Genomic DNA, 72089 nt, shown 5'->3' with positions numbered 1-72089 from the left:
CATTAAAGAATGGAATGGGGAGGATTGATGGATGGTCTCTGCTTTGACATCTACATTGTGCTCTGGAGACCTCCTCTCATATGAAATTCGTGCTCCCTTATATAGGGAATATTATTGCTCATCTTTGACTTTAGTTTCCTTATAAGACTTGGTTTAAGACACCTAACTTGATATAGAATGAGAAAACCTTGAAATATCTTTTGTAAAAGTAGGAATCCAGGTACTCTTTGCATCTTCATCTGAATCATTGACCTTGATGTATTAAAATTGATGCATTTGTGCCCTGAAACTTGAGTTCTCCATGAATGCTAGTGAACCCGAATAGGTTTCAGCTCTGATCTCTCGTCACTCAAACGATCATAACTTCCTCTCAGAGTATCGAAATCAAGATCCGTAAAATCCTACAGACAATAGACATATGTATCTTTCCAATGGTATAAATCTCATGATCTTATTCGATCTGTAACACATACAGTAGCAATGCAAAGTTAGAGTTCTGCACATGTAGATTCTGACAATGAAGAATATAATCGTTATTTAATCTTTATTAGCTCATTTATCATACAGTCTATCCAGGTACGACATAAATTTAACATGAATGACTCATTACGTTATAGAAAACAAGAGAATCATACAAACCATTACTTCAGGTACAACAATAATGTAATTCACAACTCTTAATCACAAGAAGCTAAGTTGAATTATATTGCATGTACGCCTCAAATTCATCTTCTAATTACTAGATGCAAAGCCCTAAAGTGATCAATCAAATAACTTAAATATAAAGCATCAATTCAAATATTGACTAAGAATTCATCATAAAGAAACTATAAATCCATCAATTAAACATCAAACTACATAAATAATTTTGAAAGGGCATCATCCTAACCCTAGAAAAAGGTTTAACAAACTATAACCAAGGAAACCAAAAAAAAAAACATTAAAGAATGGAATGGGGAGGATTGATGGATGATCTCTGCTCTTTTGGCGTCTACATTATGCTCTGGAGACCTCATCTCATATGAAATTCGTGCTCCCTTATATAGGGAAGATTATTGCTCATCTTTGATTTCAGGTTTTTTGTAAGACTTGGTTTAAGACTCCTAATTTGATATGGAATGAGAAAACCTTGAAATATTTTTTGTAAAAGTAGGAATTCATGTATTTTTTGCATCTTCATCTGAATCATTGACCTTGATGTATTAAAATTAATGCATTTTGTGCCATGAAACTTGAGTTTTCCATGAATGCTAGTGAATCCGGGTAAGTTTCAGCTCTGACAACTCGTCACTCAAACGATCATAACTTCCTCTCAAAGTATCGCAATCAAAATTCGTAAAATCCTACAGAAAATAGATATCCGTATATTTCCAATGGTACAAGACTCATGGTCTGATTCGATCTGGAACTCACACAACAGCTTGTCAAAGTTAGATGTTCTGCACGGACAGATTCTGACAATGAAGAATATAATCGTCATTTAATCTTTATTAGCTCATTTTATCTTTTTTTCTTTTCTCTTTGAGATAAACCTATAAACACACTAAAATAACTTAAATCAATTATAAATTAAAGAACTAAACAAATGAATGCATATAAAAATAGGATAATATGAACACATCACCCATCCACAACCTTCGTCACAAAGCCAACACCAGATCTTGCAGTACCTAATTAAGTCTTCACCGGCCCGATCAAAACTACATCACCTAAGAACAATACATTGTTTTTCACATAAAATTACTGTGGATTGAAAAATACATGTAATCTTGTGTATTCTGCTGGTACAAAAGGCTAGCTAGGTGTCTTTAACTGTACAGTAAAAAGCCTCGTACAAGTTAGATTGTTAGAACACATGTATCTCAACTGCCTCTACATCTACCACTCGAGCTTCATATGTTCTCATATCTGGCTCGCCACTTGCATCCGATCGAGTAAAAACAAAGCTGTCCTATATGCATGGGCAACCTGGAGCATGCATCTAGCTACCTTATTCAATTTTCTTTTGATCAGCGGGAAAGACGGTTACTGATTGACTACCGAGCTAGTAACCACCATACTACTATATAAGGAAATCTTTCCGATGAGAATTATCTTGTTGAATACCAGTTGGGAACCTCTCTAAATAACTCACATATCGATCTCATATTCAAATTTCGACCGTTTAGTTTATAGATATATATGAGTAGATCATTCTTGTAAATTTGTATTCAATTTGAAAATCGTTAAAACATTCATAAATATGATTTACTCATTATGAACTTGAAGGGTTCGTGTTTGACAATTTTGATCCGTTAACTAATTTGATCTACTTTGATATCTTAATGATAACTAATTTTGCTAAAAATTTGTATAAGTAATCTACTTATATTGACCTAAAATATAAACAGTTGAGATTAAAAAATATAACCGAAAAGTATCTTTAATTAACAATTTATTGAAAGTCTTCAACTAGTCCTCAACAGTGGCGGAACCTGAGAAATAATTTCGAAGGGGCCAATTTTTATTTTTTGGGTTTGGATCCTAGTCAAGTTAAAGAAGCTCATCACCACGCCATTTCATCCATACGAAAAGATAACATACAACATAGGGGATTGATAGGAGCACAAAGTGTGACGTTCTTAATGCGTTTATGCCTTATTCTTACTCTTTGAAATGTCTTATTTAGTATGTTTTAGTTTTTTTTGTATGAATAAGTGTCTAGGTAGAGCTTATATCGATTATGAGTGAATTGATGATAAAATCGTGCTAAGTGTTAAGAATCATTATTGAGATATGATTCCTTGTTCGAGTATGATTCATCCTTTCCTATTTCTTTGTTTCTAACGTACTTATTCTTATTAGGAAATACAAATCCATGTTGGAAAAGGAAGGCAATCCTAGTTCCACAAGGAAAGAGAAGAAGATATGCACTTAAAATCCAAATCTATACAAGAATTAAAATGCTGTCAAGATTCGTAGTCCAACTTCGACGGGGTCCCCTGGATAGCTCCGATCAAATTAGAAGACGTACCATATATGGATAAAACACTGTGTGATTCTAGTTTTTGTAGGATTTGGAATCAAATTAATATCTTATTCCTACATGGAGATATGACCGAATCATTACTTGGAGGTTCAGCGAACTCGGCGGAATTATCTCAGCCATTGATTTGCTTTTGATCCAAGGGCTACGAGGGAAACTTGGGACCTTGTTTCTCCTACATATAGAGCATAAATCTATATCAGAATCACCACAAATTCCTGCACCAAAGAATGTCAAAGAATGCATGCATCAAATTAATGAGAAAAGGTAAGAAAGTCAAAGAAGACATGCAACAAATTAATGAGAAGAAGTAAGAAAATTCAAACAAGGCTGCAACAATTAAGACTCTTGCTGCCTCCCTAATTCAAAGGAAGAAATTTGTACAAAAGAAATCAGCATTAAAGGAGGAAGAAGATATGCAATTAATGTCCAATCCTTATAGAAATCAGAATTCTGAAAAGCTCAGATCATCCAACTTTGACGAGCTCCTCTAGACAGATCACAATGATTCATAAAATTCATGATATATGGATGAAAATATATGAGAGTCTATTTTCAAATGTCATTGGAATTAGCTAAATATCTATTTTCTAGAGAAAGTTATGGCTAGAACAAGGCACAAAGTTCAGATATGCCGAATTGAGAAAATCGAGGAAACCTCAACCAATTTGGTTTCAACTTTGTGGACTTTGTGGCCAGCCTCCCTTGGGTTTCTTCTCTATATATAGCACCTAATTTCCACAGAAAAACATCAACAACCTTGCACACAAGTATAGCCAAAGCTCTGCCTAAACACTTTCATTCACCAAGAACCATAGAATCCGAATTCACCACCCTTCACCATATTTTCTGTCCAAAGCTTGGGAACCTATGATACCATACTCTTGAAGATTTCGTGCTACCTTTCTAAGGAACCTTAGGAGGATAATTCTAAAGTGTAACTCTATGATCTTCATGTTTAGTTTTCGGGTTTTTATGTTCTTGTTCTTGGATGATTTATGTTTAGGTTTTGTTAAAGTTATTTTTATTCTTGTCTATGAGATATTTGTAATTTTCGAATGACATGACGAATTAAGTATTTCGATTTTTATTCAATGATTTTAGGTTTTATGCCATGAGTTTTTGTTTATTTATTTAAATGATTTTCGGTGTTTCTTACTTATTGTGTGATAGATACCCGGAAGTTGACGTTGCATGTGTAATAATCCAAAGTTATAAACGATTTTGATACTTGGGAGTTGATTAATTGTTTGTTCTTTGTCACCTTCACCGATTATTGCCTAGGTTCGGTTAGACTTGTGTCTTTGAATATGTTAATTTCTTTATGTGATACGTAATTACATAATGAATTGGTATGTTAGATTTCGAATGTGTTAAAGTGTCATTGAGTTAAAAACCTTGGGAGGAATTTAACTACATAACTGATTTTAGGATGTATAATGAACCTTACGGCATGAACTTAAATGAGATTAGATTTCGTTACTTTTGTTCTTATGTTATTTGTTTGCTAATTGCTTATGTGTTAGTTGGTTGATCACATGTATATATTAGTTTAGATTTATTTTCTGTTTGATCCAAAATATATCTCAAATCTTTTAAACTCTTATGAATTCGTTGTTAAATGTTTGTGATTCTTTGCCCTGGTTGGATCCCCGGTTTGTGAACGATACCCTCTTGCTTTATACTACTAACGATGCTTACATGGTTAATATTGATCTCGAGTAATCGAACCGATCAGGAATTTGACGCCTAAATTTCATACACAAAAGACATTATAACAAGTTTAATACAAAGTCTATTTAAATAGGACTCGACATTCTTTCATGGAAGTAAATTCATCGAGAATGCAATATGAGGTTAAGGTTTTGATCATTTCCCTTTCAGTCTGAGATAAGTTTGGAATTTAAGAGATATTTGAGGAACTAAATTCTCACTTTATCTTTAATAAAGGAGAGATGAGTAAGTATTATGTAGTCTTTTGCGAGCAATTATATAGGAACTATAATATTGGGGAGTGCAAAAGAAGACTTTTGCTCTTCCTCTTCCTCTAAATACTCTATTTGAATTAAAGATAATCATGATTCATTAATAAATATGATGTGCAATTTATTTGGAAACTATAATACTTATAAAGGAAAAATAATCACCATTTATAAGGAAACACCTATAATACTATGATACTTTTTAGTTTCCACCGGAGGGGCCATGACCCTCCCTATATAAGTATATATAGAGTGATTGAGAGTTCAGTTGAATTGTGTTATCCAAAACTGGGCCATATAAACATGAATCAAAGTAGTCATTGTTGGAGGCATGCATGATATAAGACCAATCACATATGCATACAAAACTTAGTTTCAAGTCTTTCAAGTCTGCTGAAGAGACTAAGTGGTGTTATATTTCCAGATTTCCACCTCATGCAGAAATTTACAGAATTAGCACTTTAGCAGTCGCCTTCCAGTAATGTGCACGGTGTGACCGGTGTCTACTTCCAATTGAATTCTAGCTGAACGACAAGTGCAGGCAATCAATTACCAGAATAGCGCCACCATAATGGTCAAGAAAAAAGAAAATAATTATATCAACTTGCAGGGCCTGTTAATTTGCTTGTGACATTTTGGCATCCTCATACGATCAACTTAGGTGAGCAAGAGAGGCACCGTCTCCTTCAAATTTACTCTGTGTAGTTAATGCACATCAAGTTGGCTTCTTTGTAGTCGAGAGGCGAGAGCTAGCTATCTTCAAGTACCTCAACTATTTATATATTACATCCCTTTTAAAAAAACTATATATTACATCAAAATAAGACATGCATGGGAAAAGTTAAGATATCATAATGCTCCTTATTTAACAAAGTAAACAAAGACCCTCGTTTAGGTCTGTAAAATGGGCAGGGCAGAGCTGGGCTGGCTCGGCCTTAAGATATGAAGACTCACATACTATGTGAAGTCCTATCACAATATGTGAAGCCTCCGCCCGCCCTTTGGGTGGATAAAGTTTGGGCATAAAAAGCCTGCTCATGGCCCGGCCTATATTTGGTCCGCGATTTTTTAATAATATAATATTTTCATATTCATTTGAACAAAATTTGATAGAGATAGGAGTTGAACTCATGAACCATTTCTTATAAAAATAACACATTTGTCAATTGAACCAACATACAATTAATTCTTGATATTCAATATTTTAAATCTAAAGCAAAAAAACCACTTATTACTAATATGGGCCAGGTTATGGGTCGGCCCTGTAATATATCATATCTGCCCAATCGGCATGTTTTGGAATTTTTGAGCTAAGTTTGGGTATACTCTTCGGCCTTAGGCTTAATTTACACGCCTACCTTCACTAAGTTATTGGTTAAGAAATTGATCAAACCTAAAAACTATAATCATAAGATAAGATATTGTAAAGGTAATTGATCAATTTCCGATAATTAATTAGAGAAACTTGATTATATACCCAATCAGATGTAGTGGCGGAATTCTTTGGGGGGGGGGGTCAATTGCATAATTAATTATATATTGAGTAGAAATTGTCCCTCCGGAAAAATTTAATTCGTTGTTACCTTATATTTTTTCCTTAAAAAGTATTATAGTTTCCAAATAAATTGCACATCTGACATATTTATTAATGAATCATGATTATCTTTAATTCAAATAGAGTATTTAGAGGAAGAGAAGAGCAAAGTCTTCTTTTGCACTCCCCAATAATATAGTTCCTATATAATTGCTCGCAAAAGATTACAAACTACAGACTCATCTCTCCTGTATCAAAGATAAAGTGAGAAGTTAGTTCCTCAAATATCTCCTAAATTCCAAACTTATCTCATATTGAAAGGGAAATTGTCAAGACCTTTACCTCAGATTGCATTCTTGATGAATTTGCTTCCATGAAAGAACGTCAAGTCCTATTTAAATAGACTTTGTATTAAATTTGTTGTAATGTCTTTTGTGTACGGAATTTAAGCGTTAAATCTCCTCCGTTGTACTTTATTTGTTTCGTATGAATGAAATGACGTGACGATGAGCCTCTTAACTTGACTAGGTTCCAAACCCAAAAAAATAAAAATTGGCCCATTCGAAATTATTTCTCAGGTTCCGCCATTGGGTCACATGAGAACATAAAACCCTCGTCCATCAATTATATAGTACAGACTGCTGTACAGATTAGTAATTATATCGTATTCTGATAGCAGAAGGTAAGAACACAAATTAAACAACGCAACCAATATCGATTAAACGAATACAAAGCAAAATTGCAAATGTTCTAAACATGTCGACGCCTGAATTCGCAAACTAAACAAACAAGGCGCCGCGCTACCTGATGACCGGAATGATCAGAATCATATATGGTTGGCAAATCCGTTAATTAGCGTTATACCCCGCCTTCCGAATATGTCCAGGAACTACTTTAAAATATTATAGTATGCAAACAAGCAGAGACCAAGCTAAGAACTCTCCCTGACAGTAATAGTAGATTAGGAAGAAGAAAATGTATGCTACGTACCATGCATGCTAGCTCGAATTTAATTAGCTAGCTGCATGTTTAAGTTGATAAAATGACGACAAGTTTTAAATTTTGCTAAGGTAGGTAATGGCCCTTGGAACCTCATCAGCACCAGCAGTAAAAGGACCTAAAAGAGTCTCAATTGTGGTTTCTGCGGAACTCTTTTTGTTACAGAAAAGAGTCGTCAACGGACGGGTTAATACTGTGAGACGAGCACGCTGGGCTCATGATTTAATTACACAGCACAAATACCTGGCCGTTAGAGAAATAATAAAGCAAGCAATATCTTTCATTATGATTTGAAATTAGAAATTGCAGTCCTTCGATTCTGTACGTCTATCTAATTGACCCAAGAAATGTACGTTCTTGTGTTAAGATTGTTTAAATTTAGCCGACTTAATTTATCAATCATATATGAAGGATGACTGCTTTGAAAAACTTCGAGTGAAGGGAAAGAATATATCATAGTCATGCTTCGGATCGAACAATTTTTTCCTTTTCTCTTTCTTGTTTCATTGCTTGATCATGCAGAGGACATCGATCAGGACATCAGGTAAAAAGTACTCTCCACCGTACAATATATATTTTTCTTTTGGCGAAGTACTTTTATGCTTGATCGTTCGGTGCGCAACATAGCTTAGCATAGATCATCATCATGCCTAGTCCGCAGCTTGCCAGCTGGTTTGAATCAAACCATCAATACCAAGCTTAATCAACCTGACGTAAACTATATCACCTACACGCATTTGAATATGTCTCTGAGGTCAAAATATTGGGTAAATCAAAAGATGTTGCATCTAACACTACAAGAAAAAAAATATCATTTACGACGTGTAAAGCACGCCGTAAAAGCCTTTTACAGTGTATAAATCCACGTCATTAAAGACCGTGTCGTAAAATGACATTTCAATTACGATATGCATTTGTGCGCCGTAATTTTTCACTGACGACACGATTTGCACGCCGTAGACGATCTTTTACGACACGCTTTGCTCGCCGTAGATGATCTTTTACGACATGTTTTGCACGCCGTAAACTTACCATTTACGACGCACTATGCAGGCCGTAAATATCTTTCTACTTTAACAAAAATAATTTCAGTTAAATATCTTTATTAATAGCTTGGAAACAAAACAGAATTAAGAGTATAACAAATAAAGAAAACTTTCTTAAAGTTTAATATTCACTCTAATGAAATAATCATGTCAAATGTAAGGATGCATATATAAAAAAATACATACTTGGTCCTAATCAATTTATAAAAAAACTACTTTCCGAAGAAATGATCCCAAAATATAAGCAATGAAGCCAATGACAAATACAAGTTAGCAGGTGATGCGCGGGTTTGGCTCCAGTCTCCAACTCAATCTTGTGGTAGATTGCCTTTAGGTTCCGAGCTTTACGTCTGGACTATAGTCAAGATGGTCATTAATTACCAGCAACAACATGCATATCATCTGATTATATACATAACTAAAATATTGCAAACTGAAATGAGTAGCCTAGGTTTATCCTAACAAATATATGGATGGTGGGAGATGGGTGAAAACAAAAGTAAATGTTATATGTAGAGAGAACTTGCATGAGCAGCACAAGCACCTCTGCACAAACACTTGCAATTATACTCTAGAAAGTTTGGAAAGCGGTTCACAAGTGGCAATCTGGCATACCATTTAAAGAAAAATACTTTATATGAGCACATACCTATGGCATGGAAGTAAAATAATAAATAAAGTAGCATTCACACCATTGGTGCTAGAAATAAGGCAGCATCTGTAACTCGTGAAGTAGTAATTACATTTTGCTGATATATTCCAAACAATCAACTATCAGAGCCGCTCCCAAATAGGTGCTAATACCCTTTACAAGTTTAAAGAAAGGTATGAGATTCTTCTTACATTACTATACAAACATCATGTATTTATCAATGGGAATTAAATGGAAGAGTACTAGGTTCTTACACCTTGCATCAACAATGACTTCTCACCTTCGAGGATGTGCTTTTCAGCAATATCATGTAAAACCATAAGTCTCACGTACTCACTTGCAAAACCAAAAGTCCCAATAATATATATGATAATAATACACATTGATCTTAATCTACAAAAAAAAAAATCTGCATTTCTTCTTTCAACCTATTTACCAAACCAAACACATGTACTAATTTGTTGCCATAAATAAGGAGCCAAACCAACTCGATTGACCCCTAACCGACTTTATGCACAGAAAAACTTAAATCAAAATCACAATCAACATGATCCTCATCATTATCAATACAACTACACATAATAGAGAAATTCATATCCAAAAGAAAACTCGTAATCATACGGAAACATACAGTAATACGAGCTTGCTCCTTCTCCTGAGCTGTTAGGTTGGATAGAGCGGACTGCAAATCCAAAAATTATACAGAGGAATAGTTAGATATCACTAAATATCTAAACATCTACTTCAAACTATTTCTTATACAAGACTATTTAACAGTCAGTTTGCAGGGTATGCAACTTGTGTTCCAATTATACAATACATTGCATCTTATATAACATGAATTGGTTCCTACTATTAACCACATAATTTAAATATGGAGAGAGGAAGACATAATACCATGTATAACTAATCAAATGATTTGGTATCAAACGAAGCAATACATTCTGCAATACACATCCAAATCCTCTATCAAGTTTTCTTTGATCAACCATCCTAATTCAAATTGTCATACCTTATTAGCTAGTACAAACACATAAGAGAAACAAAAAGCAATATGCCAAGTTACAACTACCTCAATCGCACCGCCGGGTTACAGAGAAGGATTTGGCCAATTATATTAGCAGTAAAGTTTACTAATCATAGACAAATATATTAGCATACAAGTAAAAAAAGATATATCAGTACATAACACAATTATGAAAATGAGATTAAGGAACCAGTATAATAATTTAGAAATATAAAAGCAGATATTTTATAAACATTAAAGGGATATCACCAATCATTCAAGAACCAGAATAATACTTTAGAAATATAAAGAAAGAGATGGTTACTGTACCTAAGCCTTTATTCTCACTTGTGTCCAGCAGTAGTTTTCCTATTGTCTTCAACCATAGTACCCTCTTTCAGTGTTGATTGTACTTTGTACTCCAATTTGAGTGCAGAAAGAGCAGCAACCTGAAAAAAATACAATTACTGGCCATGATTCACACCATTGTAGTTAAATTAATACAAGTGACGATATCACTTTTGTATCTTTTCTCTCTTGTAAGTTGGTCATATCATTGTTATATTACTCATAGTGATCAATGATCACCAGCCATGACTCATCATAATTTATGAGCAACCAACAACTCCACACAAAAGTAAGCAATAGTTTTGTATATAACCAACAAAGAAAATAACAAAAAAATCTACATTACTCATACGTACCCTTATATTTGTGAAACCTTTTCCGGAAATGCAGAATTTGTACAAACTCTTCATTTGTCAAATTACTCATCTGCATCATAAATTTACAATCCAAATCAACCCCAAACTACAATCTAATCAAACAATCCTAACACTCACTATATACAGAATACATAACTAATTGCTCTATTAGAACTTCGATTTAGTCACTTCTAATATAATTTTCACTACAAATTTCAAGTCTAATCTTAAAATTGTGAGCCAAACACACTCAATCTCTGTGAAACAAGAAAGAATAAGCAGAAATCATCCTAAATTTGATAATCAAGATATACCAAAGTAATTTTGCGATGATCCTGAAAATCAAATAGCAATGCGTAATCATCGAAATATAAAATTGAAGTATGTGAAGAAAATTAGACGAGAATAGAGGTTTGTGAAGCTTACATGTGTCGATGGCTTCGAAGATATCGCCTTGAATCCTCAAAGAGCTTTTTCTTCAATCCTTGCTTCCCGATGAATATCTCCTCGCCTTTATCATATTTAGACCTAGAAATCCACAGCAATTCATTGATTGATTGGAGTTAGGGTTTTAAAATCAATCGAAAAAGGGCTTACGACATCGGCGAGCTCACATCGCTACGGTACTTGTCACCGTCCTCCACTAGAAGAATCACTGTCCTCGCGTCGACATCGACGTCGACGTCGGCTTCAGCGTTGGGCGGTGATCATTTTAGTATTGAGATTTGAGAGAGAGAGAGAGAGAGAGAGAGAGAGAGAGAGAGAGAGATTATCTATATTCCAGAGGTTTGGGTTGATCTCTCACTACTGCTCTGTTGAATAACTCTTTTAAATTTCATTTGGAACAAAAATTTAAATTATACCAAAAGTTTTGGGCTAAAACAATGACCAAATTATGGCGTGCATTTAGTGCACGACATTAAAAAAATGTAATTTTTAAAAATTCATGGCGTGCTTCCGATTGCACGTCGTGAATGATATCGATTATGGTGGGCATAAAATGCGCGTCATGAATACCGTGTCGTAAAAATTCACTTTTCTTGTAGTGTAAATTAGCTTATGAAAGGATCGTGTGAGTGTCTTTGGAGCTTGTTGAGGATTAATCATTATCGGTGGTGAGATAAAACATACAAAGAGTGAGGTTGTGAATTGTCTTTTCTATGCACCACTAGTGCAAGTGGTTTCGTACACTATCATTTTTGTTTTGCCTATACCGTGCATCATATCAATTCAAATGAGTTAGAGAAAATTGCTAAGAAAACTAGAGAAAACGACTTCTTGGTATACCAAGACTTTAAATTGGTATAGTTAGTAATAGAAAGATACCAATAAATATGATTTTAGCCCAATAATGTGAAAAGCTAAGACCATAATGGATTCATCCGACTCCCGATTGATACAAGCTCAATTTTGATGGCTCGATTCTCCCTAGATGATGGACATGTGAATGCATGGTTGACAAAGAACACGAGTTGGCATATCTCAATTTAAAAACCCCATCGATTGTTGTAAGAATAAGTATGATATCGTTCTTTAGCCGAGGATCGAGGTACTATTCATATGAAGCTAAGTTAGCTAACTAACTAACAAAATATATACATAGATATAATTTACAAAGTAAAAGGGATTTACAAATAGAATTGACACAGTACATGTAACAACCTGAATATATATATATAGTAGATTTAATATATATATAGTATTTTGCTGAAAAATAGCTTAAATAGGTTTTTAATTTTTATTTATTTATTTGTTATTTGGTTCTTTTGACAGGTGAAGCCCAAGATCTTGATCCATTACCAAAGCTCAAAATAGCTTAGGAAAAACTTCTTGTCGTAGAAAAAAAAAGAATCAAAATGACATTTGAGTCTTCATCATCGTCTTCCTCACCGCCATGCTTTTCATTGCCTTCATCTTTCTCTGCTATTCCCAGTTTGAATATGTTCTCCTTCCGTCATAAAAACTAGCAGCTATCTTAGCAATTTCCATAGTTAAGCATGAGGTGTCAAGAGGGTGGAGAACAAGTTTTCCATTGATGACTCCTCAAAGCTAGTGTGCAGGAGCTGGAACCCTATAAATCTAGATGTGGCGAGTCTAGAACCTAAATGGGTAAGATTTCATGTGAACAATTCAGATAGACTTCATTTATTTCTTTTTTGAGCTCCACGTTCTATCTCCTTCCCAAAAAAATTAAATATGGGTGTGTTCTATGTTCTTATGATAAGATTCGCAGGAGTTAAACTAGAATAGAAAGAATTAGAAGAGAACAGATACTACCTTTTGTTCTATCATTTGTTTGGTTGAGTTGAGATTTGATATTTTAGTTATGTTCCTGGTTTTCTACAATTAGAATTTGATTGGTGGTTTATTCATATCTATGATTAGATGTTAGATTGGAATTGGTTTTATGAAATCTATGCTTAATTTAGTTGATTTGAACTATTTAGTTCTCTTTTTAGCAGGTCAAGTTTATGTTATTACTTTGGTTAGATTCCAGAAAATGGAGTTAAATCCTAAGAACATGAAGTCTACACACACTCACATTTTTCAGAAAACTGATTATGTGCCTGAACTTTGAAATTGCATAATAATTGCAGAAAAATCGTTTTACTGCGATTCCAACTCTCAATTGATCCTTAAGATGTTCTCTACAGTCATTATGAAGACACTATCTTGTTTTACTCAGCCTAACTATTTCGTTGTTAGCTAAAATCGTTTCTGGACAGAAATTTGTCAGAAAAATCTGGAATTGATGTTGAACTTTGGAAATTCATAAGTAATTGGTAGATATATCTTTTTTCTGTGATTTCAGTTCTCAGTTGTTTTTTAGAATGTATATTATAATTTCCTTGAAGAAACCAACATGAAATAACCAGCCAAACTATCCCATTTTAAGCCAAAACGTTTCTTGTTCGGAAACTTAGTAAAGTGATTTTCTGATTTCAGACTTTTGTATTTAAGTTTCAAAGTATGTCCGAGGTTTCTACTTATTTTACTATGTTATGAGCTTGGTAAGTATCTTATATACCTTTTTGGTTTCTGAAGTTGAATATATGAATCAAATGTTTGAATTGTTTGATAGTTAGCTAAAAGTATAGAACCTTTACATGCTACCTTTGTTAAGTGTTGTAGTGGTAATACAATCTGATCCTTCACTTGTAAGTTTTGGTGTGTTTCCTTGGTGTGTTTCTTTACTATGAATTATTGGAGTATTTTTTGCATAGTGACTAGAAGTTTTGTATCACTTATAGTTTATGTTTTGCTTTTAATTACAAATTATAGGCATACATATCAGAAAAGTCTCAAACTAAACCTGAATTTTGAGAATTCATAACTAATTCAAGAAAAATCATTTTGAGGTGATTCCAAGTCTTAGAGTTTCTTAATAGTGTCTACTACAATTCTTTAGAAGATTTTATAGTCATATTTCAAACAAATTTGTACGGATTTTAACGTGAAAGAGACTGGTTCATATGACTGGATTGTATCTTTCTGTTTAGTATTAGAATTTTAGTTAACTACTCTATCTTATATGGTGGCATCATAACTAAGTCTTGTTTTGAGTTCTAATGCAGGAAATGAGTACATGATTGTTTCACTAATGCTTGTATCCTTTTATTAGGAGCTTGATACTTGGCTTAAATTCGGCAAAGGTAGAGGAAAATTGGGGAACCTCTGTACTTGTGTGAACTTATTTGATTTATTATGTATTATTGTGAAATGTCTGCAAGTAATTGTTTGGTACCTGAAGTTAGGTTTTATAGAACACTTTGATACTTATGTTGACTAATGGAATGGTAAAATAAACATTTAAGTATATTATTTATAAAAATACAACAAAAATATGAGTTTTATGTGTTCATTATTCTCAAATATAAATCATTTTATGTGGTTAAGTTATTATTTTTGGGGTCAAGTTGATAGCATAAGTCAATTTATGTTTATGAAATTCAATTGTCTCACAAAACTACTCCGTGAGGCTATATTAAATTAATTAAAAGCATTCTCGTGGGTATTTTAAATCACAAATTCTAGATTTCCTAAACAAAAATCCAAATTTTCACCTTCAATTAAAGGTTAAAATTAAATCATGTTTATTTTCTCACAAACGATATAAAAATGATGAATACTAACATGATACAAATTAGTCTTGAACCCACAAAATGCAATTTGTATTTTTATTTTGATAAGTAATATGTAAATGTCAATTTTACTCTCTATATTTAACAAAGAAGACAACATAAGTACCAAAATGTCTTATAAAATCTAACTTCAGGTACCAAATTGTCATCTTTGAAACATTGGATACTAGAATGCCCGATTGATCATACCTCAGGTACCATAGAAGGAATTTACCCTAATTGGTTTAGTTCATGATCTGATCATGATCATAATTGTTATATTAGCAAATAAGGTTTGTAAGAAAGGTTAATGCTATACATATGACATTTTAGGTAAAGAAGCTAGGATTGAACTTTTGTGTAGTTGAGTCCATAACCTCAGTAGGTACTATGCACCCATGTATGCCCACGGTTATTACGCAATTAGTATAAATGTGAAATGGTAATTTGGAACTGGCGAAAGGGGAATGGATAAGATGATTAGTAAAAGGGGTTATGAGAGTTAGTGGGAGGTAGTTCATATAAATGGATGTTCCAAGTCACCCTTGTGGTAAAATACATGGTATGAGATATGTAGGCTTGGTTGTATTCGGCTATATGAACTATATGGAGTAGATAAAGATGCATTCATATAGTTGTATGTGATCCGTTTTGTTTAAAGAGGTTTTGACTCATACTGGGCTATTTTGCTCACCCCTTAATATTATTGTGCAGGTGGAGAACAAGATACTTAAAGTTGAAATTCTGTCACAAATATGTTGTTTAATTTACTTTCATTGAATAAGACTTGGACTTTAAATAGTCAACTTTGTAATGTTTGTATTACAACCTTATGTAATAAAGAATAAATTTCAGTTTTGTGTATATGTGTTCTCTATTCTAATTTCTTTCATATTATATTATGGAAATTCATACTGTAATGGAATATGAGTTGGTTGCACCTAAAAAAAAAGATTTTCTCAAAAATCGGGGTGTGACAATACAATAACTCACACAATACCAATGTCGACATAAAAGATGAATGAAAGATGTAGAGACAACTACCATTAACACGAAACAACTTAAAACTCTAGACATTATCGAATCACACAAGCAATCAACCAAGAACATAGGTGGTAACAATCCTTGACCTACGCTCTTATTACCTCATTTGCAAAGAACTCGAGTGGTAACTATCCTTGACTAACTTTCTTCTATCCAAACATACATAACCCTAGTGGTAACTAATAACTCGAACTGAGCACATAATTAAAGAGCTTTTCGAACAATGAGAGATCTAGTTAATCAAAATCACAGTGATCATAGTGACATGGTTGCGACCCTTAATCGATTTATCCTATTTCTAGGCTTCCACTTAGTCAACTAAAGCCTCCTCCAAATTAACATCGATGCAAAGAATTCCCTCTCTCACTCAAGAACTCTTATGATGTCCTAGGATTGCTCTTTAGTTCGGTATTCTAATACATGAAACATCCTAATCGTTTGCAACCAAATAAGATGAACAAGTAAAATATATAAATGCATGAAGAACAGAATCGAGGAACAAGTTGATACGATAATCATGTCATCTAGAAAATCCTAAATCAATAAACATGCTTCATGGTATTCGAAAACTAACCTACTAACATACTTTCAATCTAAATAACAAACGAAAAATTCAAATATCATAGATAAAAAACAAAAGATTTAAATCACAAATTATATAGAAAACAAAAGCATAGGTGTTTGTGGTTACACTTTTAAAGAGATCTTCAAAATGATGAATGATGGATCGGCGGAGATGAAAGATGGCTGCATGGGCTTGCTTCTACTTCTCGAAGAAATTAGACTTTTAGAGAGAAAGGAAAGGATGATGGTTTCGACGCAAATATATGTGTTTCTATCAATTGTGTGGTCCTTCAAAACGTACATATAGGCTCTCTCTATATATATAGGGGCATGGCAAAAGCAGTAGGGTGATGTCCAAGAAATCTTCAACCAATCAGAAAAGAGGAAGAAAACACAAAGAAATAAGAATGTAATCTTCCTTGCGCATAGTAATCTTGAACTCGACCTCCTATGTGTCTTGATACATTCTCATGCAATAAGGACTTCTCAATTTAAATATTATCTCTTAGAATACATTCCATGTGCATATAGATCTCGAAATACTCTCCCAAAATAATCTCCAAGGCATATCTTCTTCACAAAGTTGTTTCCTATTAGGATTATGAAATCACAGAGATTTGTATCCATATATGGCACGTTTTCTGGTTCAATGTGAGTTGTTCATGCTAATCTATCGAAGTTGGATGATGTGTTCTGGCAGAAATCCGGATTCTTCTAGGATTTGACTTCTAGGCTTTCCTACTTATTCTCCATCATAATTCCTGGGCTTGAACGAATTCCTAGTTCAAATATGAAATTTCATACGACACTAATGATCAACCGGTTCGATAATAGCTCCCCATGTAGCAAGGATTCCTAGCATCATAAGGAAATAAATCCTTATTCAACTCGAATTCATAGCAAAAGTAGGGTAGGTTAACCTCCATTTTGTCTCATGATCAACGTAAATTTATCTAAGATAATATGAGAGAAACATAGCAAAAGTAGGGTAGGTTAACCTCCGTTTTCATAGACAAATTTACGTTGATCACTAGCTTTGTTGCTGCGGGTTTTGTAATCAGAGACCATAATGGTTCTCCCTGTTATCAACTGTATTCGTGGTTCTCTCTCAACTCCCTAGAAATTGAAGTCCGTGATTCGCAATATTTAAGCCTTGAAGGACTCTTTTATTGAGATTTTCCTTTAATCTGATTTATAGAGAGATACCAATTTCGTTGCTGATGTTATTGTTGTTGTTGGCCACTCGCAATCTGTCCATCCGGTTTGGAGTAACTGTGTTCTTGCTTAAGCTAACCTTGCCTCAGGCCCTCAGTTTCTGATAATTTAGCCGTTGGGCGCCCTTGAGGTGCTTTCCTTTAACTTTTTCTTTTCTTAAAAAAGAAAAAAAAAGACCAAATTTTATGTTGATTGAATAAGAATATCCCTCTATGCATTTCAAACAAGTTCCAGCCCATTATGAAGTAAATCAAAATGTTGTCCACAAACTATTCATCAACTGCATACTACACAATGCACACATCTACACATTATAATGCATAACATAATCCGATAAGTTCATACGTAATTCATATGAAACTTTCAATTGATTCAACATGTTTATTAATCATTATAAAACCAAACACAAAGAAAATTACAATCAAAATTCAAATTGGCAAATCATCTTGCTATGATGTAAGTTGAACACTATCTTCTTGCATTGGTACATGTGGTATCACGATGTTGTTGTCCCATTTTTCTTGACCACATAGGGATATGTTTGTGAATACGTAGTACTTGCATTTCACTCTTGGTTTTCCTATGATTGAAGCATCTAGATTCGCAATCTTGATCAAATGCTCCCAAACTTTAGATTGGTTCTTAAACAAAAACAACACAAACATAAACATTAAAATTTATAAGCAACAAATCAAGAGATTCACAACATTTAACAAACTAAAATAAATAAATCAAAAGATAAGGTCCAAATCTAAAGAAGAATATATGGAAGAGGAGAAAGCCATAGTGAGACTTGTATACTTACACGATCCATCTCTGAAAGGTGAGGTCACGAACCTCTATTGTGTAAGATCTCATTGGTGATATCTAAGCTCCTTTTGTTGCTTTAAGAAACAGAGCTTTCTAAAAATGAGTAAATGACAAACTTCATAAGAATGAGAGAGAGGTCAAGTGTAATATCCCAGAAATTAGTGATTAATTTCGAAGTATATATCAGAGATTACTAATTTGGTGGTAGTCCGAGTTTGTAGTACGAGGGTGAAATTGTAGGCGTTCCAGTGACGGGGCGAGCCCAGATCCCTGTGGTGGTGGCTTTGGGGTATAAATAGAGAAATTTCCATTTGGGGTTTTATTATTGCCCAACTCTCATTCCTCTCTCTCTCTCTCCTCGCACACATCACCTTCAGAATCAAAGAATTTTTTTTGACCCGACCCGACTTTTCTAACCAGCTCCAGTGTTTCCAGGTGACGGGGCGAGCCCAGATCCTTGTGGTGGTAGCTTGTGTGGTTTCGCGTTGGTTTGCACACATCGAAGGCCGAAAGCCGACCTGAAAATCCGGCGGTGACCCGACTTTCAATTCCCGCTTTCCGGCGGTTACAGACGTCAGCATTGATCAAATCTTCTTCTCCTCCTCCTTCTGATGCCCTCTGTGATAACCATTTGACTTGTTAAGTTAGAAGCTTCAGATTGGCGAGCTCAAGTCCATGGTAGCAGTTTAACCATCTCAAGTTGTCTCCGACGTTTTCCACCGGCAACTCCAACTCAGATAGCTCTACCGTCTCTCTTTGGTCCTCTTCGTAGAGGTCTCTGACCTCCATTTTCACTCGTGGCTGCAAATCAAAGCAAAAAGGTGAGGGTAGTGATGTCGTGAGTTTTTCATAATTAAATGGTATTGAGACTTGAGATTTTGGCTAGATTTATTGATTGAGTTCTCTCCATGTCGATCTACAAAAGTCTGCTTAACCAATTGCAGGTTAGGGAGCTGATTTCTCACATTGGTAAATGTCGATTTTTGCAGCAACGTTGTGTTTGGTTATGTTCGCAAGTTAACATGAGTTGCAGGTACTAAGTTACTCATATAAAGTTCTATTGTTGTCTTGGCGAGTTAAGATTATTGGATGTAGTGGTCTAGTTAGGAGGTTGAGGAGTTAGAGCATGAGGCCTAATATGGCCTTGTGGGAGTTGGTGGTGTAGTGACATCATGCTTTAGAGTAGTCAATTTCATTTTCATGCTCTTATCATTATGAGCATTTCGATATATGAATTGTGTTTTTGGAGATTGTTAGGTTATATTGAGTTTTGTCGAAGTTTCGTCATTGGATATTTTTATCAATTTGTCTTTATGACTTATTGAGTTTATAAGTGTTCAGAATCCCTTTGGTGGCCCGTGGCGAAACTTTGCCTTGATTGGCTTACGTTTTGTCATATTTGTAAAAGGGGTTTGTTTTGGGTTTCATGTAGTAAGCTGAAATTATTTCCTCTTTAGGTGCTTGTGTTTGTATGAATTGTTTATTAGCACATGATGTGTAGAAGACGTAGCGGGATTTAAGGTGAGTAAACCTCACAATAATCATCATGATCAAAGTTAATTTATAATTATTGAATCGCTAAATGTGAAATTGTTTCACAAATCAATTTTGTTTTAGCTCATATGAACTTGATCGACTATGGTCCATAGGTAAGTAAAATAGTTTTATTATAAAAATGATTTTTGAAATGTTTAGTGAACGTGAACTATAGTTGGTATTAGTGGGTGATTCTAGAGTGAATACCTACATATACATATATTTACGTGAAATATATGTATTGATGGTGTGGAATTGTGAGAGGTTTTAATTGAGTTATATGGTGTAAATGTTAATGTTGATGGATGAGAACGGAAGGGAAAAATGTACCTTCTACTAATTTAGTTTATTGACATGTTTTATTATGATGAGTCGCTTGGTTGAATACAACATTATTATGGTTGGATTTTATAATGTTGAGTCGTAGTAAAATGTTTTTGTCTTCAGACGACTACAATGATGACTGTGATGAATACAACATTATCATGGTTAGATTGAAATGTTGTAAGAGTGGTTTTTACGTGTTTGTCTTCGGATGGTCACTGTTGTTATGACAGTGATAATTAAATTAGGAACCAAGCCTTTGGTTGCGTATTGGTTACAATCAGTTAGAGCTTTAGTATGTCTGTTTTTACACTGCATGTGGTGTAACCGAGTAGGGTTATCTGCTCAATCTCATGAGTGCATGTGTTAAAAGAGAATTTATTTATGATATTTTCTTTTGTTCGTTGAAGTGTAAAAGAAAACAAGAGTTATTTTCTTGGTTTTGAATGAGGATTCTTAATTTCGGGTTGAGGTTTGGGTTTTCTTATTCCTTGCATCTGGTAATATACTTGAATGATTTTCTGAACTATGTTTTATTGCAGGTTTCACTGATCTTTATCTGGCAGTTATTTGAGTGTGATTCGTAGAGTTAGATGTCATTGCTTATGTCTGAGAAATTATAAGCATGTGTTCTGTGGTTAAGTTTACTCATACGAGCTTTAAAAACTTATCGGGTTTGCTTATTTACAACCCGGTGCACCTATATTGTGTATGGTTTTATGTGCAAGTGGGGGTATTTAGGTTCACATTAGGAGAGGTTAGAGAAGTTGTGTACAATAATATAAGGGTAATATTTGAAGTTGATTCGAATTATCATGTTTTCGAATTTGAATTTTATTGTTCAAAATTCGGGGGATGACACCAAATTTTTATATTTAGGGATTTTACTGATATTGTTGTTTAGTTCCACACTAAACATATACTCCCTCAAATCAAATAAGAAAACTCTAACTTTCATTGTGCCGATCTCATAGGGCCAATTCTAGTTTTCAAGCCTTTATTGTCGATCATAAAAGCTGGAAATGTATAAATAGTTTAAGAGCTACAAACGTAATGGCCTTTAATTATTGCTACGCCCCGAATCTTATTCACTTCCATACAGTTTACTTATATATTTTACTCGTTTTGAGAGTCATTCTATGTGTAGAGACTCTAAAAGTTGACTATTCAATTCATAAGTTTTTTCAAGAAATTTCCTTCACGAACGTCGTTCAGCTCGTCGATACAAGTTCGTAGACACACGACACACTTAAACGGACTTCGTACATGAAAAGTTTTAGCAACCAAAGTTTAGCTTCCATATTGGAAAGTTACTATTTTAGTAGGGGGTTTATTTAAAGACAAAAGTTTCCATTTTGGAGCAATTAAAAAAAATAGTCAGATTTTTGCCCCGACCCTAACTTTTTCACCTCCAAATCAACGTGAATGTAGCGCTGCCGTCCGGTCAATATGGGCTACCGCGCCGGCCACATCTTGGAGCTTAGAAAGTTGTCGTTCGGTCTGGGTAGGTAGAAAGTCGCCGTTCGGTCTTGGTAGGTGTCGCGGACCCTAGCTCCGCGGTTCGGGTGAATCGATGCCGAGAAACACCGCTGCTGCTGCAAGCTTTTGTGGTTGGAACTTTCTATTTCAGCCACCATAGCTCAAGTTACTTGTTGAGTTTTGCTTCTCAGTCTCATCTACATTCCCACAAGAGAAATTGAACCAATTCGGAGTGTAAGTACCAGGTTCAAGAAATTGAAATGATAGGATTTGAAATTTGGGGGTTTTCGGATTTGTTTCAATTGGGCTATTTAGGCTTAAAATTGGTTGTTATTGTAGTTGAGAAAGTTGTTTAAAATATTTTTTAGGTTATGGTGGTGAAATTTACTGGCGATCAGAGGTGGTCGTAATGGTGGCAGCCGACCGCCACTTTTGGTGGAGCCAGGGGGGCTACCACCATGCCAAAGATGTTTTCGATGACATTTTGTGTCGTTTGATAGTTGATGGCAGTGTTGGAAGTTTTGTAGAAATTTCAAAGGAGTTTTGAGGTGGTTTATGCGATTATTTCCCGATATTTAACAGTAAACGAGATGAGGTCTCGATCCATAAATTATAAAACTCCCGGGATTCAGATCCTAGAATATTTTGGGGAGAGTTCAAGATGATTTCGTTTTTTATTTTATGAATTACAGAGTTTAATTCTAATGTGCCTTTTACACTGGCTGAGAGGACAGTCACCTTAAGGGGAGCTCAGAGCACCTGTATGAGTAGTTGTACTGTGAGTGGACTTTATTTTTAATTTTAATTGTATGCAATTATTTTTCTTCGGAAATTATCGTTTATTTATTCCTATATTGATTTTGTGAAGAGTTTCTAGAAATGAGTTGAGTCATTTTGTTATCCTTAATTATTAATTGGTAGCTATTATTTGTGGAAGAATAAAGTGTTATTTGTTTCAAAGTATGATTTGGGTGATTGGTTTTGTTGTTGGATATTGTCATATTGGTTGTTTGTGTAGTAGTTTGATATTAAGTATGGTAAGGTCTTTAGTGATATATTTTCGAGTGAGACTTAAGGTTATTCTTATGGGGTTTGTGTCGGAAACTTTATGTGATGTTTTGAGACATTAGAAGAGAGGGGATGAACTAGTTGTCTCAAAGGATTGTGAAGCTAAAACAAAGGGGATGAACAAGCAGTTTGAGATGATAGTTGAGTGTTGGGACATTACAAGAGAAGAGATGAATTTGTGATCTCTCGAAATTATAGAATCAGAAGAGAGGGGATGTATCGTCAACAATAAATATTTGTTGTTGTTGAGACACTAGAAGATGGAATGAACTAGTGTTCTTTGTGATTATTGGAGTGTTGTTGTATCTCTTTCTGCAGGTTGAGTTGACTATTTTTAAGGGAGACCATGCCAAAATTCTAGCATGACTCATTTGGCAGTAGTCCATGCACGACTTACTCTAGATATTAAAATAAAATTTAGACGGGTCATGTCAATTATGAAATAAGAAACATTTAAATCCATATTCTAGTGATTAGCACCCTCTAGCTGGCCACTATTAATAATCAGTGCCAAAAGGTATGGGCGTTACATTGATATTCCATATTGTTAGGGTTTTTTTCTCTCATCTCACTAACTATCACCATCTAATTTATATAGTTGAGACAAAGAATCATTTAACTAAGTTCTTTGAAAGTGTGAAAATATGAATGTTGTGTAAGATGAAATCTCCCCATTTGTGGCCGGGTTTAAAATTGACAAATAGAACAATTTGTTTTTTAAAATCAATTTAACCATTAAGGTATTCAAAGTACACCAAAGTACAGTGTCTCATCAACCACTCTTGTATAAAGCGCTAAATACACACACACACACACACACACATATATATATATATATATAATTTCACATACATTCTTTTGGTACTTATTGGATTGGCTACGAGTTTTTCATAAATGTCTGTGTAAATGCAAAGGGAAACTAATGTTATTATTTACATTTTTCTTATAATTGCAAACTCTAATAAGCCAATCGCATTATGAATAAAAATTCATCCATACAACAAACTATGGCAAACTATAATAGTGCAAGACAAGACTAATACAATAAGTAGTATGAGAAATCATATTATTATATTAGTTTGCAGTCCATCTACTGAACAAAAAATTACAAGATGCATAATTCTTAGTGCCATACATGTTGGTCATGCAACAAGAGTAATATGTATTAGCTAGTAACAGTAGCAAAATGTAAAAGCATAACACTCCATATATATTGATGATGTCCAAGATTGTTCCCCCACTATAAGGAAAATGCAGTCATGAAAAAACAAACTCTGATTTCATGACACAATATTACACTTTATCAAGTAAATATTTTTGAAAGGATCAAGTACATTTTATCAAGTAAATATTTGAATCCGTGATCTTCATGCTCAATAAAGGAAGAAGCTTCAAATTATAACACATATTTGACTTATCATTAACATGTAAAGCAAAATAATAATTATTTCCAGTCACCAACTAGCTTAGATTTCAACAATTAACATTGTAATCCTAGAAACTTCTGTAATTAAGACAAACACATAATGGACAGTATAAGAAAACGATAAAACATATAATATAAAATACCACCCTCTAAAAAGTCATCATGCAACTTATGATATAAATAAATTCTTTGGCACAGACCAATTGCTATGAAATGTTACTAAAATATGAACAACTAAGGGAATTTATTGTAATAAGATTTTTTTTACTTACACCTCATTTATTGGCATCAACTAAACACCAACTGTAATAACCCGAATTTTCAGTACTATTTCTTTTAATTTCTCAGAAATTAAGGGAATAGTAATTTGATTAAATTCACATTTTACGCCTTTTATTTTGTTGTTGTTCGAAGTAAAAATTGGTTTTGAGAGCCAAATGTGTGTTATTTGATTAAGTTCATTTGACCAAAGAGTTGACTTTTAATCCGTTACTCTTTTCAGAAAACTTCATTCACAAAAGTCATAGAGTTCGTTAATACGAGTTCGTAAACACGTGACACGCTCTAATCAGATGTCGTATGTGGAAGTTGTTAGCAACGAAAGTTCGGTTTCTAATTTTGAAAGGAGTATAAAAGGAAGAAGAGGAGATTAGAAATAAGAAAATACGGTTTTTTCCCAAACCTATCTCGGTTACTGTTCACCCGAGCTCTGGTACTGTTCATGTGCATTTTCCCTCTTGGTTGCCGGATCTTTCTCCGGTCATATCCCACTACCAATCTGAGTTAGTGTATGGGAGAGATTCGAGTTGTTTGAAGCCCATAAATGAAGAAACAATGCTGTTGTCCGATTTTGAGAAAATGAGGACAACTCTCTCCTTCGGCAACAAATCTAGGTGATTCTTCTTGTGTTTTTAAGCTTGTAGGATGTTTATCAACTCTCTAAAATAATTTTATCTATTACGAAACACAGAAGGAGAATTGACGATTTCAATTTCTAGGGTTCGTGAATAGTGCTGATTTATGTTCTTCGTAAATTTGACTATTTAGACTTAGATTTGGATTTTGTTGCGAACTATAAAGTTGTTAGAAGTATCATTTAGATGGTGATGGTGAATTTTGGTGATAATTGGTGGTCATCGAAACAGTGGCAGTTCCGCCACTATTGGAGGCGTGTGGCGGTGTGTAGGGTAATGTTTCAGAGTAATGGTTTACTTTATTGCGATGTGATTGTCGATACGAGCATTTACATAAGTCATTTACATGCGTTAGGTTAATTATTGAGTATGTTAGTTGTTGTTAAAGATTTGGTGATTCTAGGTTGTCTTTGGTGAGTATTGAAGTGGTTTTTGAGAGAGAGAAAGGGAGAGCATCATGCTCTTGGAGTCGTTAGAGAGTTTTGGGTTAATTTAGATTAAAACTTTGTCTTTGTTACTAAGTGATTTTCTTGTCACTTAGGTGCCTTGGTGTTTAAAGTTGCTAAGTTTGCAAACGGGAAATGAGGTGAGTAAACCTCATTTTTATTCAAGTTACCCTTGATAATAACTAAATTTTACCTACTTTTAACTTGTTTATTTAAGTAAAATACTTGCTTTAAATATAGTGAGATTGTGATATAATTGGTGTTATATATATGTACATTCAAATGGTAAATATAATCTACAAATATTGACATTGATTATATAACGTTGCAATATTTACTTGTTATGTTTATTTAATTTTTTTGAGATATTTTGTGGAGGATAGAACCGAAAGAAAAGAAAATGTACATCTCGGTAATTGGAGGTTTGTGAAGAATAACTGTATTGTTGAAGTGTATGTGTGTTTCTTTGAATGGAATGGAAGAAAATGTACCTTCTGGTATGATTGTTATTGTATAATTGTGAGAGTGTTGTTGACCTTAGTGTTGGTCATTTTTGGCAAAAGAAGTTGTTTAAGAGTTGTGAATGTGGAGTGATGTGTGGTGAGTTCAAATTTCTTTGCCTTTTTAGCTGCCATGTTAGCAAAGGAAAACTGTGAGTGAGTTGGTTAGTGCGGTTGTGGGTGTGTCGATGTCATTATTTGCTTGAGTGGAATGTTGTGATATTGTTGTGGGATTTCATAATGTTATGGTTGTGGTGATTTTAACATAGTTTTTTATCCAACAATTTTTAAATCGTTCAAAAAAATATAATTATGTTAAAAATACATGGACTTGATCGTCAACGGTCCATGGGTAAGTAAAAAATATAATTTTAATAAAATGGTTTTAAAATGGGTTGTTGGATAGGAGACTATATTAAATGTGTGTTTAGTTTATTTGTAGTTGATAATTGATGTTGTGGTTTCTTATTCTATAGTCTTGTATGTGTATTAGTGATTTCTTGAACTAAACTTTATGCATAAATCATTAAACTTTACTCTGTGCTTCTTTTTTTGTGTAATCTCTTGAACTAAAATTCATGCAGGGATCATACATCTTAGATTTATGTGTGTTTTAGTGAATTCTTGAACTACGCTTTCATGAAGGATTCACTATTTGTTTTCTTCATTATTCTTCTTGTGTGTCTGTTTTATGGAGTTTAGTGTTGTGGTGTTGTGAAGGTAGTGTCGTGTCGATTGTTGTTGTGCCCAAGTGGCGATAGGCAACATCTACTATTCATGGGGCAAAATGCTGAACTCATGAATAGATTTCTAATGTTTGAGCCTACTACTCATGGGGCAAAGTGCGGAACTCATGATTAGTTTGTTTATGTGGAGCATCATTCATGATGCAAAGTGTTGAACTCATGAATGGCTAAATGGTTGTTGAGCGTCATCTAGGATGAAGTTATTGGTGTCGTGGAGTGAGTGTCGTTTGGGGAGTGACTTCAGGTTGCCGTAACCTCAGGAATAGTTTTGTGTGCATTGCTTGAGTGTTGTCTATACTGGGAAATGACTTCGGGTTGCCGCAACCTCATGTATAGATTAGCGTGAGTGGATTAGTCTCTTGTCTGTTATCTGGAGTGACTTCGGGTTGCCGTAACCTCAAAAGTAGAGTTGTGTGTGTGGGAAGTGGTTGCCGTAGTTGTGGAGTGGTGTTTCTTTTACTGCTTGTGATTGTTAGTTGTTTCTTATCTTTTGTATTTTATTGTATGTTTAACTGATTACTAAACTATGTTATTATGTAGGAATCACATATCCTCTCTTATGTGCTTTTCTTCTTGTTATACGTGAATTCCTGAACTACGCTTTCATGCATGATTCACTAATTGTTTTCTTATTTTAGTGGTGTGAGTTGGACCTTGATTGAGAGTGTTGGAGAATGTGTGATGAGCATGATGTTATTGTTGTTGAAATGATGATGTTAAGTTGAGAACTTAACTTTGATTGAGATGTGATGCATTATCTATTGTCGTTGTTGCATGATATTGTTGTTGTTTATCTGCTGAGTAGTTATATTTTCAATTTACTCATACCAGCTGTGAAGCTGACCGGGTTTGCGTTTGAAATCCCAGTGTACCAATCAATAGTGCAGGGGGTAGTACCGTACGTTGTACATAGTTGCAGTTGGTGAGTCGAGCAACTGTCAACAGCGTGCTGTTTAATTAAGTTATTTAGTTTTGGTGAGGCTCGAGTGAATCTTACAACTGTATTTATATACTTAAATGTGAACAGTGCGTTTGGATTCAAGTTGTAACTGAGTTGTTATTTAAACTCAGGATCGATATTCAACAGCTATATTGTAATTTCAATTATATTGAAATTATTTTAGAGTGTTAGCATTTTAAATTTTGAAATTTTAATGTTCAGAATTTAAGATGCTACACCAACAATATCCATGAGTCTCGTTCACTTGGCAGCTGCTGACCATGGAACATTTACTCAAGAAACCATTGGATCATCTTAAACTAAGGGCTGAGAGATAGTGAGCCTTGTTAAAATCTAATTGTTGGATTTAAATTTGTTAGATCTAAAGGTCTGTTGAGCAAATGTTCCCTGGTCAGTTGCTGATCAGGTGAACGAGACTACAATATCCATAATAGAAAGTTTGATTCTCGCTCCTCATCTACTATAACAAGATGTTTAACCAGCAAACTACAAAGTTAATTACTCTTCCTTTACTCAATTTTGTTGGTGAACACATTAACTCCACCTATTCTTTATCTTACAATATATACATGTATGCATGCTCTGCCTCCATCATATTCACCTCCATTTATGTAAATTTCAATCATCATTCTCCAGCCATATTTATCACCCTCTAAATTACAGCCAAGTTAATTCGTCAACTTTTGAAATAACTAATTTTCTTTGACCAAAAGAAAGACATTAATCACAACCTTTTCCCCACACCTAAAATGAATGTTTCATTGTTCAACTCCACGCATATGATATCTAAGATTATGGATTCCAAACCAATGCTTGATGTATTACTACCTAATTAAGACAAGTGAGTTAAGTCCTAAGCCTCCGACTTTCCCTCTATATAATCATATAGGTTATGAAGCCTCTTCATTTCTACAACTCCATCATCAAAGCAATGCTACATTGAATGGAGGTGAAGAAAGTGTTGTTAGGAATGGTGGCCTAGCCAACGGTTGATATTTCATATTGTCAAAAAGGCATGTAAAATCAAAGAACAAATGACCCCCACATCTCTATTTGGAGATTCATTCACTTCAATCGAAAAAAAAAACTTAATATCTCTTATCCAACTATATATGAGGGGAATCTAGATGTGTTAAACACTGAAAGTCTGGAATATGTACGTAGTTGGAGATATTGAATGTGTTAGTGATGTTAAACATTCTCTTCAAGTCTTAAGTTGTTGTTTGTAAGAAATTTGTGTAAAATATTTTCAGTTGTAGTTTGTATTACTCTTATATATCATGGTATTTCTATTATGTATGTATGTTTGAAGTTAAATATGAAAAATCATTCATAAATATGTCTTTTATAATATGTTTGCCCCTTGTGTATTTTGATTTTTACTGTACTAATGAACATTTCACTTATATGTTTGAAGCATGTATTGTGTAAATGTTTTCTCGATTTTTTAGAATGCACAAGAAGCTTCCTTGTTCCTCATTAATATGAAGGATTAGATACATTCTATTGTGGATAGTACTTGGACCCGGATAATAGTAAAATTTTACACTCTTTTACAATGTGTTGTGTCATGTATTGTGTATGTTTGATATATGTAGTAAGGTTACCATATATTTTATCAGACAACTATCGATTGGACTGATCCTATTACATAGTCGAATGAGCAAAAGATTAGGCGTGTAGCTAAGGTTAAGTTGTATCATAGGTAAAAGCATTATAAGGGTAAACTTAAGAAGAAATGGTACACTCCACACATTGGGATTGAGCAAAGTTTTCTTATCCAAATTGTGTGAATATGAATCAATGGAAGTTGCTAGTGACACATTGGGGCCTCCAAAAAAATTCAGGTGAACCAATCTAACGAGACATTAAGTACAAAATTAAACATATAAGTTTGCTTCATACTCTTATAGTAACACAAATCAATAGCAAATTTATGTTATTTGTTATTTTTGTGCATGAGAAATGAATGTCCTATCACAATCAACAAGTGAGAGAGTCAAGTGAGTCACACATGTGAAACAAAGAGTTTTGCTCAAGTTAGATATGAATATGTGAGTTTTGTGCCTGAAGTAATAATTGATCATTCACTAGCTCTATACATGTTGAATTAGATCTTAACAACAAAGAGTAAAACCAATTATTACATGTTATACTTGTATGCATAAAGCCAAAATAAAGTTATGAATGTTATTTGCCATATTGATAAAGACTAAATCATTTGAGACTATAATTATACCGGGAAAGACTAAATAGTATGAGAGATGAAACTTTAATGTATTTAACAGTCTGGTGGTGACATTTGCTTCCTCCGGATATTTACTGATTAGTCTCAACAACATAAGTATATGTTTTCATTACATTACAAGTAAGAATGTTCACCGTAATTAGTGTATATCATTCTCTAACTTTTCCCTATAATATCAAAATTCTAACAGCAAGTGTATGGTAAACAACTTGACTGTATTAGTTTTTCACTCTGACCCAAACTCAACCGGATAGACAACTGATTGATACAAAGTCTGCTAAAATCATTATGAGTGTAATTTGTATAACTTGATCATTTTTAGACTGTTTTCATTATATTTCTCAATACAACAATATGTATATATCATGATTAATGCATATGGTATGTCAATGTAGGCTAACTTCAAGGAAAAATTGAAAGAGTATGAGGACAACAATAAAGAGGTCATTGATGTAATTCATCATCAGGTGTACCATGACGTTCTTGGTCCTAAAAAAAGGAATAAGGTTAGAAGATTTAGAGCAGGTGCAACTCGTAAGATGTGCCTGGAATTGTGAGTGGAGTGAGGCCTATATCTAGGAAAGTGATTATGCTAATAGTTGCACATGAGCGTCAAGTTGAGGCTACAATTGTTGCATTACAAGAGGTTAATAGGGTTAGGGTGGAAGCAACTAAATGAGAATATATGTGAAATCTCGAGATTACAAGTAGAGGAATTAAGTAAGCAAAAGAGTTAAATGAAGCTGGAGATTATGTCGATTAAGCGTGGGATGACAGAGTTGATGACAGAGTTAAAAATCTTCAATAAGAAAGAAAGAATAAAGGAATATATCCATCTCAGCACAGGTGGTTAAGGAGTTGTGATTCACTGAAGGCGACCACGGTTCGAATCCCCTCGTGTGCACATTAATTCCATTAAAAATGACAAATCAAATAAATTTTATTGTTGCGTATGAATCACTATTGAACAACACTGCCAAAACTCATGCATGTGGTACTTCTAATATAACAACAGATGAAAAGTATGTGGTTGTTCATATGGGCACTGACATTGGGGCCCCCTGAGCATGCCACAAGTGAACGCAAACAATGGTTTTTTTAATGAAAATATATTGGGAGCTTTTATTCCAAAGTTAAAAAATGGGTGCAACTTGATACAGTTTGCAATTTATTTTTTATATAAAAATCTATTGGGAGCTTTTATTCCAAAGTTAAAAAATGGGTGCAACTTGATACAGTTTGCAATTTATTTTTTATATAAAAATCTATTGGGAGCTTTTATTCGAAAGTAAAAAATGGGCTATAGACTTGTTAACACAATTTTTTTAATGAAAATAATATTAATTAATTAATTAAATTAATAATGGGTCCGACAAATTGCATACGTGACTCGAAAATCAACAAAGTTAGTAACGTTTTGAGAGGAACACACGATAACACATAAATGGATAGTTGGGAATAAAATATCTTAATTCTAATTAAAATCATGTATTAATTATTTTTAACAATTAGCTTGGTGTCAATTAAAATAGATTGATCATCAAAATGGAAGTCGAACATTTAATTAATTTGCAAAATTCCTTAATGATCACAATTGAGTCAATGATTCAAATTTGATTGATTTTAATTATGAAAATAACCATATTTAAATTAGCTAGTAAATATAAATTGATTTGATTGTACGATTAAGGAAATAAAATTAATTCAGTGTCATCAAAGCATTCTACGTGGAGGAGCCTTGACACTATAAATACCCTCTCGAAAATCAGAAGAGGGGGACTTCGGCTAGGAGGAGCAGAAGATGAGGAAGACTTCAGGCGTAGATAAAGATGATGGAGAAACAGAAGAAATCATTATGAAGCTCAGAAGCCTCCCAAGCCTGCGAAGAATCAACAAGCTACTAAATCGTCGATTCCTTCATCAAATCAAGCTCCGCAGTCGTCAAATTCTCGAAGAATCAAAAAGCTCCTGAGTAGCTGATTCCTTCACCAAATCAAGCTCCAAAGTTGTCAAATTCTTGAAGAATCAAAAAGCTCCCAAGTAGTTGATTTCTTCACCAACCTCAAGTCCAGATGTTGTTAGACTCCCGATGAGCCATCAAACTACTAAATAGCCGATTTCTTCACCAACTTCAAGTCTACAACTCATCAGACTCCCAAAGAGCCATCAAGCTGCCAAATAGCCAGTTTCTTTACCAACTTCATACGGAGAACAAATCCTCACGCGACATTGCTCGTGGCCCAAACCTGATCAACATCAAGCCTCAACAGCCCTTGATCGACCTTCGTCTCCAAGTCTACAACAAAGCAAATTCAAGTTCTTCAACAAGCTCGTGGAGGTTCAACAAACACCAAGCAAACATGTTGATCCATCCGCTATAAGCTGAATAACATTCACCACGTAACACTGGTTGTGATTCAAGTTCGACCGAAATCAAGCATTTATAGCATTTGGTTAACTTTTTTCTACAAGTCGTCAATAAGAAGAGAAGCTCAAATCAAATTCATTCAATTCAAGATCAAGTGTTAGTCAACCTTGAATTAAATCATTGTCGGAGAACGAATCAAAAGACATTTCTGTCAAAGAATACCTATAGAGATTGTAACTCGCAAATTTATAACTAAAATTATAATAGTTTGTACACGCGTCTTTTTGTTATTTATCACAGGATTTTTCGTGGCTACAAGACTATAAGGAGATCCAATAATTATGAGTTCAGTGCATATTTAATCGAATAAAAATAATCATCTAACAAATCAAAACATAAGTGAAGTTATTCAGAAATTTTAATATGCACAATGTCAATCCTGATTGTCTCTATTTATAAAAAATCATAGTTTAAACCATCCACATTTTGTTTGATATTTATATGTCGTACTTTGAACTCGTAGGTAAATATTTTGCCCCACACAATAATTGTTTGACATTTTTTCTTGAGAAGGTCTATTACGTTTAGTTAGGGTGTTGCTAAATATACCCAACAAATGTCTTTATATACCTCACACATCTATTTTTGTCAAATTTTACCCATTTTACCCCTATACTCATTAGACCTAGCACAAGTTCCATAAAATTAAACCAAGCACCCCATGCTCTCTTTTATTACCAGAGTTGTGATTTATGAACAATACAAATTGACTTCATTATGTTTTGGTCCTAAATTGAATGCCAGCCCTAAAACACTAAAAAACTAGAATTGTAGGTTGGTTTTTCTTATTACTATAATTGTAGAATGTTCATAGAGAAAACCCAGAACTTGGTGCCAATCGGGTCATTCAAATAGTTACTATATGTTGTAGAATTGTACGGCCATGAACATGCAATTTAAAATCAACACGAACTTTCTTAATCTCAACAGTGTTGATAAATGATAATGTACTCACTACCTAGTACAAACTACTCATCAGAAACATGTTCCTCCTTATATCAACTAATTTCATATTACCCATTATTATGTTATGATGCCATACAATGAATTTTGATATAACAAAATAACAATCAAGCCATTAGGAACAGAGGAGAGGTTCCACAAAGGCAAGTATATTTTTGTTCAAATAGGGGTAAAATTAGTAAGAAAATTAATGTTGGGTATGCATAGAAATTTGCTGAGCAACACCCTTTAATTATTGTGCCACCGTAGTCTTAACTTTAACTATTTAGTAACTGGGCACTCGATTGACCCAAGAGCCCTAGGCCGTGTTTGATACATAGGACACGTTGGGATGGGACTGTCATGCATAGTCCATGCCTCCATGGCCCACACATCCCAAAAGGAATTGTCTGTGAGATTTGGACTTGTGAAGTCCTATGTTTTTCTATGGCTTTATGGTAGAAGTTGTGGGAGGGTATTTGGAACTCTCACGCACGACAACCTCCTCCATGACTTCATCGCCAACCCCTCGATCCTTTGCCTCCTCGTCGGCTCCTTCCCTTGCCACATCACCATCGTTGTTGGGCTTCTCTCCCTCTACATCTCCACCTTCCCATACCATGTTGCCATTGTTAGGCTTCGCACCCTAAGTCACACTTCTATTACCGTCGTCAGACTCCTCCTTCTCATCACTAAGATAAATTATTGAAGCCAAGGTCATGTCGATTTATCATGTTTTCAACCGAGGTAGATACGTTTGTGCTGATGGTTTCTCTCCCCAAGACGTTTCTCTCCCCAAGACGTTTCTCTCACTTTTGATCTTTTCTATTGTTGGGGTTGAATATTCTAAGCGGAAAATTGTGAGAACTTGATAGGATTTATGAGCAATGATTTCGTGCTGTGCGAAATGTCAATCCCTATTATTCCACTGAAATCTTACTTTCAATACCAAATCTAGAGATCACAAGATTTCACTGGTTTTTTAATTTCTGCACATTCTTGTTTGGGGATTGTAGATCGGTGACGCTATTGTTGATTATAGTCTGGTGACACCAAACATGGGTTTGGATATTAGAGTATTGGGCTTGATAACGACTTTTTTGAATCGAAGGTCCAACTAAATTGTATTTCAGCAAGCAAAACTAAGATAACACACCCGAAAGCTGAGAATGAGAGCTATCTCTTCTGACTTAACAAACTAGCTATCCCTAAAAAAACTAGTCGAAACTAGAAGTCTTAGATAAAACTAGCTAAATAAAGTCAAGATTGACCCACATTTTCATAGTCACAAAGTGTAAAAACTAACTGAATACAAATGATGTAGAAACATGATAAATGTTTCACAACCACACCATTATAAGACTGTGACCTAATTTAATTTATGCCTGGTCAGTAGAGGGAGCGCACTCCTGCTCTGCTATAACATCTTTTGGAGCACACTCCTCCTCCATCACCATTTGAACCTCAGTTCCATATTTAGATAGCTTCTCACTAGATGGTAGAGAAGACACCACCTTAATTTACTTCTTCTTTGTTACTCGCTTCCTGTTATAAACCTTGGTCTTAGATTTCTTATACTCTAAAACCAACTCTCTAGCAGCCTTAGGTCAATTTGTACTTCCTTTATGACGACTTGGTTTACGTTTGGCTCTAGGAGAGACCCAAAATTTCACATTCTTATGCTGCACCACAATCGAATATTGTCCTCAACAGCAACAATACTAGATTTTCCACGAACAACGTAACACAGTAGTAGCAAGGCGCTTAAGATGGTTCACCAACGGAGCTCTATGACAGTTCCGTGTGACAAATGTTCCCCTAGTTTCTAATTTTAATTTATTTTATTGAAAAAAGAAAAGAAAGAAAAAGACAAATGAATTCATCCTTCTATTTAAAATAAAAACAAAAAACCCAAAACCCTCTCAATCTGTCTCTTCCGCTGTTGCTACACTCCTTATATTTCGCATAGAAACCACCGGACTCACTACACACTATCCTTATCTTCTTCTTCTTCTTCTTCTCACCGCAATGCCAGACCAAGCCTCCCCAATCCCCACCGACCCCGACCTCAAATCCCAACAACCCGACCCGGACGACCTCTCCTCCTCAGACTCCGAGCCCGACTACGACTCCGACGACTCCTCCGGCGCCAATGCCGGGCCCGACGAGGACCTCAAGTACCTCCGGCCCGGCGAGGTCATCCCGGAGGACAACAACACGCCGGAGGTGAACGTGAAGCTCTTCAATCAGGTCCTGGAGGGGAAGAGAGTGAGGAGGAGGCAGGATGAGGAGGACAGAGGGTACGTGTTTCATGAGGACTTGTTTGATTTTCCGGAGGACCCTGAGAAATGGCGGGAGGAGGACTTGAAGGAGCTTTGGGGCGATGCGCCGTTGGAGATGACCAAACCGGGGTGGGACCCGGTTTGGGCTGACGAGGAGGATTGGGAGATTGTTAGGGATGAGATTCGGGAGGGGAATGACCCGCCTATTGCGCCGTTTTATGTTCCGTATCGGAAGCCGTACCCGGTAATACCGGAGGATCATCATGACATTGCGAATCCCAAGGCTGTGATTGAGGAGCTGGATAGGATCGAGGAGTTTCTCACTTGGGTCAGCTATGTGTTCCCCGACGGCAGCTCGTATGTTTGTTTCTTTGTTAAGGTTGTTTCGAGCATTTTGTGTTTGGTTTTGAGTTTTACTAATGGAGTTGAGTTGTGGAATGTGTTTAATTTTAAGGTATGAGGGGACGGTGTGGGATGACTTGGCGCACGGCAAGGGAGTCTATGTTGCTGAACAGGGAATGGTCAGGTTGGTGTGTACATTTGATGATTTGATGAAATGTAGTTGGTTACGTTATTGATACCTGCTTACAACATTGTGTCTGATTACGACTGAAAGTTAGGGTGTGATGAGGTGAATCCACATTAAGTTATTGATACACAATTTGATGAACCAGTAGTTAAAGTAGCCTAGTTATCCAGGCTTATTGGCATTGCTGTTTATTTGTGCTTTTCTTTTGACGAACGGATCACTTCGTCTTACTTACTGATTCATGCTTGTAATATTTGTGCTTTATTATGATTGGATAAAGGTTAGGAAGAATGATGATACTCAGAAACCAAGAAACACAGTAAAAAAAGACAAGCTAAAACCATTATTCTCTACTGTCATTTGATCATTGATACACAATCTTTATCAAGCAGTAAGTTACAGTAGCCTAGTAGCCTTATTGGCATCGTTAGTTACAGGTGTGGTGGACAAAATATGCAACCTAGGATTCTGTAAATATTGCCGCAGGACCTATAGTCCACTAGTCCACCCTATCCTGGTTTCTCTTGTTGTAGACATATTAATTTAGAAGTTTCGTGTTGACAATTGTTAAGTATAGCTGTAATATATACATTCCATTCCTGCTCCATGTGAAGGGTTGTTCTCTCAACTGATAATTATGCTCAGCTTGACTTTCTGTTTTACTATGGTTTGTGTGATAACTGATAAGTGCTTCTGTTTCCTTTTCATAGGTACGAAGGTGAATGGCTTCAAAACAACATGGAGGGTCATGGGGTTGTTGAAGTTGACATACCTGACATAGAGCCTATTCCAGGTTCCAAGTAAGTTTACAATTCCTGTATAGTTGGATGCCATCACTTAGCAGTTAGAACCTCGGGATTCTATCCCATACACTGGTTGAGTAATTTGGTACCCTCTTTCAGGCTTGAAGCACAGATGCGTGCTGAAGGGCACATTATATCAAGAGACTATATGACCCCGGAAGACAAAGCATGGTTAGAGATGGATATTCAAGACAGCATTGATCTAGCAGGGGGGCAGTCTGTAATTCCTTTCTATGAAAATGATGACTGGATCAAACATTTTGGGAGGAAACCGTAAGTTATATCTTTCTGTTGGTTCTATCTGTATTTCATTGAATGACTTCTTAATTCTGTGCTCTTATAATTTTGGTAAGACCAGAAGATATGGGTAACTTATTACTATGTTATCTTAATAGTGCTATTTGTATGTAATATCAAATACTGAGCTAGTTGCTCATTGGGTTCAACTCCATAAGTTGTGTCAACCTGAGTCAAAATATCATTTTTTTCTTTGTTTGGACACATGGGTTCTTAATCTGATATTGTTAAGAATGCTGGAACAAGCAGGATTGTACAAACCTATGTGACCATGTGGATAGTCAAATAATTCTCAACATTCTCCATCAGAGAGATGTGGATAGTGTGGCATAGTCTGATGGTTTGGTGGTCATGATTTGAGAAGAATATGTTTTCTTTGTTGGTTTATATGTTCTGTGGCGGTTAAATTGTGAGGTTTAGCACATTTTTGCTCTTCCCAACCAGAAGATGGGAAGGTGTCATAGAGCTTGTAATTTGTCGTTTGGTATTTACGACTGCTCTGTGAGTCATGAATGTAAACTCTTTGCTGAAACTCGTTTTGCAATTTCATCTGTCTGTCATTCTATGTCAGGGAGAAAGGTCGATATCGCTATGCAGGTCAATGGAAGCATGCCAGAATGCATGGATGTGGAGTGTATGAAGTCAACGAGCGTACCATATATGTAAGTGCACGAGTTACAAGTAATTTCTTTTCATAAATTTACTGTTTATTTTATAGCCCTTTTATCATATAACAAAAAGCAATGGTTGTTTTTACTAGTAAAAGTAGGGAAAAAGACAGTTGATTACTGTAAAATATCAAGTTGGAATGATCAATTTATGGTAGTAAGTCATGCTAAATAATTAATAGTTTCAAAGGAAAAAACTGGGTTGCTGAGGTTTAAGATGTTATGGAAAATTGCTCCGGTACCATAGTTGTTGTATCAGTTACATTGTCAACTTTAATCTCCAAACTTCATTGTTGGATGGAAGTATCATACTCATCAACATTGTCACCAGTGCTTGCTCTGTTCATCCTGCCATAAATCTTCTTCTCAGCACCATTTTATGAAGCTTGTTCCTGTACTTCGTAAAAATCTTTGAGTATAACATATTTCGAAGTTTCAAGAACATTTTCTAATTTTAAGAAGAGATCCTATATGTAGTCCAGTGAATGAAGACTATTTATATTTAACCAACATCAAAATATTGATTCTTGTTTTCTGCTGCCACTATTTCTGATATAATGTACATAGCAATGATAGATATCCTTCAATGTCAAAAGAATCAAACTTCACCTCTTGGCTCAGAATTAGACCCCTTTTTTTCAACATCAGACCAGTTCTAAAACATAAATATAATATCTGGGAATTCTGTATATTTATTTGCAGCGATGCCATGTAAGTGTGTTTCAGTAAAAAAAAAAAAAACTAAATACCCTATTGGAGATGCTAATTATAATCAGCACTGAATTATTCCATAACTATGTCGTTATTTGCTTCTCGTAGTATCTAATGAGTATTATGTTGTTGGTCGAGTTAAGTACTTTATCTCATCGTGGCATACAGGGTAGGTTCTACTTTGGGGAGCTATTGGAGGATGATGCTGGTTGTGATGAGGATACATCAGCGGTTAGATATCTATTCATTGTTTTCGCTACACTTGGATGAAAATAAAAGAGAGTTTTACCATCTATGCAAAGATATGCTGAAATAGTTGGTTGTTTTTCAGCTGCATGCGGGTATTGCAGAAGTGGCTGCTGCCAAGGCTCGGATGTTTGTGAATAAGCCTGATGGAAGTATGTTTTCTGGATGCTAGTACTAAGTGTATTTGTCAGGATTTTAGTTTCAAATTTGTTATATTTTTAATCTGAAGATTTCAAACTGAAGAGGTTAACGGTTAAGACTCCAGTCAGGAATGCCGATCTGCAAAATGGCTGGTGTATTTTATTTGGATTTTCAGGTGTATGCATGCCACATAAAGTCGTATCCAAAGATAGTTGCTCATACCTACTACTTTTAATTAGGAGTTACCAATAGCATTTTTCTGGTATCCCATAACATTTGCACACATTTGTTTCTCTGCTTGGTTCTTTGGGTTCTTTCTTCATATTCTTCTAATGCTGTCTGTTTGCTTCTTTGGTATCTCTTTATTGTCTGACCTTCTGTGACATCAAAGTCAACTTTACTTGTTTTTGGACATTTATCAGTACTGGGAGTTTCAATTAGTATAATAAAGTATTCAGAAATTTCAATTCATGCTTGATTTATCTGACCCATTCCCCTTTTCGGAAACTATTTGACCCCTTCTTGGTTCATGATTATTGGAATTTTTTTACAGTGGTTAGGGAAGAGAGGGGCCCGTATAGTGATCCTCAACATCCTTACTTCTATGAAGAAGAAGATGTTTGGATGGCACCAGGCTTCATAAACCAATTTTATGAAGTAAGCTATAATCAATTATATATGACTTCTGAATTTTCTTTACTTGAAGACACGAAAATGAACATTTATATAGTTAGTTATAATCTGTAGTTTTTTTTTTAATTTTATTTGGCAGGTCCCTGATTACTGGAAAACATATGTGCATGAGGTCGATGAGGAAAGGGAAATGTGGTTGAACTCCTTCTATAAAGCTCCACTGAGAATACCTATGCCTGCTGAGCTTGAATACTGGTGGCAAAATGGTATTAATTTCGTAATCTATACTTTCCCCTTCCCCTTGAGGTTTCACTACATATTCAAGCACTCATTTATTTTACTTTTCTTTTTTCCTGTTATTCCCAAAAAATGTTAATTGAGCTGCACCAATGTGTAAATACACTAATATTCTCCCAATGAACAAAAACCTCCCCTCCCTTCAACATTTTGTTCTTCCCTTAAAGTTTGAGAGCTGTCCCCTGGGTAGGTAGGTTGGTTGCTTCTTGGCCTAAATTTGCCCCCTTCTCTTTGATCAGGTTATTCTGCTTTTTTCCCAAATAATCAGGAAACACATGCACTCTTTTTTGCTGAACCAGTAAGAACAAAATTATGTGTCTTACTGTATACTGGATTTTCTTGATCAGAGGAGACTCCAGAATTTGTTGTTGTTAACAAGGAACCAGAGCCTGATCCTGAAGACCCATCAAAGCTTGTATATACTGAAGATCCACTTATCCTTCACACCCGAACTGGACGGTTAATCAATTATGTTGAAGATGAAAAGCATGGCATTCGCCTGTTTTGGCAGCCGCCTCTGAATGATGGGGAAGAGGTGGACCCAGAGAAGGCAGAGCTACTTCCGCTAGGTTATGATGAGTTCTATGGACTAAACACTGGTGAGAAGAAACAAAACATATTGATGCGACTTGTATCAGCGGTGGAAAATGCTTGCAGGCCTGTTTTTGATAAACTAGAGAAATGGACTGAAGAGAAGAAGAAAGCAAGTGAGGTGAAGATGAAATTGATCGAAAAAGAACTAGAACTGATAGAGGCTGAACTGTGTCTGGAAGAGTTAATCGAGGATATGGATGAGGAGTTAAAGATAAAAGAGAAAGAGGAGGAGAAAAATGTGGAAATGGTCTCGCTGGATGAAGAAGATACTTCTCCATTGAGTAGCCAAGATGACAAAATTGAAGAGGGCGAAGAGGAAGAGGAAGATGAAGATGAAGATGAAGATGATGCTGCGCCATCAAGTTTTGGTTCTGTAAGTGCAGATCAGGATGCTAAGAAAAATGGCCAGAAGGGTAACAAACCTGGGCGATCTCCATTTTCCACTTCGTCATTGGCATTCGCTTCAAGTAGTCTTGTATCTGGGGTGAGATTTTAAACTTTTGATAAGTGTTTTTTCTTTCTTTCTTAATACACAATACCTCAATACAAGTCACAATGTCGCAGAATAGAAATTAGCATTGGATATCATGACCTATATGCTATCTGATGCCCGAGATTGAAATGTCTAGGCAGTCTTCATATCCACTTATATTTTTCATTTCCTGCATTTCAAGTTTTTGTTTTTGGGTAAATCCATGCCAAAAAGCTCTGTAACTTATACATCATAAGCTTGTAGATCAATTGATCATGTTTGTACACATTTTAAATCTAAGGTTGTGTGCATATGCACTGGAAGCTGTACCCTTGCCTTTCTGTGGGTGGTACCGTGAAGTTAACAACTTTACCTAACATTATATGTGTTTGCCCTTTTATTTTAATGTTGGCTTGTTTGATTATATTATGTTATAAAGGGTAAGTTGTGCCTGTTACCCTGAAAGAGAGCCTGGGTTTATAGTATAGACAGCTATGGATAGACACATATAGTCCATTAGCTTTGTACCTAATCAGAATCAGATTACTTGAAAATGGTTAAATATGTTTAGTAAAGAAATTTGTAGTATTCTGATAAATTGCTACATTGATTGATGATAACTGTTTCCCACCTTCCCTCAACTGGTTTAAGTCAGTACTTTTGAAGGTTGATTTGAATTTCATATCTTGTTCTGTGTGTAAAGAGCCCCTTGAAAAATTGCAATGGCTTACCATGATAAGTAGAATTTTTCATGAATTCAGACAACTGACTGGTCCTGTTACATACATTAGTTGGTGTGTCTGTATAAGAGTGCTGCTTAGAGCGTAGGTTATACTTACCAATAAACAAAGCATGGTCCAGCTTTCATTTTAATTTATGTGTTTAGCAGTTGTGAGCATATTATAATTATAGTAGTTCACCTTTGAATTTCAAGCAAAGAATGTTTTATATACATTTAGGAGCTTAGCTGTATACGCCTCAAGTTACTCACAGGCGTAATCTATTATTTTGAAGAATGATCTGCAGTTCCTTTACCTTTGTTGTTCCCTTATTTCACAGAATATGAAGAATTATCTGCATTTCCAGGATCTTACGCTTACTTTTCGAACTTTTCAGGTTCCATCCAGGCTGCAACAGTCATTCTTAGCATGGAAGAATAGTAAACCAATACCAAATACAACTACATCTTCATTCAATGTAGCCTCTTGTTGCAACTTGAAATCAGTTGACCTAGTGAGTTTCCCTCCATTGCTTGTCCCAAAAGTAAACTTGAAAGCTAGAAAGCAAAGACACTTGAACTTCCAAGCCAAGGTCTCTTCAAATAGGAGGATATCTCAGTTGCGGCATTCATCTCAAGTAAGCTTGCATCATTTAGCTTCTACGAACACCCGAATAATTCCAGGAGATATAAGATTGAGAAACAATAGTTGGCTGCATGCACCACCAGAGAGGGAGTCGGACTGTATATTGTCTTTGCACACACCATGTTATAATTTGGAGCCAAATGAAGAAATCATACATTCTGAGCCGCTTCCTCTCCTTTGTTAACATAATACTTGTACTCCAATTTGAAAAGGGTCAGTTTTGTAAGTCAACATTCTTTTGTAGCCATATTGTTATACATACTTGAGCAGTTGAGCTCTCCCCTCCAAGCCCTTGGAAAAAGAAAAGAGGTGGAAATGAGGATGAAGGTGCTTTGAGGTTAGATTTCCTTGTAGGTCTTAGAAGAGGGCAAGAGGGTCTGTGCGGTGACGTTCATTGTTATTTAATCTTTCTTAGTTTTTGTTGTATCTCTGTATCCCAGCCGCTAATAACTTCTTGGAGTATCGGAATATAACTCACTGTTGGTACTCTGCATATTCTGCATCATATTAGTTGATTAAAAAAATTATATCCCATATTTCAGTTAAAATTGTTCGGGTTTTTTTATTCCATCCTCAATAATTATGACGTTCTGAAATTTATATGCTGAACATTTTCCATCTTGCCTTCCAGAATGACCATTTTGAGATTATTTGCAGAACGAAAGCAATATGCCTCAGGTCATTCTGGTATATGAAGCATTTTGTCAGTGCTACAGTTGAAGGTTTTCATAGATAGATGTACTCAAAATTTATTATCATGTAGAATCACTAAAAGGATAATTCTTTGCTCTAGCATCACCTCTTCCTTTGCCTCCCTCACCGTGGTCTTCTAACCGGGATTCTAGTATATGCGTGCTGGGTTGACATTGTCGAAATTGAGCTCTTGGACAACTGCGTTTGAAGTCAGTCGCATATGTCTGCTTTTTAGTGCTTGAGAAATCTCATTGCTTCACATCTGAGGCTCTGATACATTCGTGTGATTTAGGTCGTTTTAATGTTAACAAATGGGAATATAAGGTGGCTTGTTTTGATATTGTACTTGCATCCAAAATCAGGTCGTTTCGTTAATAATAACTCTAATCTGATCTGAAGGAATTTTTTTTTTCTTCATGGCTCCTTGTTCCTTCTCATTTCTAATTAGTCACGAGCTTCTATTCCTCTGGATAGTGATTACTGGGGTGAGACACTTGGCGCAGGGGATAGTTTGCCCTACTGGATGGGATGCATAGTGCAAAATAATTGGCTAACTTTTACTAATTTCAATGACAAGTCGAATATTTTCAGAAGGGGTGGCTACTTTATAGGATTTATAGAGAAGCATGCCTATGCTGGACAACCAGGAAGTCACTACCTTCTTGTGATGTTTGGCAGAAAATTCCATGCATGGTTCTCCTGAGTTTAATTATTAAAGCAAAAGGTAGAAGGTACTGGGGAGATGATCAATCTATCCACTTCGGTAAATGGTAAAGCAGTTTAATATGTGATGTCTTGACTTTCATGTTGACAAGCAATTCTATAACATTGATCAGGCATAGCTTTTTGATTAGATTCATATAAACTTAAACACGAATAGGAATTGCAATTCTCACTTGTTTAAAAGTAGTCTTATATGCTAAAGGAAAAGCAAAAGAACCAGTCAGACTCCAATGTCTCGATGGGGAAAAGTGCTCTGGAGTTGTGCATCAATGAGTGTAAAGCAATCTATGTGCTTCTGATAATTGTAATTTTTATACTTTAATACCATACACATTTCCTCTTCTTTGTCATATATGTTTCCATGGGAATTTCTTCTCTGTAGCATCAACTTTGCCCATGCAGATGAGCCCTACATGCAAAGCTAGCAACTCTTCCAATGACAAAATCTAGTGGACAGGTTTTGACTCTGATTCTGTAATGGATATGCTATTGATAAATGGTATAACCAAAGAAGAAATAAATAGGCTACTGATGAATGGAACCTGGCTAAGAATGATCATATTCAAGTGTAATTGCAGACTTTGCAGTATACATCATGAGAGTGATGAGACCTATCACTGAACCACAAGCCACTGACTGAAGCCAGAAAACAACACATTGATAGTTCATTAATTTAGCTATTCACAGGATCAGCAAACGCATATAGGTTGGATTTAAGAGGTTATTGAATCAGTGTCTGTGATGCTCTTAATATCTTTGTATCACCAGATGATTTCAATTTCGATATATAGTGTATTGAATTCATTTCCTCTTCACGTCTCTTTGCATTTTATGCGACTAATTTCGATAAATTAGGTCTTGGTTTTCTATATAAGTATGATTTTACTCCAAGGAAAGAAGATGCCTATTCAATTTTGATGATGGTTGTGAGAATGCAATAACTAGTCAAGCCACTTTCTCCAACTCCAATATTTCAGGATGTGGGTGAGGTCATCTTAATCCTATGTTCTTTTCTCTAGCTGTAGGAATGAAATCTATCTGGCCTATAAATATCGATCATTAGCTCCCATCATTTCCATGTCACTGTCTTGTATCTGTCTAGGATTCTACATATTTAATGTAATAGAAGTTTGAATTTCTTTTTTAGCAGTTTATCTATAATCTTTGGTCATTTCCTACTCTCTGGTTTCTGGTTAGTGAACTCATTTATAGAAAGTTATTATCTTTCATTCAACACAAACTTAGCTTTGGACTACAAACGAAAACATAGCTGACTACCCAACTGTTTTGAAAGCTCCAGTTGCTGAAACATAGTGAATATAGGATCTGAAATCTATCTGTAAATTTACTGACCCTAACTTCCCAACTGTACAATCAATGTTGTCGCACCCCGTAATCACCTACCCGTATTCTAAACCTATATTGCTTTAAATTTCACATGTAACATCACCAAAAATATAACGAACAGATTTATTATTATAGATTTATAGACTAAGGCTTAGCTATATCACCATAATAGACTACAATACAGTTATTCATATCTGCACTAATATTGTAACACTTCCATTCTCGCAAAAGGAAGATTCTACAATCTGATAATTAATTTACTACTCATCACCAAGGGCAGATTATATTGAATAATATGATATGCTAGCTAGCTTTGATCAGCATCAAGGCTTATGGTTCTGGGTGTAGATGTAATCCAAGTGAGCTTCTGCAATTACCCTTCTCTTTACGCAGTCTTCATCTCCATCAACACAGGCTTCCAGTCCCATTAGCTGCAATGACATCCCACAGTGAAATAGTATAAGAAATAGGTTTCAAAGGATGAAACAAATCACAGCAAGACAAGGATGCAACTAAAACATACATTCATGAAGTCACTGCCTTCCAGCTCCACAAGTGAAAGCCCATCACTGATTTTCTTGAGCTTTGCCTCCTCTTGCCCTGATAAAGATGACAAGATTTAATTCATTACAATAACAAATAATGAAAAAGAGATGTTAAGGCACAGCCGGTAACCTTCTTTGTTCTGTAAAAGCCTGGCTGATATTGTTGAGGAAGAAATGATGAACACAATGCACAGAACAATAGCTCTTATTTGAAAGCTTCGCCTCATTGTTTAAACTCGGATGAAAGAAGATCAGAGGAGTGAGGGGGAGTGAGAGTAAGAGAGAAGTGGAAGTGGGGGGTTGTGAAGAGGAAGCTGGACATAAATACATGCAAAGAAAGCAGAAGCGTGAGTAGTCTCTGTGAGTCACAAGAAGGTTCCCTCCTCCACTCCAAATAAGGCAGTTCTGCAAACTATTACCAGATAAGGTGGGGACCCAACTTCCCCATGATACTCATATTATTATTATACTACAACAACAGCAGCAACAGCACCACTATACTTGAAATGAGAGAGAGCTTTGGTCACTTTTTGCCCCAGGTCAGAGAAAAACTAAATTTGCAGCTTCCACCGATACCAGGTCAATTCTACAGTAAATGACGCAAGCCCCGTCTTGGGAGTTCCTGACCAAGGCCTCCAGCGTGGCCCAAAGAAAATGGGGAAATCTGACGCGCCAACAGGGGAGAAAAACCCTCATTCGCGTGTCTTGTAGCGACCAAAAGGGACCGGCACGTGAAGCCCTTTTTTGTCATTTAGTGAGCATGCAGTGAGGTGTCATTGAGCTGTTGGTTTCTTTGAAATTAGTGACCAACGTGCAAATCATCGGGACCATTCAAGGTTGGAATATCAATTTGATCCAATGGTGCTTAATTAATAAGGGATGTGTTTGACTATTTAAGAGAGGGAACCAGATTTTATGACAATGGCAATATTACAACAATAGGAAGAAAAAAAAATCCCTATAAATACCTCTTCACATTCTCTTTTACCTATCACACTTCAAAAGTATTACAATATAATTTTTTTTATTTAGGCATTATTATTAAATAGGTATATATATTTCTCATTTTCACCAATTAAATTAATATAATATTAGATGAACAGTTATTGACCTGATCATGACCCTAACCCAACGGATGGAAGAAATTAGGGGTGGGCATAAAAAAACAGAAATCCCGATTTCGTCCCGATTCCATCCCGAAATTCATAGGCATGGAACGAGACGAGACAGAGGTCTAAAAACGTCTGTCCCGTCCTGATCTCGATCCTGTCCCGTTTTATAATAGTGGGACGAATAATTTATATCCCGCTTCGTCCCGTCCCACCTTTAATGAAAACTTAAAAATTCTTATATATTTGTATCAAAATGAAACTAATATATGTTCTTAATAACTCTAAAATTATATCAACTCAAATAGTAATAGTAAATTATAATATTTTGAACATAATATGCATTTTTTTTGTTAAAATTTCATTATTGAATGTTAGTTTGTTAATGAAAAGTAAAAATATAGCTTTTTATTTAACTTCATAGGAAGGTGAGATTTGTCCCGTCCCAACTAGGATTAATCCCGAGTGTGATGCATTCTTAAAAACCCTCGTTTTGTCCCGATCCCATCCCGATTCAAAAAAGTGGGATGAGATGTGGGATGAGATGTGAGATGAGCCTCATTCCGTCCCATGCCCACCCCTAGAAGAAATTGTCTAGTGACAGTGAATAATGTACTGACTTGCTATCCCATGACCGGACTTATTGACCTAACAGTTGAACTTGCTCTACGAGTGAAGAGTAGTCTTCTGCAGACCTCCAAAGACTCCAAAATCGGTTGCACTGTGTGAGGTTTTGACAGTCTTCACAAGTCAAACCTTTGTTTTTGGGACAATGATGACAGCTGCAGCCCATCATTTTTGTGGTGTTTTGCTTAAACTAGGGAAAGAGACATCATGCTAAAGCTTGGCAATATATTGCTCTTGCTCCAACATTTATATGCTATTGGTGTTTTGAGTGGCAAAATCACCCATGTTAGTTGCATCACTGACCATGACTTTACTCTATCCAAGTAGTTGTTAATGTGTGTGACAGTAATTAAATCATTGGATTATATGTGAATTTACTAGTAGAAAATTTTGAGATAACATCTATATATTTAAAGTAATTGAATATTTACTATGAGAGATTGTCCAATGAGGACCATCTTTATAAGGATTAATTGAGGTTTTTCTTAGTAATTGTTATTTACACATATGTTTCGATTATAATTTTTTATCTCAACCGTTGAGATTTTAAACATGTATAAGTAGATCACTTATATAAAGTTTCAGTCAACTTAATAATTGTTAATGTATCACTGTAGACCAATTAGCTTTAAACCATCATTGGTACTTAATAATTGTTAAGGTATCAATGTAGACCAATTAGCTTTGAACCATTATTGGTGCGCTGATGGTGGAGGAGTATCACTTGGATTCTGAGCATCCTAAACCTCTTTAGAGAACGTCAGTTTTCCATGATTAAATCATGGAATACTTACGGCAACGCCCTAGAACCCTTTCATAGTGATATTACACCAAAATCAGGTCAATCAGACTACGATGGTGTTCAAGTTTGTAGGATCATGGAGAGGTAAGGTTACACGAACACGCACGAACTCTGTACCCCATAGCACTCGTGTCCACCATTAAATTGACCCAACGGCCTCACTAACCAATTTTTGTCGTCGTTGCCGTAAAAAAGCTCCCAGTAACCCCTAATTTTGATCCAGAGTCCGACAAAGTCGAGTGGAACTTGCAGAATATCGGAGAAGCCGTCGTAATCATTGATGAGGACCATCACACGCTAAAACCCCCCCACAATCCTCCTTTCTTAACTCGATTTAAATCACACTCCTTGTTGAAGGTGAATAAGAACCAATTACCCATCTCCACTACCTCCACCAGAACTGAGGTTTTCTACATCGAGCACATTGCACTAAAGAAGGAGCGGAAGAAACCACCTTCAAAGTGTTTGGACGCCCAATAATGTAAAAACTTGGTGCCATAGAGCCCTTCGAAGGACACTGCAGATTACCGAGATCCACCAGCTCCTCCTTGTATAGAGAGAGCTTTGATGCAAGCCACAGGGCCATGGAAGCTTTTGCCGCCGCCATACTAAACCGCCGCACAACCCATGTCTCAAAAAACTCTAACACGTACATCCATCTTGATTGCTTTTTTGAAGGTAATTTGGCGCATATATGAAGATACGTAGATATGTCTCAATTCATATGGTAATAATTTGATGAAGCATACAAATTTACAAATCACAATTTGATGTATGCATATTGTGAACCACTATTTTTTTTTTCCGAAAGATATATTGTGAACCACTTCATCACAAAGGGTTGTTCTTTTAGGCAATGGTGGAGTGCACACCATCCTCTAGTGTTTGGACATGTGATTTTGTCACCTTCTTAATTAATAATAGTTATCCTATATTTAAGGGGAGAGTATATGCTTCTGTTTTCGGAAGATTTGAATCTGTATATCATTTCTTGCTACGTATTTTTAAAATGATCTAAGCATGCCACTATTGGATTGGATTGGATTGTGTGGAAACATTTTTATCAGGCTAACTAATTCTATGGGGAATTGAGTTAGAAATTTGAAAAAAAAAGTTAGAAATTTGAAAGATTTTGTCTGCTAGTCTCAGACAAGTGTGATTGGAAAACATGATCATGATCTAACTCATGAAATGATGAAAATGATCATGTTGACCGCCCTTTAATTTGTCCATGTTTATGTGACAATGGCATTGGAAGCTGATCATGTTGTTATACATATCATATTATAAGACCCGAATGGTTTGTCTGCCCAAACACCGTATGATGATGATATGTGTATTAGCGGGCATGTATATGTCACTAGAGCATTTTTAATGCGAACCACTGAGGGTTTGATTAAAAATGTCTTTGTTTATTAAGTACATTATTTTTATAAATTTTCATTCAAATAAAAAATCATTTACATTCATGTTTAAATCTAATTTGATATCTTAACGATTATTATTTTGGTTAAAAACTTATATGATAAACTTGTGTATAGACCAAAAATATAAACGATTGAGAGACTAAATATAGATTGAGAGACTAAATATAATCGAAAAGTGGGTTTCATAAACCATCAAACTTAAAGGTCCCTCATTAAAAAATTTGAAAAGTTGTAACTATTGTACAAAATATGATCACCAGATGGACAACGTACTCATCAAACGGTGTTAATGTAGCATATATATTTTTGTAACGAAAAGGAAAAAGCTCTATTAGTTGATAGAAATCATACAACCATGGGGTCAAACATGAGAGTTCAAAAACAGACTCAAATACAATCCTAGTAAACTGAGAAACATTAAAAACAAAAAACCACAAACCTAAGACAAAAAAGAGGTCCTCAAGAAACTGGAAGCACAAACAAACGCAAAATAAAATAACCTATCAAGCCGAGAACATTTCAGAGCTAAAATGATTAGAGGCTTAATACCCATTGGTGTACCTTTCATTAAATTAGACAATACATGATTTCAAAGCTTGATAGGGGTTTTCCTAATTACACTAGGAGACTACACCCCTTCTTACTCGAAACCAAGCGATAATCATGCTTACAGTCATCCAAACTCTTACGTTGAGCCGCCTAAATTGAGAATTGAGACAATGAAATATGTCACATTTTGGTAGGGGTGTTCTCTGGTCACACTAGAAGACTACTCCCATTCTGATTCAGAACCGAGGCTGTTAAGAAGTAGTTGTGTTTAAAGAAAAAAAAAGTTGCTGCTTTTGATCCTCCCGTCCCCGACGTCGAGCCGTCAGAGTTGAGAATTGAGGCTATGGTACAGTGTACATAGCTCCCAGCGTCATCTTCTTCTTCCCACTACCCTTTGGTCTACCTCTCCTTATCGGAAGATTTTCCTGTCTTGGCAATCCCTAGTCCTCATGCGGCAGATAAATTGAACCCCGGCTTATTAGGGTTCAAATGCATAGCGATCATCTCAAGGTTATGCTTAACCCTCTTTCCCAACTCAGACTCTTTCTCCCCTTCCTCTACGCACTCCGGTGACCTTGATTGGATATGAGATGTTTAGAACCTCTCTAATTTGTTCCATATGCTTCTCTTTTGGGAATGGAGTTGCACTTCCCTGCATATTTTCCTTTTCATCAAGAAAATTTTATTTTTTGCATCCCAAATGCAAGAAAGGAACAACTTTCCTTGATTTTCTGGAGAAAATAAATAATTTTTCTTTCATAATGCATACTTTCCGTAAACCAAACGAGGTCTAAACTTGTTTAAAATTGCCGTTTTTTATACTATATGTTAAGCTAAATCTCTTTTCCAGTCTACACACAAAGTACCTACATATGCTCAATGCCTCAATTATTAGGCCATATGTGCCAACTATGACCTATCATCTTTTTTCCTAAGAACTTTTATAAGCCTCCAACTTTCACTTGTATAAAACTACGGAAACTACGAGCATCTTCAGTATGATTCTGTTTCTCCACCACCATGTCTTTGTTATGTCAATCAACTGATATGAGCAATCAGAAAACAGAAAAACCAAAAACAGTGAGATAAGCTTTCTCTCCTTTGTGTTTTGTTCTCTGAAAATGTAGATAAACTTTCTCTCCGGGTTAAAGAAGTAGTGGAACATGTAGATGTGGCCAATATATCTATTGGGAATAGCTCCATCCAGGCCACCAGCATATGCGAATAGGTTGATCTTTTTGGTTCAGCTTTCTGCTATTGACATTGACTTACCAGTCTGCAAGACTATAGACTCTGTCTTCATCACAATCCAGTCTGCTTTGAACTGATTCTAGAGTTCTGCATTCTAATGGCTACAAGGATCTGGCCATCTGGGCATGCATGATTGTAAGATATCACGGGCTCCTTTCAGTCCTTTGGATACACTTACGTACATCTGACTTAAGCATAGTCTTGTGGATTTTTATGAGAAACCTTCAAATCTTCATATTCAGTCCATTTGCAAATATGAACTGCAAATAAATTTTGGAATATCGGACAAGAGTCTTCGGAAATAAAGACTTCTTTCACCATCATACGATCATTTTTTTATTTAGGTTAGAAATGAACTCGATAAAGGCCATTTTTCAAAATTTCTCATCTTTCAATTGATTAGTAAATGGACAGTGACAAGACCGATGTTCAAGAATTTTCTACGATCCTGTGTTTACCTTTCTTATATTTAAAACAAAATCAATAGTGATGTTATGAGTAATTATTCTATGTACCCGACACACCACATGACACTGTTATGTGGTATATTCAATTAATTATATTACACCATGGTATAATTAACATACACGTGGTGAAAATGACAAAACTTTATTTACATATAAGAGCTTATAAGAAACAATCACAGTAAAAAATGGACTAATAACATTAAGAATGTACGTTACGTAGAATATGTGGCGGACATATATAATAACTTAACTTCTTTCTTTCTTATGGTATGAAAAAAGTGTTTTGGCTTCATAAATGATAAATGGGTGCTAGGCACTTCCTGAGTTTACATATTGTTTATAGGGCTGTGACATTTTTGAGTCTGATATAAGTTCCCAATATTAATTGAACATGTCCCTTCTCCTCTGAGGCTGCTTCCCTGCTTGAGTGACTTCTCCATTTTCCCTCAGATGCATCTGCTCCACCCTTATTTCTCTCCTGTAAAGGACAAATACATAAGGTTACCCATATGGACATTAGAACCTCTCTACCTTGCTGAAGAAAAATGAGCTCTTAACAAGGAGCTTGAAACATTCTTAACATGTGAAAGAACGATGAGTGGTTCCTCCTCTTCTTCCTAGCTAAAGACTTGCCTGAGTTTTACCTAGCAAGCGCATGAATAACCTGTCTAGCCTTATTTGACTGTAGAATTTCGATCTGACTGTCTATCCATTGTGAATGATCTACAACTTCCAATTGCATGCAAATACAGAAATTGGAAAACTTCCCTGGTGTTGGATGAGATCAAATGGACATGTCAATTGGCATTGGTCTCCTAGAGAAGCTAATCGCAGTGCTCATGCTGCTGGCTCAGCTTGGAAGTAAGAAGGTGGGTCTCCACAGCTGGTTGGAGACTCCCCCACCTTCCCTTACCTTGGTTCTCCAACATGACGGACTCTCTTGTCCGCATGTTGCCTCTGTGTAGGTGGAGTTGTTATTCTAACTCCACTGAGCTTTTTGCGTGCAGGCTATTCTTCTTCCTCTCTGTGATTGAGATTTGAGTAGCTGCACCTTTCTTTGTATCTGTTTGTGTTCCAGCTGTCTGGTCTTTGGGCTTTCTGCCCCTTTAATGAAGCTTTATTATTAACAAAAAAAAAAAAACTGTCTAGCCAAAATAGAGAAAATACCCTCCACGCATCGGCAACGATATGCCCAACTCCACCATGCTAGCTTGACTGCGCTTCCCAGAAGATGGTTGAGCACTTGAGCCACAGCATCGTGGGCATCCAGTAGTTGTACCAAACTCTTGACCTTGCAACCTAAGGAGGTCACCCTACATACCAAGGTTATCTGTAGGAAAAGGGCCAGAACCAACTCTTGTAGTGTATGCTTTCAACTGCTAAGACAAATATCAAGTTAGTAACAGAGAACTCAATACTATATAGCAACACAAATACATTTGACAAATAGTATTTAGTTCCAATAACTTGAAAGAATAGTAAACTTAAAAGAAATTAAATTGCCAAACTTAAACATGAACCCCGTAAAAGAGAATTATGACACAATCTTCTTTAGTTGAACAAGTCTAAAGCTTCAACAACAATGAAGAAATGGAGCAATTGAAGGGTGTAATGCTGATATCAAACAATGGAAAATTAAATTTACAAATACAAGAAAAAAAAACCTTTTACTTACCACTCCAACCAAATGACCTAAAACTCTGGGAGCAATGCCAAGACACGTACAAATCCAACCAGCTGAAGGACTTCAGGAAGTGACAAATGGATACGTTCCAAAGTCAATATTCAACATTGTTGCCTGACCCCCTTCAACTAAAATCTTTTTCTTCTCAGAGATGGCTTCATTCACAAGTCACAACAAGTACAGTATCAGCAATGAAGGGTTCCAATCTTTCAGCAAATCTCTTGTGCTTTTCTACTTCTTCTCTTAGCATCTGGGGGCCATACTCAAAACCTTTGAATCTTGACGCAGCATCTAACAACAAAAGATCTAGCTTCTGAGGTAAAGTATCCATGTGCTTCAAGTCACCAACTCGAATGCCATTCCGGATAACCTTGCTAGAATAACAAGGTCCAATGCCTCTCTTGGTTGTCCCAATGAAAGATTTAGCAAGCTTGGATTCTTGAAGCCCATCCGCTGCTTGGTGGAAATCAAATAATAGATGAGCACGATCAGAGACCAATATTCTTCCCTTGCAAGACACTTCCCAATGGATTCAAGGCCATCGATCTCTCTAAAGAGGCCCGGAAGATGCACCACAACACCATTCCCAATAACACAGTGTTTCCTCGTTGAAAAAACCAGATGGAACAAGATGAAGTGCAAACTTCTTTCCTTCTGCATTGTAAATGGTGTGTCCAGCATTAGCTCCTCCCTAAAAAGAAACAAAGGACAATCAAGAAACAAAAAAATATCTGGCAATTCTAGCAAGTGTTCCCTTGTCTTACCTGACAATGAGCAACAATGTCAAAGTGCTGGGCCAAGATGTCAATGAGTTTGCCTTTACCTTCATCACCCCACTGATAACCTAAAGACTCCAGAGACCTGGGTTAGAGACTCAATTCGATTAGGCCCACCAACTTAGCGATGAAGGGGAGGCAACTAAGGGCTTCAATGAGCATAGAACGATATTTCTGGGGCGCTGGAGGAGATTTAATGAGTTGTGGTGGGTGCCCAAGTAGCAAGATTTGGAGAGCGGGTTGGCATCCAGAGCTGCAAAGGCCGAGAGGTTGTTCATTGTAAAGCTGTGTGTGAGAAACAAAATGTTAACTCACAGTTTTTTTTTTTGACAAATTGAGCATGAATACATTATTTCATGAAAACCGTATCAAAAATTCCATTAACCCTGATTTTTTTTAGAATACAACTGAGTTTTAATGTAATGCATGACTCTAGTTCAAGTATACCCTAAAATAATACACCTGACGCATAGAAGATCCTTACCCATGATTTGGGATGAGAATACATATAGGTCTCTGCAACAAAGTTCCTAATCCATGTTGAATGTACAAAGTTGACACTATCCTCTCATGTCAACAGCTCAAAAATATTTTTCAATTATAATCTCCTCGAGCATCACATTTTATATGCTAAATTTAGACAATTAGACAACCTTAAGTTCATGCCCGCACAACTGTGAATGAATAAATTCTAAATCAAAGCTGCTTCAGCCAGGGTACCTCTTCCCATATAAACAAAAGTCACGATCACAAAATTTACTACAAGGACTAAATGACCACGGCGGGGCGATTCCGTCAGTGTCGGTCGGAGCTCCATCAGCGGCAGGAATTGCAAAGTTGCCGGAATAAACCCAGAAATTGATTTTTACATATTTCGGCCGCCATGTGTCTCCGATTGAGCTCCGGCCAGCACAGGTGTGCCCCTCCGCCGCGCCTCACCGTCGCCGGAGTCGGAAATGTCCATACATTAAGGGAGTGTGGGGACGTCCGCTTTGTGACCTCAATATATATATATATATATATTAGGCTTCTTAACTACGGATGTCTGCACCGTTCGCACGGTCCGGATTGGGCAATTTCGGCCACCGGGGACACGCAACGACATCGCCGACCAATACAGCTGCACTCTCCTCCTCTAGGCGCTCATGTCTGTGAGCTCTAGCGCCAGCGTGGGGTGGCCGGAATCTCAAAATTCAAGTTTCTAGGCACCGTGCGGAGATTTTGAAATTCCAACCGCCGTAGGCTGGCGCTGCAACTCCGGCTGGGACAAACATGAGCGCCAGGAGGAGGGGAGTGTAGCTGTGCTGGTCGGCGCCGTCATTGAGCGTCCGCAACTAATAATTACTCTACATATATATATATAGAGGCCCCTCCAAGACAGGCATCCGCACATTTCTGTTTTTTCCACGATCACACGTCGGCGACGACGTTTCTATTGCTAGAGCAACTGCAAATGAATCCTAGACGTCGTTACCATGAAGATGAAGGCCCAAGGAGAGCAGGTTTGAAGAATCTGGGCAGCTGTCTCACTTGAAACTACTGGTTCGTTAGAATAGATCAAAAACCAGTCGGCGGCGGCTGCACCGACAAGAAGAAGCTCCAAGTAGAGGCTTGGACTCCGTACACCAACAGAAGCTCTGTCGCCAATGCATGATCGTCGAAAAAGCTAAGATGTCCGCACTTTAAGGGCTGTGTAGACATCCTCTTGTGATCCCCCTTATATATATAGATATATATATATATAGACTTTCTTGGTTACGAAGGTCCACACTAATGCTTTTGGTGCTGATTTTCATTTTTGCACATCTTTTTCGATCGAATTTTCTCATCTCCACCGTCTAGTATCTAGATAATATTGTGTAGATCATCTCTGTAAAATTTCAGCCAATTTAGTGATCGTTAAGACCCTCAAAATCGAAAAAAAACAAATGGATGGATTGAATTCTGTCAAGTTCATATATATATATATATATATATATATATATATATATAGAGAGAGAGAGAGAGAGAGAGAGAGAGAGAGGAAAAAGAAAGAAGAGAAGTTGTATCTTCCATTTGAATAAAAGGTGAAGAATTCCCGAGGTAATAGTAGGGAGAAAGGCAATAAGGAAGAGAACAATCTGTATGAACCAAGATAAGGTTGTTTCCAATATAAGAATATTTTTGGATGCCAATAATCATAAGCAAATATATACAGAGTAGCAGACCTGTATATCTTTTATGTTTCTAGATCATTCCCAATGTTAATTTTATACATTGATCATTGCTCTTTCTCTTCCCACCATCATTCCTCCTATATCTATGAAAACTAGAAACCCTTCTAGATAGGATTTATAGATTTTATACTAATTCACTTGATTGGATATTAATATTTTCCAATATGTTTCCATTGTTATTTTAGCTGCTTAAAAATGCCAGACCAATTATAAAAAAAAAAATTAAGCTCAATTCCACATTACGGGAAGAAAATAGCAGAGTTTGTAACAAACACTTAACCTCATTAGTCAGACAGTACGGGTTATATAACTCTAAGAAGAAGAACTAAAGCGGAAACCAGAGACTAACACAAACCAATAAAGGAGAAGATGAAATGATGAATACAAGCTAAATGAATGGAAACCTCATTAATCAAACAATACGAGCTATCTAACTTCAGATCATGTAAAGTGCAGTAAAGGTAAATACACAATACACATACATTGAGGCCCAGTTTGGCACAGCTGTGCTGTGGGAAAAATTGCTTTTGAGACTGTTGTGAGCAAATTTACTTTTGAAACTGCTGCGAGAATAATCAGCTGAGGTGTTTGATAAACTATTTTTGACAATTGTTGTGAGGCCGAAAAACAATATTGAATATTTAGTTATATTGTGAATCAAACTTATAATTCCCAATATGGATATGTCATGTTATAAATTATATTACGAATTTTATTTGATATGAAAATGTAACTAATTATATTTCTCATATATTGTGTTGTACAATAATTCAAATTATCAATGTGCATATACAGTAAGATACAATATGTTTTCCATATCTTTTCATGGAGCTTTCCAACCAAAAACATATTTCATAACTATCTTTGTCATGTTCAATGTCTTCCATATCTTCAGCCTCTCACCCGAATAATGAAAAGGCTCATGTGTATTCCTATGGAGTTTTCATTATATACTTTTTCAAGGTATACTTGAAAATCTTGAATAAGCTTCCAAAAGTGTACAAACCTGCAATGACATTAAGAAGACACACATAGGCAAAATGTGTAAAATGAGGATGAGAATTAAGAGAAAGTTTATGTACTTTACTAATCTTAATTTAAAAAAAAAAGAGAAAAAAGGGCAATCGAAATCAGCCAAATATAAAAATGAACAAATCTAGAGTTCTCTTGACACCCAGAGTCCCAAATCAATAATAAAAAGGTACAAATGTATAAATTATGTACGACATGTTGTCATTCCATCTTACTAAACAATATAATCTATAATCTAAAGCTACTAGACATAAGCAGAATATGTTTAAAGTTTCAGCAGCACTGCTGCACAACAATTTGCATTCATGTCAAATTCTTAATCATCAATTTTAAGATGATAAAAGGTAAAAGCATCTCCTGAGGATAAAACGAGTAGAAGTCATTCATTATCTGCTCTATAACTAAGTTATCATCCATTGTGCAAAGTTACAAGCCAATAGAAGAGATATATGAATTAAGCATAACCATTCAAAATCATGAAATTACATTTTAACCATTGAACTAAAATTCAAGTTGATGAAAGAGTAAATAGCTTCAACTCCAAAATGTCAAAACTAACATCACTACCAATTTACCATTATGAATTTCAACATACATGCAATCAAAAGTTCTTAAACTATAAAACTACAGAGAATTGAAATTGAACTGTCAGATTCCTTGTTCGAGTATGATTCATTTCCTATTTCTTTGTTTCTAACGTACTTGATCTTATTAGGAAATAAAAATCTATATTGGAGAAGGAAAGCAATCCTAGTTCCACAAGGAAAGAGAAGAAGATACACTTAAAAGCCAAATCCATGCAAGAATCAAAATGCTGTCAAGATTCGTAGTCTAACTTCGACGGGCTCCCCTGGATAGCTCCGATCGAGTTAGAAGACGTATCTTATATGGATAGAGAGATGTGTGAGTCTAGTTTTATAGGATTTGGAATCAAATCAATATCGTATTCCTACAGGGAGATATGACCGAATCATTACTCAGAGGTCCAGTGAGTTCGGTGAAATTATCTCAGCCATTGATTTGCTTTTGATCCAAGGGCTACGAGGGAGACTTGGGACCTTGTTTCTCCTACATATAGAGCACAAATCTATATCAGAATCACCATAAATTCTTGCACCAAAGAATATCAAAGAAGGCATGCAGCAAATTAAATGAGAAGAGGTAAGAAAATGGCGGATGAGAGACCCCATAATGTGTCACCTACAAATTGATTGAAAGGAAAACTCGGTCTAAGCTATTAGACTTCAAACTTATGCGCTTGTTGGGAGGCAACCCAGTTTTGATTCTTTACTCTTTACTCTTTATTTTGGTTATTGTTTTTGTTCTTTTTGATTTGTTTTGTGCTTGAGTAAGTTAGTTTTCAAGAAAACGTGAAAAAGAGCCAAACATTTTCGTTCAACATAATCTGGCAGATGCAATCTATCGACTTGGATAGGCTGAATCTCCCAGCTCATAGGGAGTTGAAACTTGTACTTTATATGGACAGAATGGTCTTCGAGTCTAGTTTCTGTATCATTTTACAGAACTGGATTTAGAGGTCTACATCATTCCCAGTTGCAATTTGAAGGCAGTAAGGTCGTGTTAGAAATTCAGAACTCGTGCAGTTGCAGTCCGGAAATGGCAAAACAGGGAGCACTTCAAGCCTAACTTGGCAGTCGTGCCATATATGGATTGGAAGATTGTTGTGTTATCTTTAACTTTCATTTAGGCCACATATCCATTCCGGTTGTTTAAGTCAAAGGAAATCAGGTAGAAAGAGGTAAATGTCATTCCAGTTTTTGATTCTATGAACCTATTTTTCGTGACAAATTTGCAGGGGCATAACTCTCTCCTCATTTGGAGTTAGCAGACGTACTTTATATGCTTGAAAAGCTAGAAACGTCCGATTTCTATTTCCACTGTTTCCTTACTAATCGAAGATTATTTTCAAATGTTATGAAGCATGGAATGCAGGCTGTTGAACTGCGCCAAGGGGGAGCTTTTTCTCATCTTTTTCTCCTGTTTTTATTTTTGTGTTTTTGTTTCCTTCCACTATGAGTCTTTCATTTCATTTATTATTTTTGAAATTCATTGAGGACAATGCATGATTCGAGTGTGGAGGAAGGTTTACATGTTAGTCATTAAATAAAAAAATAAAAACAAATTTGTTTTTTTTGTTTTGTTTTGAGTCTTAGGTATGCCTTTAACTGTCTAGGATGAGTTGATCTTTGAATGATTGGTTGAAAGATGATCACAAGATTCGAAATTGAACTTAATCGATTGATTGATTGGTTGAAAGATGATCACAAGATTCGAAATGATTGGTTTACATCGTTAATCGATGTGTAGAAATTGTACGAACATGTAGTCGATGCGATTTTGAAACTTAGGTACAGAATGAGCATGTTCCCTACTTGTTTGAATTCATGTAACCTTTGTGAGTTTCGAGCCATATATGTGCTTTCTTTTTTAGTGATATTCTATCGTTTCTTGGCTATATAACCTCATTACATCTATTTTGATCAATTCGTATGTCATAGAATTGCAATGAACTAGAGAATGCTAGAACTTATTTTGTGAAACTTTCGAAGCTTTATGACATAATATACTCTGATTTTGAAAAGAATTGTTGGATCTTTTTGGGATTTCCACCACTTTATGCCAAAAAGCCGTATACCTTATTTTTGCCCTGCTTAGGACACCTTAGTATTAACCCATTTGAGCCTACGTTAAGCTTTTTCTTTCATTACCAGCATGTTAATATTCTTGCTTAGTATAGTTATATCTCTACCTTGTTCTTGAGGCTTGGCAGAGCCATTCTGGTGTTAACATGGAGTGATGATTCGATTCAAGTGTGGGGTTATGCTATGTGCTGTATGAGAAGAATGAAAAGAAAAAAAATAGAAAGATGCCGTGATAAGAAAAAGAGAAAAATACATGAACACGGCTTGAAAGAAAAAAAATATATAAAGAAGTTACGTCATAGCTGTGTTTGATGTAAATTTGGAATTGTGATATATTTGTTGAAGGCTCAAAATAGTATACTTTATCCTTTGTCTGTTTTCACAATGTTTAGAATGAAGAATGGGTCCAACATGATAAAATTGGCCCTTGTTTTATGGAGTATGACGACATAAAGTGGATGATTATTGCTCTACTAAGTCTTGAGGATGACCTTTGTGATTCCTTTTACCTAAAAAATGATATCCATACCGAGCTTAAACCTACCTTTTATAAAGATCCGCATGATTCTTAAAATGAGTAGCTCTTGATCTGTGGAGTTTGTTTCATGAGTAAGCATATGGTTTTGGTTCATTTATGCATATGATTGGTATCTTTCATGAGGTTTTCGAATTCACTATGTGTTCATAACTCTTATGTGTGAAAAACTTTTAAGCATATGTCATGTTCTTGAGAGAAAATATTCGGAGTGCATATCCCTTGTGAGTTGAATTTTGAACTTATTTTGAACATGTCAAGCTTAATATCATCTCTGTTTCTGTCATGTCGTACTTGTTATGCATGTTCTCATGTTTATTAACCATTGAATTCATTTAATCTATTTCGATTAACTGTTATTCTTGATGCTATGAATTTGAAGATCTCTGACACAAAATGTTGAAGGCATTATAGTTGAGTCGTTAGTTTAGATGTATTAATTTTTGTTTTATGTTTTGGTTTCCTTTTCTAGTGTTTGCTAAGGGACTAGCAAAGTTTAAGTGTGGGGTTGTTGATAGGAGCACAAAGTGTGACGTTCTTAATGTGTTTATGCCATATTCTTACTCTTTGTTACCTCTTATTTAGTATAATTTAGTTTCTTTTGTATGAATAAGTGTCTAGGTAGAGCTTATATCGATGATGAGTGAATGTATGATGAAATTGTGCTAAGTGTTAAGAATCCTTGTTGAGAGATGATTCCTTATTCAAGTATGATTCATTTCCTATTTCTTTGTTTCTAACGTATTTATTTTTATTAGGAAGTACAAATCCATGTTGGAGAAGGAAAGCAATTCTAGTTCTACAAGGAAAGAGAAGAAGATACACTTAAAAGCTCAATCCATGCAAGAATCAAAATGCTGTCAAGATTCGTAGTCCAACTTCGACGGGCTCCCCTGGATAGCTCCGATTGAGTTAGAAGACGTACCTTATATGGATAGAAAAATGTGTGAGTCTAGTTTCTGTAAAATTTGGAATCAAATCAATATCTTATTTTTACAGGGAGATATAACCGAATCATTACTCGGAGGTCCAGTGAGCTTGGTCATTGATTTGCTTTTGATCTAAGGGCTACGAGGGAAACTTGGGACCTTGTTTCTCCTACATATAGAGTACAAATATATATCAGAATCACCATAAATTCCTGCACCAAATAATGTCAAAGAAGGCATGCATCAAATTAAATGAGAAGAGGTAAGAAAGTCAAAGAAGGCTTGCAGCAAATGAATGAGAAGACGTAAGAAAAATCAAACATGGCTGCAACAATTAAGAATCTTGCTGCCTCCCTAATTCAAAGGAAGAAATTTGTGCAAAAGAAATCAGTATTAAAGAAGGAAGAAGATATGCAATCCTTATAGAAATCAGAATTCTGGCAGTGCAGTTCATCCAAGTTTGACGGGCTCCCCTGGACAGCTCACAATGATTCAGAAAATCCATCACATATGGATGAAAAGCTATAGGAGTCTATTTTCAAATGCCATTAGAATAAGCTCAATATCTAATTTCTAGAGAAAGTTATGGCCAAAACAAGGAACAAATGTCAGATCTGCCGAATTGAGAAAATCTAGGAAACCTCAACCAATTTGGTTTCAACTTTGTGGAATTTGTGGCCAACCTCCATTGGGTTTCTTCCTCTATATATAGCACATAATTTCCACAGAAAAAGATCATCAACCTTGCTTACAAGACTAGCCAAAGCTCTGCCTTAAACACTACTCATCATCCTCAAAGCCATTCAAGCAAAAAACACCATCTTCCTTTCATTCCATTCGATCTAAAGCGCTACGCCTAGGATTGTCATTCAAGTTGAAGCCGTGCTGCCTTTTTTTGATACCTCTAAGGAGATTTACAAAGTGTAACTCGTTACTTCTTCACTTATGTTTTCGGTTTGGATTCTTTGTGTGATGTTGTGCTTATGTTTTTGGCTAGTTCCGAATTAGTGGAATACTCTCATGTAGTTTACGATTTTGCAAGATGTTATAAAGTAGTTTTGATTTTGTTTTCTATGATTTCTATGTAGATGTCGTGAGTTTATAATTCAATGATTTAATGATTCTCTTTCTTGTGCGTTAACTATATGTGATTCAAGGTGCTAAGTTAGTTTTACATATAAGATTCTTAAGTGTTTTTGTTAACTTGTTAAATTAAGTGACATTCTTAACTTGTTAGTAATCACTAGGAATTAACCATAATTCGTTGTTATCTAAGATGCGCTAAGTAATTAGATAAGAAATGAATCAATGAAGTGGTAAGATTGAGAATGATATGTTACCTTGTAATTTCTAAGCGCTAAGATTGGATTACCAGGCCATGTTTCGAGTTAGGGATGTGCTAAGTAACCTAGTTCGACATTAGGTTGTTGTTTATTCACTCAATACTTGTCCGCTAAGGCTCGGTGTTTGCATAAAATGATATTATGATTTTGAAGCTACTTGTGACGTTTTGTTTGGTGATGTTTATGTGTTGGTTGGTTGATCACATGTATATATTAGTTTAGGATTTATTTTTATGTTCTTGATCCGATCCTATATCAAATCTTTATATCTCTTATGAATTCGTTGTTAAATGTTTGTGATTCTTTGCCCTGGATGGATCCCCGGTTTGTGAACGATACCCTCTTACTTTATACTACTAACGATGCTTACAGGGTTAATATTGATCTTGAGTAATCGAATCGATCACTGGGTCAATGTCCTTTTGCAAAAAGAACAAGGGCAAAATAACATTTACAAAAGTTGCATTAAAACCTCCGTGTTTTAGAAATAGGTTCCCGCAAAAGCCTGATGGTAGCTTCTCCAAAAACAGTTGTTGGGAAAATTGCTTCGGTTAAAATCTAAATACTGAGTCTTACCAAACACTTTACTTTATACTCAAAATCGCTTTTGATCCCAAAAGCAATTCCAAAAGCCATGCCAAACTGGTTTTTGGATAATCTCATACAACTTCAATCCTGTATTATAGGCTTGTTTATTATACATGTAATTCAAACCAACGGTTGCATGTCAACAAAGAACATGAGCTGCAGCAAATCATATTCAACATATAAGAAGTCTTAATGTAGCTTATAACACCGAAAAATTCAAACTGTATATTTCTATTAACAAAGCACAACTTATCAAAGACAAATCTATTTCATAAACATAGCTTGGTATTAGAAGCTGCGCTATCACTCATCAACCTTTGTCAAACTAATTCAATATTAGAATGTATTGAAAATTGAATGAATATTACATTATACCCAACCCAGAAATCACAAACCCAAATATAAATACATACAAAATTTGAAGTAAGAAATTGACAAGTGAAAGACTGAAGAGTAAAAACCTACTCGAGTATAACGAACAATCGAGACGAGTGAGAAGCTACTTGGGCAAAGTGGAAGAGTATATAACATAATATAGCGGGAGTGTTTATGCTGTTAAAGAGGAGCGAAACGGTGCGTTTTGAGTTTGGGCATTTACCTTGGAAAAGAGCTCAAAATGCTCAATTAGTGACACCACTAACAAAACAATTATAAAATTGTACAATTTGTCATCACAAATTATAAAAATGGATTACTTATTATCTAATTATAAAATAATCACTTTATTTTAATATAAATTATAAACCGATCAAGTTATCTAATACAAAATTATAAAAATGTCATATTTTAGTTACCATTCCTTTTTTTTTAAATTATTGTTATTCTTTATCTAATTATGACCATAACTTTGTTGTGCGGCAACATATTTAGTAGTAGTTGGTACCGTTGGAAATATCGCTCTTTCCTCTTCCATTTGATATCATACCCACTCTGAACTAACTATTGTACAAGACGCAACCATCGCAAGGGGTTGTCGTGTTCCATAGCGGAGCTCCAAGCTATTCCAGCTAAACTGGAACTCAAGGCTTCCTAATTTGTCAAATTTAGAGTTGAATATCAATCTATTCTTAATGGTCATCAAGGAGGATGCGTTATGATAAGATCTCACGATAAGCCTTCAAGGATAAAATGCGTTGTCAATCAAAAGTAAACTCAGAACATAAACAATCAAACCAAATATATATTTCGCATCAATATTTCAATCCTCCTGTTATCGAGAAGAAAAATCTTTGTTCTTCTTTTTGGGAGGCTACACAACATATGCAGTTTGATAGATCATGAAGTCATTGGATCATCTAATTTGGATATACATCTTTAAGAAACAATACATGTAGTGATTAAATCATCCAACTTGGATGTACATTTGATTGTTTAGTAGAATAATAGTAATTGACATATTACTAAACATTCTCAGGCGAAAGGTTTTCGGATTTATGATGTTCTTTAGTGTACTACCTTGCTAAGTTGTATTTCACGGGCTAACTTTTGCAAAGCGCAAAGCAGACCACGCGACACTTGTTAATTGTTGTGCATGTAGCATGCCAGATAAGTGAGCACCTTGCAAGAAAATATGTGAAAGTACTTGTAAAGGTGAATATGAATTGAACACAACAAGAAAATTAAATCACACACAAGAATTATTGACTACAGTGGAAACCATAAAGGTAAAAACAACTTCGAGATGTTTTACATAGTCCACATGTAATCCATTTAACTAAATTGATCAAGAGCACAAAATACAACAAGAGATTTAACAACTGAATCTCTTTACTAGCAACACTTGCTAACTCGATTATCAACTGTGTCTAGATCAATACACTAAGCTTCATAATCCTTGACTTCAAAGAGTGCAACTTGAATGTGTTTAAAGAATCTATCATTGAATCAAACACACAAGTGAAGATTCCAATAACAATAGAACTAAATTCTCAAAGAGTTTTTTTAACTATGTATATACCAACAATATTGACACAAACCAATATCACCAAATGATCTCTAAAAAGTACGTCTCTATATGGTTAGAGATATATATATATAGAGAACAATATTCTCTCCCCCTTAATTGGATCACCAACCTAAACAGAACCAAATCAATCTAATTAGATAAGATAATGGAAGGAGATGGAGAACGAGAACCATTGGAGAGCTCCCCCTTGGATTGAGACTTGAGGACAGCTTCAGCAAGAGCAGCAATGGTGAGATTGAGGCGTCCAATTGATCGATCAAGCATGTTTTTGTTCCTTTCCATTCTTGCAGCATAGAAATCTTGAGAAACTTGAAGACGATCCACATCAGCCATAAGATGAGAATGTGGAGTGCTGTTAAGAGCATGAGCATGGGGAATCTATAGAGGAGGAGGAATCTCCGTAGCGAGTGAAGAAGCAGATGCAGGACTATGAACATAAAACGCCTCATGTATGATTTGGCGTCGTTCTTCTGCCCTTAAGCGATGAGGACCAGTAGCATGGGAAGATGAGTGAGAGCGCACCATGATTCTAAACTAACCCTGCACACATTTTGCTTTTCATATTAACCACACTCCCCCTTATAACAACTGATAGTTACCTTTTTGACATACTCTTCTGTTTTTCTGTACTGATAAGGTTGAGAGTTCAAGTATGAGTATAAAAACCCTAATGGACCAAGCCATTCCTGTTTATATCCAACCATTCCAGTTAGGTCATAACCAAAATAATGATTAATTTAGGAATAGCCTGGCCAACCTGCATCTTAAAATAATTATAGTACCTTTTAAATGCAGCTAAATTTTTCTCTTTCATGTTCAGAAGAAAATTTTCAACTGCTCCTGCATAATTGGTGGTAAAAGAGAGTTACTCCATCTCCACCATGAGTCAGTGTGTAAAGTGAGAGACTATGGTGTACTGAAAAATAGTTAACAAGTAAACTAAAGAGAGGACCCTGATTAAGACAAAGTAATATAAAGCAAAGATAAACAAAATCAATGTGAAATACACAACAAGAGAAGACTAAGTTCAGAATTTTTACTCTTTTGTCAAAGAAGAACTTGCTTCATCATTGGCAAAGATCATCCATGATCCCTAGCTCAGCTCATAGAGTGAAGAATCTTTCATTGTCCATTGGCTTAGTTAAAATATCAGCAATTTGTCTCTCAGTCTTTATGAATGCAAGCTCCAACAATTTTTGTGCAACTAAATCTTTTATGAAGTGATATCACATGTCAATGTGTTTAGTTCTTGAATGTTGCACTGGATTTTTAGAGATACTAATTGCGCTAGTATTATCACAGAAGATAACCAATTTATCTTGTGAAATACTATAACCCTGTAACATTTGTTTCATCTATATCATTTGAGTACAGCAGTTGCCTGCTGCAATATACTCAACTTTTGCAGTGGATAAGGAGATACAATTTTGTTTTTTGTTACTTGATGATTGCTCGATTACTCGACATCAATATTTAACCCTGTAAGCATCGTAAGTAGTATAAAGCAAGAGGGTATCGTTCACAAACCGGGGATCCAGCCAGGGCTTAGGATCACAAACACTTAACACGAATTCATAAAGATATAAAAGAGTTTGATATAGGTTCGGTATCAAAGATAAAAACAGAAAATAAAACCTAAGCTAATATATACATGTGATCAACCAACCAACACATAATACATAACCAAAACAATTCGTATAACGCTAACGAAAATCAAATTCTAGTCCTCCTTTAAGAGTCATGCCGAGACACTATCATGAATGACTAAGGTTTGATCATACAATTAGGGTCCTAAGCAGTAACCTAAACACATAGACACTTAACACATTCGATTCATTCCAAGTGGTCTTAATCGAAATCTGACATACTTATCCTACTATGCAACTTCAATGCCATGCATATTGAATTCATTAAGCATGTCACCTACTTAACTCCCAATCATGCAATTTCGAAAATCACATAGAAAAGATAAACATGTTCATAGCATAAGTCATAAATCCAACAACCTATATATCATGCTACAAGCGTATACATAACATAAAGATATCGAAATCACTCAAGAACTAGGCATGGCAGAAACTAAAATCATAGAACTAAAAACCTAAGGGAATGGAGTCTAAAAACCTGAGAGAATCATGATTACACTTTTATAAATCAAGTGATTCTACAAGGTGTAGCCATGACTTCTAAGGGAATGGAACCTCTTCACAAGCGTGCTTCGAAGCTATAGATTAGTGGAGATGGTGGAATCGGTTTTAGGATTTCTTGGAAGGGTGAGGGATTGATTCGACCGAGCTAGACTTGTGCTTGTGTGCAAGGTTGATGATGATTTAAATGGGGAGGCCGAGCCTCTATATATAGGAGAAAATAAACCCTCTTTACCGTCCTTTGTAGGAGATAGAATCCAGTTGGGAAGCTGAAATCTTTTTTGTTATGGATTTTGATTCATGTACTCCATATCAAACTTGATGTAGGAAACCAAATCCAATAGGGATACACTTAAGGGTTGCACGGCATCTTTCTTGGTCCAACTAGGAGTAGCTAGGCTGGCCTCTTCTTCTCCTTCTTCAACTCGAACATGATTTCCATGTCTCATTAGGAATGCATCATGGCATCACTACTCCTTGTCCAAGTATGATTTGTCTTTCCTGAAAAGAATTCGACGATTAAGGAATAGGAAAGAATGAAAATAGGAAAGTAGAGTCCTAGTCGAATAAGGAATCCTAGCTCAATAAGGATTTCTAACACTTAGCACAATTTCATCATCAAGTCATTCAATTTCGTCATAGCTCTATTTAGAACATACAAATGACAAATATAAACCTAAAACAACTAAATAAGAAGTAACAAAGCATAAGAATAGGGCATATATACATTAAGAACGTCACACTTTGTGCTTCTATTAACAAACCCACACTTAGACTTTGCTAGTCCCTTAGCAAACACTAAAAAGGGAAATCAAAACATAAAACAAAATCAAAGCAATAAAACTAACGACACAACTAATAATGCCTTCAACATTTTGTCTCAGAGATCTTCAAACTCATAGCATCAAGAATAACACTCCATCGAAATAGATAAGATGAATTCAATGGTTAATAAACATGAGACTTCGTTTAACAAGTAAGACATGGCAGAAACAAAGGTGATGTTAAGCTCGACATGTTCAATACAAGTTCAAATTCAACTCACAAAGGATATGCACTCCAAATCTTTTCTCTCAAGAACATGACATATGCTTAAAAGCTTTTCACACACAAGAGTTATAACACAATGAAATCGAAAACCTCATGAAAGATACCAATCATATGCATAAATGAAACCAAACCATATGCTTACTCATGAAACAAACTCCACAGATCAAGAGCTACTCATTTTAAGAATCATGCGGATCTTTAGAAAATGGTAGGCTTAGGCTCGGCATGGATATATTTTCAAGGGTAAAGGAATCACAAAGGTTATCCTCAAGACTTAGCAAAGCAAAACATCCACCTTATGTCGCCATACTACATAAAACAATGCCAAATATCATCATGTGAAAACGAACAAAGGCTAAAGTATAACATTATTGAGCCTTCAACAAATACATCACAACTCCAAATTCACATAAACAAATGCCATGCCGTGACATCTTACTTCTCTTTCTTTTTCTATCTTTTTTTTTCTTCTAACTGTGTATATATCTTTTTATTTTGTTTTTCTCACGGCATCATTCATTTTTTTCCTCCTTTTCATACTCTTTACACGACATAGTTACATACAATAGCATAACCCCACACTTGAATCAAATCATCACTCCATATTAACTCCAAGAATCGGCTCTACCAAGCCTTAAAGACAAGGTAGAGATATAACTATACTAAGCAAGGATATAACATGTTGGTAATGAAAGAAAATGCTTAACGTAGGCTCAAAAGGGTTAACACTAAGGTGTCCCAAGCAGGGCTCCAATAAGGATATACGGCTTTTTGGCTTATAGTGGTGGAAATCCTAAAAGATCCAATGATCCTTTTCAAAATCAGAGTATATTATGACATAAAGTTTCGAAAGTTTCACAAAGTAAGTTCTAGCATTCTTTAGCTCATTGCAATTCTATGGCATATGAATTGATTAAAATAGAAATAATGAGGTTATAAAGCCAAGAAACGATAAAATAAACTCTCCAAATAAAGGCACATATATGGCTCGAATCTCACATAGGTTACATGAAATCAAAACAAGTAAAGAACATGCTCATTCTGTACCTAAGTTTCAAAATCCTTATCTACTACATGTTCGTACAAAATCTACACATCGATTAACCATCAAATAACAATAAAGTTCAATTCAATATCATGATCATCTATTAACCATAAATTCAAAGATCAACTCATCCTAGACAGTCAAAGGCATACCTAGGATTCAACAAAACAACTCAAAATCGAAAAACAAAACCAAAAATGACACTAAAAACACTAAAAATCGAGAATCAAAACAACAAAATTGAAACACATAAACATCAAACAATAGAATTCAACGAATGATGTATACCCCACCCCACACTTAAAACTTACATTGCCCTCAATGTACAATATGATAAGCAACGAAAATTAAAAAGAGATAAGGGATAAGAAAAATGCAAACACTCGTTGATGGCTCCTTCATTGGCTTAAGTTTAGAGTCTATAGCCTAGACTTCTTCATCTCTATTCACTAAAAGAATATGACATTGTCCTCCTCCTCTTCATCAGAAGATATGATCATGATGTCGCCATTATCCTCCTCATCTTCACTCGAGTCCGAATCACTGTTCTTGTAGCTTGAATCAACTTCTTCCTCATTGACACGGCTGTAAGACTCCACCTCTTCAATTGTAAGTTCTTTGCTCTCTTCCTTAGAGCTAGCATGAATGTCCTCCACAAGATCCTTTAACTCCCTATGCGATTTTGCCAATTCCAAAATCGATTGTTGCATTTCATTGATCATCTTGTCTTGGCAGTGCTCCGCTCTTGTGGGTGTAGTCTTAACTCTAGCCGGTCTACCTTTCCTTTTCATGCCAACCAGAGGTTTCAAATAGTCTCGAGTGTTCCCACACTTCCTAGTTTTCCTTCCATCCAACTCCACTCCAAAGAACCGCAAAATACCACTCACTCTAGAGCATGATGTCGAAACCATACTATCCATTATTTCTCCAAGTACTCCAATATGCATGATCCTATCTCCTACCTCAAGGTTCATGAAGCCTTTTGGTGAAAACGAATCAATACTCTTGATAATCTCTTAGCAGACCTTGGTAGAAAGTACTAGTCAACGCATGTTGGTTCATGTCATGGTCTAACGGTGCTACTACTTCTTGAAATCTCTTTAAGTACTTGTGGTAGGGCTCATCATCTTCTTGTTTACATGCTTGAATCATCTCTCTCATCCTTGCTCTTCTTGCTGTGAGCAAGAACTCCTTGAGGAATGTTCCTTTAAGCTCATCCCATGATCAGATGGAATTCTCTGGAATAGAGTGCAACTATTCTCTTGCTTTGTCAACTAAAGTGAAGGGAAACACCTCAAGATACAATAACTCCAAGTCTCCACGTTCCATGGACTGAATAACATGTTGCACCTTCGACTCAAAAAGAAATATATGGACATCAGCTTTCCCAATCTTAAACCCTCTGAAGAGCGGCATGGTCTTTAGAATTTTGTATGTGACCTCCATACGATAATGATTATGCTTAAGAACCAGCAACACAATGCATCTAGGATGAAACGTAGGGCTGTCTCTTTCTGGAAACATATTTTCTTCACGAAACGCAAACACCTCCATTGCACACTTAAAGGCTTCTTATGAATTGATTGAACCGAATGTGGTAGCATTCCTCTCCTTCTTATGAACTCGTGAATGTTTCGAAAAAGGATGAACAATTATGTTGAACCCGTGCTCTCTATATATAGAGTAATCTCAATCCTTTTCCATGAGGTAGAAAGAAACCTACAAGGACATGGAAACCTTCTCCCACTCCTATTTGGAATCCAAGTCCGAATGGGACTTCTTCATTGATGACACACGACATGGCTTCTCCTACTTCAA

The 72089-nt window shown here is 35.6% G+C and overlaps 2 protein-coding genes, 1 long non-coding RNA gene and 1 pseudogene across 3 annotated transcripts; 1 reads left to right on the top strand and 3 right to left on the bottom strand.

The window, feature by feature from the left end:
* Positions 1-9641: 9641 nt before the first annotated feature.
* On the bottom strand, positions 9642-11572 carry LOC126788804 (uncharacterized). Its single transcript, XR_007671428.1, has 4 exons — positions 11375-11572; positions 10949-11018; positions 10575-10693; positions 9642-9920 (listed from the first exon to the last, which is right to left on the bottom strand). It is a non-coding gene; the product is annotated as an uncharacterized LOC126788804 (long non-coding RNA).
* A 24156-nt stretch (positions 11573-35728) lies between these two features.
* On the top strand, positions 35729-43227 carry LOC126789380 (protein TIC 100). The gene is made up of 11 exons (XM_050515526.1): positions 35729-36359; positions 36457-36528; positions 37242-37331; positions 37434-37607; positions 38203-38293; positions 39179-39241; positions 39342-39408; positions 39951-40054; positions 40170-40296; positions 40675-41405; positions 42510-43227. Exons 1-11 carry the CDS (start codon positions 35749-35751, stop codon positions 42939-42941), a joined length of 2562 nt encoding a protein of 853 aa, XP_050371483.1. The 5' UTR covers positions 35729-35748; the 3' UTR covers positions 42942-43227.
* A 2298-nt stretch (positions 43228-45525) lies between these two features.
* On the bottom strand, positions 45526-46346 carry LOC126789382 (putative phytosulfokines 6). The gene is made up of 3 exons (XM_050515528.1): positions 46196-46346; positions 46044-46120; positions 45526-45951 (listed from the first exon to the last, which is right to left on the bottom strand). Exons 1-3 carry the CDS (start codon positions 46290-46292, stop codon positions 45844-45846), a joined length of 282 nt encoding a protein of 93 aa, XP_050371485.1. The 5' UTR covers positions 46293-46346; the 3' UTR covers positions 45526-45843.
* Positions 46347-52678: 6332 nt separating this feature from the next.
* LOC126787292 (adenylosuccinate synthetase 1, chloroplastic-like) lies at positions 52679-55035 on the bottom strand (annotated as a pseudogene).
* Between the last annotated feature and the right edge of the window lie 17054 nt (positions 55036-72089).

Source organism: Argentina anserina, chromosome 3 (genome assembly GCF_933775445.1).
Source record: "Argentina anserina chromosome 3, drPotAnse1.1, whole genome shotgun sequence".
NCBI lineage: Eukaryota > Viridiplantae > Streptophyta > Magnoliopsida > Rosales > Rosaceae > Argentina > Argentina anserina.
The sequence above is the reverse complement of the archived record's forward strand: the minus strand, read 5'-3'. Positions and strand labels throughout refer to the sequence as shown.

What these genes read in the sequence shown, in the direction of transcription:
- LOC126789382 (XM_050515528.1), bottom strand. Translation starts at nt 46,292, where the DNA reads ATGAGGCGAAGCTTTCAAATAAGAGCTATTGTTCTGTGCATTGTGTTC. An exon ending in GCTTTTACAGAACAAAGAAG is followed by an intron (nt 46,121 to 46,195) that starts GTTACCGGCTGT and finishes CATCTTTATCAG; the next exon opens with GGCAAGAGGAGGCAAAGCTC. An exon ending in AAGGCAGTGACTTCATGAAT is followed by an intron (nt 45,952 to 46,043) that starts GTATGTTTTAGT and finishes ATGTCATTGCAG; the next exon opens with CTAATGGGACTGGAAGCCTG.
- LOC126789380 (XM_050515526.1), top strand. Translation starts at nt 35,749, where the DNA reads ATGCCAGACCAAGCCTCCCCAATCCCCACCGACCCCGACCTCAAATCC. An exon ending in TGAATACTGGTGGCAAAATG is followed by an intron (nt 40,297 to 40,674) that starts GTATTAATTTCG and finishes TTTCTTGATCAG; the next exon opens with AGGAGACTCCAGAATTTGTT. An exon ending in CAAGTAGTCTTGTATCTGGG is followed by an intron (nt 41,406 to 42,509) that starts GTGAGATTTTAA and finishes CGAACTTTTCAG; the next exon opens with GTTCCATCCAGGCTGCAACA.